General features: G+C 45.8%; 2 protein-coding genes and 1 pseudogene across 3 annotated transcripts; 2 read left to right on the forward strand and 1 right to left on the reverse strand.

Moving 5' to 3' along the window:
• The first annotated feature begins 38,769 nt into the window (after nt 1–38,769).
• Nucleotides 38,770–47,024, forward strand: LOC136520929 (uncharacterized). 2 transcript variants are annotated; one of them, XM_066514615.1, is made up of 6 exons: nt 38,770–39,129; nt 39,246–39,546; nt 40,072–40,230; nt 45,560–45,855; nt 46,383–46,511; nt 46,619–47,024. In XM_066514615.1, the coding sequence occupies exons 1-6, from the start codon at nt 38,929–38,931 to the stop codon at nt 46,625–46,627; spliced, it is 1,095 nt and encodes a 364-aa protein (XP_066370712.1). In that variant the 5' UTR covers nt 38,770–38,928; the 3' UTR covers nt 46,628–47,024. The 2 variants fall into 2 exon arrangements, with proteins under 2 accessions (XP_066370712.1, XP_066370711.1); XM_066514614.1 differs by having other exon boundaries at nt 46,383–47,024.
• Nucleotides 47,025–47,076: 52 nt separating this feature from the next.
• On the reverse strand, nt 47,077–47,899 carry LOC136524660 (ras-related protein RABA4c-like; annotated as a pseudogene).
• Nucleotides 47,900–52,503: 4,604 nt separating this feature from the next.
• LOC136521887 (uncharacterized) lies at nt 52,504–53,875 on the forward strand. Its single transcript, XM_066515657.1, has 2 exons — nt 52,504–53,077; nt 53,236–53,875. The coding sequence occupies exons 1-2, from the start codon at nt 52,866–52,868 to the stop codon at nt 53,459–53,461; spliced, it is 438 nt and encodes a 145-aa protein (XP_066371754.1). The 5' UTR covers nt 52,504–52,865; the 3' UTR covers nt 53,462–53,875.
• Nucleotides 53,876–72,089: the final 18,214 nt, after the last annotated feature.

Raw genomic sequence — 72,089 nt, forward strand, 5'->3', positions numbered from 1 at the left:
TTGTATGCGAAGTTATATAAGTAGCCCTATTACTATGGTTATGTATCCAGGATAGATGGCACTTTGCTGACCTAGATAGAATTAATCAAGTTTCTACAGGTACACTGACTCGAGCATAGTTCGATAGTATCGACTAGTTACAGGGAGAGAACGTTGTGCCAGAAATCTGAGAACGGTTGCCCTATATGTTGGCAACAGTGAAAGAATGTATAGGACGTGCATTCATGCATATCATGTTTGTGCATTGTCGTGCCATATTGCTTGCAGATACACCATTCATAGGTGTCGCGTGTGTCGTATTGTGCACGACGAATTTGTTCCTGTTCTAGAGTAGGTCTGCACTATGGCTTCGTGTTTCGCGTTCGCCCGTGGTTCACACCGGTAGTGACCCACGTCTCCCCATACCCCTTTTCTGTGCTCCTGTCGGACCCTTGCCCTGCAGTCATACTAGTCAGTAATGGCATCGCACGTCGCTCGCCTCGAATGCATGGAATTTGGTCAATTCATCATAGTGATCTCGTGCGGGGAACCCTGGTGAACCGCGCTAGGACCACCGAACGCTCCACCTTTATAAGTAGAGCCTGACTTAGCCATTGGTACCACCACTCGGCGCACTTTAGCTTGCTTAGCTTTTCCTTTGAGCAAGCTTTTCGCTTAGCCTTCCTTGCAACCACCACCAAAGATGGCAGGAGCCTGGGTTAGTACATACTGCCTGAACGTTGAGGGTTTTCCTAGAATCCTGTATGCCACCCTACAAAAGCTCAGAGTTAATGATCGCCTCGAGTATGAGGGCCGTGAGTACGAGGAGCATGGCACCAAGCGGTGTGAGGTTACCGTCTACATCGGGAAGAGTGAGGAGTTTCCCGACATCACTGAAGCCTAGAGTGTGACCATAGCTGGGTTTTGCTTCATCGACACCTACCAGGTTGTGGCCCGCAAAGCCTTATGGTACCTCTACCAGATCTATGAAGAGCCCATTGCCCATACCCCCATGCGGTTCTTTCCTCCTTTGGACATGAATCGGCGGGCATGGAGGGCCCGCATGGAGGCTTTGCAAGGACAAGATGTGCAAGAGGATAGTCCCACCATGGTGCACTTGACCATGTACCTGCTCGCTCTAGATGAGTAGTATGACCGTCAAGCCTTGGAGCTGAGGGCGTGCCTTTGGCGCGCCAAGGAAGCCAAGATCTTCAACCAGATGCTCTAGGTGCAGCTCGCCGAAGCGCATGCCAGTGCTACAGCTGCGGAGAGCCGGGAGACTACCATGTCGGAAGCCCTGAAGGAAGCCAAAGATCGGCATGTTCTTCAGCTGCGGGTGGCCTATCTTGTCACCAGGGCCAAATGGAGGACGTTGGCTGCTGGAAGGCAGGGTGCCCCAATCTTGGAAGGGATCCCTATCCACCCACCAGCAAGAAGTAGAACAAGTGTTGTAGCACTGCCCGCACCTCCACCCTCGGAAGTGTCAGAAGAAGAACCCTTGATTCCTCTAGCTCAGCCGTTGCCCCACGAGGATGTAGACTAGTTGCCTTATACGCTGTATCCATAGTAGTAGTGTTTTTTGTTGCTATCCCCCGGTATTGTACTCTTGCCATTGTTGTCGTCCATAGTTGTTGAGATCGTTCGACCGTAGGTGAATGCTATGCCGTGAATGTGAGCCTAAATGCCTATACGTTGTACCCATATAAGACCATTGGAACCTGCATTTTATCTAGTTCACTGTGTTTATTGCGTTCATCTACCTCAAAGTTTTGTTAGATGTGCTTAAAGTTTTCATGGGTGATATCAAGTGGGTTACAAGAGAAGTTGCCATTCAGATGACAAGCAGATCAGCGTGATTGGATGTTATTGGACACTGTATCGACTAACTATGGATGCCCTAGCAGAACACTTGAATTTCTTTAAAACAAATCTGTCATTGGATTTGAACTCCTTGTCCCTTATTGTGAAGGGAACTTTTGTTGTTTGAATTTTTCCCTTGCGATACCCCCTTACTCTGTGGTCTATGACCCCACTGCCTTTTGGGCGTGTAAGTTGGTAATAGTTGCCTGGTTAAAAGCTTATGGTGCCACAACGAAACCGAGGGCTCCCTATGGAACAGCTGCCACCTGTGACGCTGCTCGGCACGCGCTAGTATCGAGGTTTTTGACCACGTACCTTTACCAAGTTACACCGCCGTACCGTTTTGTTTAAAAAAAATTCTCCTTGGAAATGTTCAGGTGTTCAAACGAGAAATCCACAATGGGTTGATATAGAAATGTTCTCTCTAAGTAAACAAAGATGTGATGGTTTTGGAGGAAGAAAGTCTGACATGGTCTCAGTCTGCATGAAAGATGGATGTGGTCGAGTAAAGGAAAGAAAAAGAAGAGTAGTAAGGAAGGTTAACAGTGGATAGCTGGGAGTAATAGAAAAGTCAGAGTGGACGTCATGTCCCAACCCTGTTTTTAGTTGACCGTGCTTCGCATGCTGGGTCATTTTGCTGCGTGCCCTACGAACGTTGTCTGTATCAGGTCTTTAGCTCCCTGTTTTCACGTGGCCACGGCATCGTGCAGTGCTCGCCGTCTTTGTGCACCGTGCGTTGCTCCTTTTCCCCAGCATCTGGTCGGCTCTCGACTCTCATGCCCCCCCTCCGCTGCTCACGTAGGAAGCATGCCATGTTTCCGACCTTATCTCCATAGCATGCACCGTCTGTGTACCCCATCCCCGTCGCATCTGCCTCCGGTGTGTTGCTTTCCCCTCTTCGTTCGTCTCTATAAATACCCTTAGTCCTTGCTCTTCTTCTTCATCTCCATTCCTCTCGCTTTCATAGCAGAACTACGAAATCTAGGCGATGTTGTGAAGCTAGGTTCGTCTGTCTGAGGTGATGGTTTGATCTGAGAAGAAGAAAGGATCCGGTTCGTCGAGGAAGTTCAAGTTCTCTTAGTTAGTTTGGTCTTAGGGTTCGTGATGTTTTACTTCTCAGTCGACTATTTCTAGATTTGTTGGTGCTACGCCATGTTTTGGATAATCATTATCTTTTGTTTCTCTATTGTCCTCGTCTATCTCGACTTCTGGATTAAGTCTCAGTTGTACCAAGTTGCTCCTAACCATGTATCCCTAGCTCCCCGCGTGGTTTAGTATTCGAAGTCATGTAATCTTTCGTGTAGTCCCTGGTCTACGGAATGTAATCGCGTTTCCCCTTTTCTTCTTCTAGTTTCGAATCTCGGGACAAGATTCTTTTTAAGGGGGGTTGGTTGTAACACCCCGGTGTTACAAGCTTATTTAGCACCGCGATTTAGGCCTAAGAATTTTTTTTTCGAAACGAGTTTCTCGGGTTTTAATTTAAAACGTACTTGAGGCGATAAGCAAATCTTATGTGACTTAGTTTCGCGGACTCAAATAAACGCTCACGTTAAATTACTCTGTGAGTAAAGATATTTGGGAATGTCGAACGACGATGCTAGCGAATGATTTGTTCTGTTAGATTAAGCATGAAAAGCCACTCTTATAAATAAAATAAAATTCATTAATAAATAGAATGATATATATATGCTCATGGGTCTATTTTGATAAGCACAAACTGATTAAAGTGAGAGAGAGCGCAGTAGCCTCATTTATTTTCCTGACGTACAGCGTGCGCGTTGCAAGACAATTATTCACCGTCTCGTCCATGCCACTATTGTCCTACACCCAACGTATCTGCAGTGCCTGCAGCTGTGCCGCTCAGTCATGTTGCAGCAAGATAAGTTTACAGCACAAGCAGCCGAGTGAAACTGCTGCAGCACACCTTTTCCTCCTCGCCGCTGTTCCCTTTTATTTTCCTCGGTCGCTGCCTCTGTCTATGATTGTCTCTGGCTGTTTCTCCTTACTGTTGCCTGCCCCTACTGCCATCGATCAGTCATATCTATTGACAAGAAGATGTCAGACTGAATGCGCCATGTGTTACCGATGGATGCACCAAGAGCTTTCCTAGAAGCAGCAAATGCAGTACCAGGGTGATCAAAACTACAGTCTTGTGCATGTGTAGACTCCTTAGCAGTTAGGCCACAGTAGAATGAATCCTACGAAATGGCAAGCCCAAGCCCGCGCTTGCTCTGTCCTGCCTCTGGCTGCTCTGTCTGCCCTATCTTGTCTCAGTCTGTCCTCTGTGCTACGCCATGCACTCTCTTCTCTCTCTCCTTTCGCTATACTGCACAGGGACGCCCCAGCAGCCCACGCCTGCCCTCGTGCGTCTGTCTGCTGCTCTTGTGTGCCTTAAGCCAAGGATCGAGCTCCGTCTCCCTCGCCCTTCTCTGCTTGCCCCACGCCGAGCCCCGCGAAGCTCTTGGCCGTTGCCCCGCGCCATTCCTTCCGGGACGGCCACAGCATGGATGTCCTTTCTGTGCTCCCGCGACCGCCTGCTCTTGCTACCGAGTCAGCCACTGCACCTCCGTCGTGCCAACCCATCGTTGTCGACCCTTCCCATGCCACGCGAGCACAGGCGCCCCACTGCCGCAGCCCCACGCCGCATCCATGAACCACGCCTGAGCCATCGTGGCTGCGCCACCACCAAGGTCTGCGCCGCATCTCACATCCGAGGGTAGCACGGCTTTTCCGTTGCCCTGTCTCCACCGCCCGCGCCATCCGGTGCCAGACCCTCCTTGCGCAAGCACACGCATGCCGCAGCATGCCATGGCCGCGACCTGTGCGCAGCTCTGCTCCTTGAATCTCTCAGTCGCGCTGTCCTCTCCGGCCGAGCTTCTGAGCGGCCGAGCCCGCACCATCTCGGCCCGCGCCTTCTTCCTCAAGTGCGCGTGGCACCGCTATGGATCACTGCGCCTAGAGGGCCATGCCGCCATGTGCCGAGGCTGCTGTCGCTGCGTTCCTCGCCCACCGTCGTCGGTCATCTCCACGTGAGCGCGCGCGAGCCCGCGGCCGTTTCGAACCGCCACATCCTCCGTGCCGCATGCTAGAGCCTCCTGCACCACCACACCGCATGTCATCCAGCCGCCCTCGCCTGGCCGGCATTACCGCGGTCGGTGTGCCCGCCTCCTCGGCTCTCACGGGTAGGCTGCCTGGGGTCCGCTCAAGCCTTGCCGTGGCCTGGCGTGGTCACGCAGGCTCCCTAGGTAGCTCACTGGTGGTTGGTTCGCCGTCGTCGTGTCTTCCCCGACCCCAATGCGCCATTACCGCCGCCGCCGATCGATGCCCTGTGCCGTGCTCTGCTTTATGGAGGTAGAAGAGGGTAAGAATCCATGACGGAAATTTATGTAGGGTCCTTGCTGCAAATACGTGACTTGTTTGAATAGTGCTCGTGGACCTCAGCACGATTAGGGAAAGCGTAAGGGGCCATTTCGCAAAATTTCTATCGCCATGTCTGCTGGGCCGTCCGCGTGTGCCCATCCGCCGGGCCGGTTCGCCTAGGCCGCCTGCGCGCCACGCTGGGCCACGCGTAGCTGCTCGTCGCCTGGGCCGTTCGCGCCCGCGTGGGCTGGCTGCTTGCAGCTTGGGCCGTTCGTGCCGCATGGGTTGGCTGCTCACTCGCCCGGGCGGCATGGCCGCTGGCTCTATTCGTTTCTAAAAGCCTTTGTTAATTTAGTTGGAAATAAACTTGTAAAATTCATAGTGAATCCTAGAAAAATCATAAAAATGTCAAACTAGTTTTGTTAGTCTCCTAAAATCGTGATCTACCTGCTAGTATGATTTGTTCACATAGTGGATAATATTCTTAGGAAGCTATATAATTAATTAGAGATAATTAATATTATGAAAAGGTAAACTTGTAGGAATTGGTATGGTAAATTGGTAATATTGTTGAATCTGAAAATTTTATAGTAGACTCCTAGCAGTATTAGTTACCCGCCGTAATTTTTGTAGCTCCGGAATAACTAGTTGCTAATTAGATAATGATGTCTTATTTTGAATAGTGATAGAGACACCGTCGGTTTATATAACTAAAATAGTTGTTGGGAAATAACGTCTTATTCGACAACATGGATACGTAGACCAGCGTTAGAACTAGCCCGTTAACTCGAGAGGCGTACGTCATATTTTACGAGTCACGACTACAGTTGATAAATTACATCTTTGCATGGCATTACATTGCATATCATAATAGGGACGTTGGTGGATCACGGAGTCGTCGGGAGTTGCTGGAGGAATGGTGCTTTTGGAGATCATGTCGCCATGATGGAAAGCTAATTTCTGATTATATTTTTCCCAGGGAAGCCCCGGTGCATAACCCCTACTTTCTGCAGTTTAAATTATATTTGTGCATTAAGTTTTAAGGAGTCGAATGAAACCACTTGCATATATATATTTACCCTATGAGTCTTACTAGTATGACAGGATCGTGTAGATTGCTATGCTATAGGATTCTGGTAGAAGTCGAGTGATTGCCTGTCACTCACGAGATATAGGAAATATGTTACTATATGATTATCACCTGAAATATATAAAATGGTGGAAAGGAAAATGGTGACCGGGTAGGGATATAGTTTGGGTATTGGTGGGTGTAAGAAGTTGTGTCGCCGCGGAGGCAGGTCATAGCTTGGTTACACCGTTTTTCCCTGTTTGGTCGATTAAGGACCGATCGTTGCATATGACTCTAGGCAGGTCATAGACTTATTATCCCGAGCACATACTTGTGTATGGGCGCTTGGAAGACTTGTTGCTCTCTTGTCGCAGATCCGGCTCTTTCTGGACCGACTGTCAGGGTTTTATTTTGGTGGAGGAGGTCCTTGCACCGCACTGAGTCCGGGACTCAGGGGCGGGGGCTTGGAGTCTCAGTTTGGACGGGGACCTAGATACCCAGGATAGGAGAGTGATGGGTTGGTCCTGCTTGTGCCCAGGGTACAAGTGGGGCGTGTGTTTTCGGGGTACCCAGCTGGGGGCATTGATTCACAAATCGCCGGGCTATCCGGTACGGCTTGTCTATGGTTTAGCATCGTAGTAAGAACTGAAAGATGAAGGATGGAAGATGGACAAAGGAAATCTGATTGCTTTCCACCTGCTTGAAAGTAGCACAGGTGCTTACATAGAATGGTTAGTTAATGAACCAATGCGGCTATTATTAAAAATCAAATATAAGGACGCACGCTTAGTAATGCTTTGTGCAAATGCAACCCACAAACCAGATAGCCTTGCATATCCTTGGAGTCTTTTCTTTTCTCCTATCGTTTAAGTCTTGCTGAGTACAATTGAGTACTCAGGGTTTTATTCCCCCTGTTGCAGGTGACAAGTGGATGCTTGAGCTGACCTTTGTGTGTGGATTCCTCCTGGTGGGCTCAGAGAGGATTTCCTTTATGCTGCGATCATAGTTGCTATTTATAACTCTCACCAAATGATTTTATAAATGAAAGTTTCATAATATGTTGCCTTAGTCTATATATCAATATTTCATCATGTCATTAATAGATGTTTATTTCCGCTTGTAACTCTGTTCACATGGTTCTATTCCGCTGTTCAATTAAATTATTTATAACTCTGATAATATGATTTCATTCCGCTGTTATATTAATAAATGTTATATTCTAATGTACATGTAAAGTGATGTAAGAAATGGTTACGAATGATGTAAGCTTTATTCTCTTATTTGTGATCCTGATGGCAAAAATGTGGATTTTCGGGTTCTCCCTTGGGGTGTGCCCGACGGAATCGAGTAATTTAGTGTTCTCCCTTGAGTGCTTAGTGTCTAATGGAAGACAAGCACTCCTGTGAGGCATTAGATTTGGCGGTTCTGCCACACCCGTGATAGGAGAGTGATGGGTTGGCCCTACTTGTGCCTAGGTTAGAAGCGGGGCATGTGTTTTGGGGTACCTAGCTAGGCATATTGATTCATGAATCGCCAGGCAATCCGGTATGGCTTGTCTACAGTCTAGCACTGTAGTAAGAACTAAAAGATGAAAGGTGATGAAATGGAACTGTTTGCTCAACTCTTGCTTGAAAGTAGAACAGGTGCTTACATAGAATGGCTAGATAAAGAATTAATCATGACTGCTAATAATAACATAAATAAGGATCCACTATTAGTATTGCTTTCTGCAAAAAAGGAAAGCAGCAAACCATAAAGCTTATCATATCCCTTGGAGTCAAAGAATTATTCCCACTAGTCGGATAAGTCTTATGAGTATATTGTGTACTTAGGGTTTATTTACCCCTGTTGTTGGTACTACTTGAGGAGTAGCCGTTGTGTGAAGGATTCTTCTAGCGGGCACAGATGGATCCTTGCTTATTATCGATAGATGTTTAATTGATGTTTATTTTCATTCTGCTGTTTAATATTCCATACTCTAAAGTTGGTAATGTAATAATACAATTTTTAGAACTCTGGATGTATGAAATGGACTAAGTATTGTAACTTGTTCTCATTATTGGATCCTTGGGGAAAAATGTGGATCATTTGGGCTTTCCCTCAGGGTGTGCTCGACGGAACCCGCTCGATGTAGCTCGCTGTCGGGGCATTTAGTGTCAGTGGAAGACAAGCACCTCGGTAAGTGCGATATTTTAGGCGGTTCTGCCACAGTTGGTACTAGAGCCAATAATGAGCTTATGAGTTTCAACACTCTTTTTCCAAAACCTAAAATTTTGACCAACAAAAGTTTTGCGAAAAGTAGGATGCGATAAAATTACCTAAATAAGTATAAGCCCTAACAATATGGTCTATCTAGGATAGCGGTACTGGTTTTATCTAATCAGTTTTCTACAGGTACATTGACTTATGTTGCGTAAGAAATCGCTTAGCATACGGAGAGTGAGTGTGCGAGGTGCCAAAATTTTGCGAATGCCGCTATATTCCGGCTTGAGTGAGCGTATAGACCGATGCATGCATCATGATAATAGAATCTTACTTAAACTAAATTCCCCCTACATGTATAATTTGGATTAGTAAATTGATAGGATAAATTAAAAGAATGCTTTAATAAACGTCTTATCATTTCTCTAATCCCTTGTTTCTGATCTAGAGAATTGTCCTAAGTGGTTGGTTCCTATCTATTACAGATGAACCTGAGGTCCGATCGTGGGAGCACCAGTGCCAGGGCGGGCCACGGTCTAGGCGAAGGCCAATGTGAAAGTAGCCGGGGCAATGAGCACGGCAATGGGGAGAGCCATGAGGCTCCACTTCTAGCTCCTCCTCTGCCACCGCCACCTTTGATGACTCAAGCGGAGATGATGGTAGAAATGTTGGCTGCTCGTCGCGAGTCTGCCCGTGCCATAGAGCTACTAGCATAGGCTATCGGTGGCTTTACACGTGGAGGCCACGGAGGCAATGGTGGGAACGGGGGTGGTGCCCATGGTCCTGAGGGACCCTACTCTTATCAGGATTTCTTAAAGATGCACCCACCCATGTTCACACCGATGGCTGAGCCTCTAGATGTGGAGCATTGGCTTCATATCCTAGAGCAAAAGTTTCTGCTGCTCACCATAACAGATGAGCAGAGGGTGCGCTTTGTGGTGCAACAGTTGTTGGGATCTGCTAGTGCATGGTGGGATACATTTAATGCCATGCAGCCGACGGATCACCAGGTGACCTGGCAGGAGTTTATGGCAGCCTTCAGAGGGTATTATATTCTAGCTGGTGTTCTAAATAGGAAGTTGACAGAGTTTCTAGACCTTCGGCGAGGAAGTATGTCCGTGATGGACTACGTTAACAAGTTCAATCACTTGTCGCAGTATGCTAGGACTCATGTTGATATAGATGAGAAGAAGAGAGACCGTTTTTACCGTAGCCTCTCTTGCATCTTGCAGAAGGAGTTATATACTGGAAACTATCAGACCTTTGGGGCGATGATGAACGCTACTATTGTCATGAGGGCTTGCAGCGTGACTCCTAGGCAAAATGGAAGCTGAAAGGTCCTAATGGCTAGAGGGGGGTGAATAGCCTAATAAAAATTTCTACAACAACACTTAACAAAAGGTTAGACAATTATGAGGCGAAGCAAGTGTTGCGCTAGCCTACTCAAAATGCAAGCCACCTACTACAATTCTAGTTTAGATAGTGTCTATTCACACAAAAGTTATGACACTATTCTATGTTAGTGTGCTCTCAAAGGCTAACTAAAGAGTCACACCAACCAACCAACCAAGCTCTCACAACTAGCTACACTAAAGAGTTTGTCAACTAGTTTGCGGTAAAGTAAAGAGAGTGACCAAGAAGGTTATACCGTCGTGTAGATGAAAGAACCAATCAATCACAAGGATGAATAACAATGATGACCAATCACCTCGAAATCAATGATGAACACAATGATTTTTACTGAGGTTCACTTGCTTGCCGGCAAGCTACTCCTCGTTGTGTTGATTCACTCACTTGGAGGTTCATGCGCTAATTGGCTTCACACGCCAAACCCTCAATAGGGTGCTGCACAACCAACACAAGATGAGGATCACACAAGCCACGAGCAATCCACTAGAGTACCTTTTGGTGCTCCACTGGGGAAAGGTCAAGAACCCCTCACAATCACCATGATCAGAGCCGGAGACCATCACCACCCTCTGCTCAATGATCCTCACTGCTCCAAGCCATCTAGGTGGAGGCAACCACCAAGAGTAACAAGTGAAATCCGCAGCGAAACACGAACACCAAGTGCCTCTAGATGCAAACACTCAAGCAATGCACTTGGATTCACTCTCAATCTCACTATGATGATGAATCAATGATGGAGATGAGTGGGAGGGCTTTGGCTAAGCTCACAAGGTTGCTATGTCAATGAAAATGGCCAAAGATTATAAGCTACAGCCAACCATGGGGCTTAAATGAAAGCCCCCACGAAATAGAGCCGTTGTACCCCTTCACTGGGTACAGATCGAGGTGACCGGACGCTCCGATCCTACTGACCGGACGCTGTCCCTCAGCGTCCGGTCGCCCGATGGTGGCCACATGTCTCCTACATTCAACAGTGAATGTTTGATCTCAATGGTCGACATGTTGACCGGACGCTCCGACAGAGCTGACCGGACACTAGACCCTCAGCGTCTGGTCGTTTACAGTAAGGGTCCAAAACATGTTTTTGCCGACCGGACACGTCCGATCATGCTTGACTGGACATAGCCCAGCGTCCGATCGTTTAACCCTAATCACTATGTCGACTGACAACACGACCGGACGTAGCCCTTCAGCGTCCGGTCGTAGAGCGACCCAGCATCCGATCAGTTGACCGACGCCAGCATCATTATGACCAACTCCATTTCACCTCTAACTTCTTCACCCTTGCTCAAATGTGCTAACCACCAAGTGTATCACCTTGTGCACATGCGTTAGCATATTTTCACAAACATTTTCAAGGGTGTTAGCACTCCACTAGATCCTAAATACATATGCAATGAGTTAGAGCATCTAGTGGCACTTTGATAACCGTATTTTGATACGAGTTTCACCCCTCTTAATAGTACGGCTATCAAACCTAAATGTGATCATACTCTCTAAGTGTCTTGATCACCAAAATAAAATAGCTCATATGGTTTATACCTTTGCCTTGAGCTTTTTGTTTTTCTCTTTCTTCTTTCCAAGTCCAAGCACTTGATCATCATCATGGTAACATCATGTTATGATCTTCATTTGCTTCACCACTTGGAATGTGCTACCTAACTCATGATCACTTGATAAACTAGGTTAACACTTAGGGTTTCATCAATTCACCAAAACCAAACTAGAGCTTTCAGAAGCTCAAGCGGGTGGCTACTGGGTCTTCTAGTCACCCCTAGATGCAGAAAGTATAGGTTGTCAGGTGGTTGCCCTATCAATCTTTGGACGGGCATTCATTTCAACAGCCTCAATAGACTTTTTAGGCACCTTCTACGTAGTATCGTGCACCTACTCAGTAGGTGCAACATTAGCAGCCCTAGGGACAGTAGGTCCCACCTTGTATGGGACAGGGGAACAAGCCTGGTGCTTGTTTCAAGTGTGGCAAGGAAGACCACTATGCCTAAGAGTGTCCGTAAAACCTACTGGCCTAGTGTTCTTAGCCCTTAGCTAGCTCCAGGCTAATCAAGTGGACAGTTATAAAGAAGAAAGTGCTAGTGAGCCATTCTGGATAGGTTAATTTCACAGAGGCTGAGGAAATATTGCAAAATGAACCGGTGATGGCTGGTATGTTCACCATTGATTCTCATCCAACTTATGTGTTGTTTGATTCTAGTGCATCACATTCATTTATGAGCATGGGATTTGCACACCGACACAATATACCTCTTATAGCTATACCTTTTGCCTATAGAATCAGTACTTCGAGTGCGTAGTTGTGCGTTAATACTCAGACGAACACAGTGGGCTTAGTATTAGCCACTCACACTTACCGTCTCCAGTTCATGGTGCTGCCTAGGCAAGGCATTGATGTAATTCTAGGGATGAACTGGTTGCGTGTATATGGGGTAGTCTTAGATCTGAAGTAGAGAATTGTCAAGTTATGGCTTCCTTCTTCAGAGGATAGGATGTCTCTTCTTATGCCCTCAGATCCAGTCTTACCTGTTGCTACTCAGGCTAAAGCTTCTACTAATCTTACCTCTATTCCTATGTTATGTGAGTTCCTAGATGTTTTTCTTGAGGATCTACCTAGGTTGCCACCGAACAAAGATGTGAAGTTCTCCATTGAGTTAGAGCCTAGCACTGCTCCTATCTACCGGCACCCGTACCGCATGGCCCCAAAGGAATTGGCTAAAATGAAGAAGTAGTTAGAAGAGTTGTTGAAAAAGGGATTCATCCATCCTAGCTCTTCACCATGGGGTTGTCTAGCCATTTTTGTGAAGAAGAAGGATGGCACTCTTTGGATGTGTGTGGATTACCGCCCTCTCAATACGGTAACCATTAAGAACAAGTATCCTTTACCTCGTATTGATACTTTGTTCGACCAACTAGCTGGTGCCAAGGTGTTCTCTAAGATTGATCTCGGTTCAGGCTATCATCAAATCAAGATTAGACCACACGATGTACCGAAGACAACTTTTCTACTAGGTATGGGCTGTATGAATACCTGGTCATGTCTTTTGGTCTTATCAATGCTCCTACATTCTTCATGTATCTGATGAATTCAGTCTTTATGCTGGAGTTAGAGATTTTTTTAATTTTAACATGTTTTGTAAACTAATTTTAAATATAACACTGTTTTTTTTCAAAACTAACACTTTTGGCCACGCCTATTGCCATGGCATGACGAAAAGCCTGTGCCACGCCATGCATGGTGGTGCGGTGGGTGGCTGACATGGCGATGACCGCAAAGGCTGACTCGTGATGTGGCAGGGCCTGCCATGCCACCAATCTTGGCGTGGCAGTGCCGCACCCTGATTTGTGGTGCGACAGAGCCAAATAAAAGCCCCACAGCTAGTCCCGCCAACCCGAGCAGCAAGGCCTTCTGCCCACGCCTGGCCGCCATGCCCGCCACTCGCCTAGACCTCCATTGCCACCTCCCTCCCTCCCTTCCCTTTCATTCCCCGGCCGCCTCCCTTCCTCCTCGTCCTTGTTCAAGGTAATGACACACTTTTTATTTTCGATTGAATGGTGGATAGGAATGTTATGAATGGGAGTTAAGGTTAGGAGGAAAATTATGTTTGGGAACTAAGGGCTATGGTTTGAAGAAAGATATTAGTTTGATTTTGTCAATGTTAAGGTTAATTGTTTAGTTATTAGTACGTTTACCATGTATATTTCTGTTGCTATAAGTGTTGGTTATATTATTTTAGTTGCAATGCAAATGATTATATTTTACATTAATTTGTGTTGTTTTGATTGATGTTTAATTTGAACCATTTTATTAGATGGAAGACAAGTTTCGGGAGCAGTTGTGGCGAAAATGGGGTCGTCCTAGAGAATTGTACCCCGATGAGTCTAGCAAAGATGCCCCCGTCTCTCCTGAACTCCCTGTCCCTAACTATGACTGTGGTCATCCGACCGATGGGTTTTAATCGAGACATCGGGACAGAGCGGCTCATTCCTTCTACACATGCAGTCGTTTTAATGTTAGTAATTATTTCTGTATGTTTTTTTCTTCATTTGTATTACTAGGTTAAGAATATTTTGTTGGAATTTTGTTGTGCATGCCCATAAGATATGCCTTTTCTTTTAGTGGATCAACGGTGCAAACAAGTTTGACCCTAGGTACCTTTTTTCGATGATTGGTGGAGAGGGTGACATCCACGAGAGCACTTCGAGCGATGGGTTCCACCTCCCCCTAACCTGCCTTCAATGACGGCTAAGGAGAAGCACTTAGCCGCAGTTAGACGACTCGAGGAACCTCCTCTATGCGATTGTAGAGATCGAGCTATGACAAACCCTGAGAATACGTTGGAGTTTGTGTGTCCAAACAAGCATGAAGTAAGTGCAAAGTGTATGTGTTGAAATGTTGAGCTATGTGTGTTCATGTACTAATGTCACCTTATTTAGGTGTATTCAATGGCGAAGTGTCATTTAAAGGAGTGGTTGTATGGTCCTAAGAACCAATGGCCAGAAGAACCTCCAAAGGCAATGCAAAAGAAGAAAGAAAGGTTAATTTACAAAGCACCTCCAGTCAAGTGTGAATGTGGTGTTAAATCCAACTACGGTCTAGTCCCTTCGGAGCTTGGAATAGGTCATTATTGCGGCCATATGGTTGAATATGATGAGGTTGGTTATTTTTGTGGTAAACATGAAATCGTATTTTGTTTCTTTTGCTAAGACATATATGATATAATTTTTCATTTGAACAGAGCACTAGGAAATGCAGGTGGGAATATTATGATGGCCAAGCTAAGTTCTTTGATGAACTAAAGGGGAAGCAAGTAATTACATGAAAGAGGGGATATGGACCTGACTACGTCAACCTTTTTGTTAAACATCACAAAGACAAGATGCGTGAGTTTGCTAGACAGCGCGGTATTTGTAACCCAATATATGTTGGGCTTGACAAATGGGGATTGGAGAGATGGATGACATTAGAGGAGGAGAGGGCAAGGAAGGAGGCAAGGGAGGATATAAGAGTACAGATGCAGGTCTTGAACGAGCATGTTGTTACATTATGTGCAAGTGAGTGCTTGAAAGCCTTTTTTTCGTTGCCTGATTTTAAATGTAATATAATCATGTTGCTAACTAATTGCATTTTATAAATGAAGGGATTGGATGCAGTGAGGAACATGCTGTAGAGGTGGCTCGTGCAAGGTAAGAGGAAAAGAAGTTAGGTAAGAGGAAAAGAAGTTAGATGAGCACATAACGCGAGCTAGTTGCACTGTTAAATCATCGGTTGTGTTGTCTACTAAGGGGGACGAGGATGAGGATGACACTACCAGACTGAGCGAGCTCATCGCTCTAGCAGAGGTGGGCTTGTAGGAAGAGAAGGTTGAAGATGACACTGGCAGACTGAGTGAGCTCATTGCTCTAGTAGGGGTGGGCTTGCAGGCGGAGGAGGATGACAACGCGTTCTTCACTCAGGCCATAGAGGCCGCAGATGAAGCAAAGACCGCTTACGATATATGACATGAAGGTTAGAGCAATGCAGGTGAGCCTAGCCATATGAATGAGGAGGAAGAGAATGCGTTCTTGTCTTAGGCCGTAGATGAAGCAGAGGCCACTTACTACAGACAAAAGGTAGATCAGGGCAATACAGGTGAGCGTAGCCACGGCAATAGGGTTGTGGTTGAGGATTGGTACTCGGACGATGAGTTGCTTACTCAATATGTTTCTGACTGGGGGTTTTTTATTATGCCATCTGTTAGTTCCATGCTTTATTAATGATCAATGTAGCTATGTACTAGAAATTCCATTGTATTGTCTTATAATCCATTTGAACTATTGATGTATTGTACCCATGTATCATGTACTTGGATTACCCATGGCTGATCTTAAGTGATCCCATCTATTTGTATCATGCGTTGAGAATTTCTAAAATGAACATAATCGAGTGAAATTATCTCGAATAGAGCACCATAGCCCACTAATTCTGCCGCGCCATAGACTAGGTTCTACCGCGCCATAGTCCATGGCTCGTTAGTGACGTGCCTTATCCCATGGCGTGGCAGTGACATGGACAGAAACCGACCAACCTCAATTATGTTGATGTCAGTGCTGTAAACAACTACAAGTGCTCCTACGACCATGCGCAAGTTGAAATGAATATTAAGCAAATAAATGGACGACAAGTTGCCACATAACATTTGCATTGGTTCATGAGTCTGCAAGTTTCGGACGACAATATTCGTTCGACATAAGTTTGACGTAATGAACTAAGTCCTAGGAATGTAAGGATCCCTCGAATGTCTCTTGGAAACATCGTCGTCCGATGGAAGAAGGGGATCGTCATATTCCACCTCAAGAAGGGTGTACATCTGGTGCAGCATAGAAGGGGCCATCCTATTACAAATTGATAAACAAAGGGTTAGAGTATTCAAATTAACAATATTCAAATTAATATTATGTAGCATTACAAAATTTGAACTACTTGTTATGCAATACGAACACAATATGAAAGCACCTGCTGCCCTCGTCTTCTATGCCTACTAGCCTTGTAACTAGATTCTTTGCAAATGGAGCAAAGATTCCTGCCACGGGTCTCGTTGAAGTCTCCCCCACCGTACATGTTTTCGCCATACCCTCTCATAGCGTCCATGTCCCACTTGAGTCACTTCTTTCTCCTACCCTTCCCTACCTTCATTAGATCTAGATGCGGCACGTAGTCATAACCATTATAAGGTGGCCACTGTGTCGGGTCAAGGTATGGCTCGAAGCTCATCTGCCAAATACTAATGGTGTTCGAACGAAGATACAAGGGTGACATATATGGCAGATCCTCATAGTTGTACCCGTGAACCCTATAGGTCATCATCATATGAGAGCAAGTGGCATGCATGATCCGAGGGACATTGCAACTGCACTCTACCTTTTTAAGATCAACTCGGTAGTTTCATCCACCATAACGTTTGCCGCCTAAGCTTGTGCCACCCTTGCTCCGTACACTAAAGATATGGCAGCGGGGTCCATATGGCTCAGCGGTGTGCTGCTTGGCCAATTCCTCAGCCTTCTTCAAATGTTCAGCTTCGGCCTTTCCAAAATGCCCCTACTCAGCTATATTCCTCTGCGCAAGTTCTCACCTCTTCACAAAATATTCGTTGCACTTATAAAAGGAGAACTCAACAATTCCAGACACAAGCAACGATCGAACTCCGATGAATACACGATTGAAGGATTCCAAGGAGTTAGTGGTCATGATGCCATACCTAAAACCCCCCTCATCATATGCTAACACCCACTGAGCCTTCTATTTCATCTATGCCTCTAACTAGGCCTTTCCCACTTCATTTACCATTTTGTCTGGTTCTCTCATTATCTCCTTAAACTGGTGCCCTGTATGTACACAACATAGAGCCTTTACCTTGTCACATACCTCCTGCTTCCACTGACACCGCCAGAAATTAGCGACAAAGTGTCTCATGCACCATCTATGCACTAGAGGTAGGAACCCATCTACATGCTCAACTATAGCATTAAGAAGCTCTGGGTGACGGTCTGAGATCAAACATATAGTGTGAGATGGGCCAAGCACTTATACATGTAGAAGCCACATGAACCATGACCATGATTCATTGTTCTCTCCCTCTACCAAAGCAAAAGCCATGGGTACTATCTAGTCTTTAGGATCAACAGCAACAACCATCATCAAGATGCCCCTGTACTTTCTTGTCAGGAAAGTGCCATCAACAAGTACGACTTGCCAACAAAACTAGAATGCATGTTCCGTTTGCGCGAACGACCAGAACACACGATAGAGGACATGCCTCAATGGGTCCCCAAAACACATTCCTCTGGTGTCCACAAACCATTTCAAGCCAGGGTTATAGTAATGCATTGCACATAAGATGTGGGGCACCCTATTGTACGCTTCCTCCCAACTACCCCATCGAATCACCAGGGCAATTTGCTTAGCACACCAAGCCTTTCAGTACTTCACATCGTATTTAACGAATCTAGATATGGACTATTGTAAAGAAGACACCAAAATGTCGTTATTGTCATCAACGAGCCTCAATATACGATGGGCAAGGTAACGTGCAGTGAGCTGCTAATAATTTTCCTTCCCCCTATTTCATAGGCAAGTGTGGGGTTTGAAAACTTTACTTATCCTCCACTTTCCATCACTCTGTCTCTTTTGTGCATTTAACCTCCACATACAACTATTTTTGCATATCACATGGTACCTCAACTCCTGGCCCGAATGAGTGATGGTGTATGGCCTATGGTGGTACACAGCATAGTCATGAAGGAAGAGCTTCGCCTCTGACATTATATTGAATATTATCCCCTTCCTAAGGGTTTCTTTCTCATGGTCATGCAATGATTTCCTACACATCTGGAGACCAGTGTCACAAACTACCATATCCATCATGCTTTCATCCCTATAGTTCAGAACACCCCTGAAAAGTATGTTCATTGACCTTAGTTACTCAAGCTCAGTCGCTGTGTAAGGTGGTGGTGGAACATATTGTTGTGCTTCGCTAATTCTGGCCCATGAATTATAGGAGGTATCATCTGCTGCAAAATCTATGACTAGTCTACCTTGAGCCTAGATACCATGCAAAACCTCAGTTGGTATTGGTAATGGCATAGTATGAACCAGTACTAGCATGGCATCAATCGGTGTTGGCATAGCATCTGTACCTCCTTGGTCATCATCAGAATCGTCTGAATCACTGCTAACTACATCACCGATCTTGTCCTCCTCCTCCTGCTCCTCTTCCTGTTCGAACTCATTCACATCGAAGTCATTGCTTATACAACCTACTATGGTTGAATGAAATAGCTCCTACGTCAACTGACCGTCTAAATCCATGTTATCCTGAGTTGCTTTCTGTTCAACCCCTAATTCTTGTTCATTGCCTCCAAAACCATCAATGGACGGGCCATCCTGAACACCCAGCATCCTGTACCCATTCTCCACCACCACCTCAGCCATGGGTACATTAGAACCTTAGAACACCCTAGTGTAGTGGGACCAGTGAGTAGGGTCACGTAAGGGCATGAGGACATAGTGTGTACTAATCTTCCCAGTATCAAACCTCCCCTTCAGTGTGAAATCACTACCAAACTTTGTATTCAAATGGACACAAAGGTCGTTGAAGCTAGGAGGTTCATCAAACCATTTCAATTCTTCTTCTATATCCTCAAACATACCATCTTTTCTCCTAACACTTCCTCCATATAAAACTCTAAAACAACAATCCATCTGCAAAAGCATTTCAAGAAACTTCATCAAGTCGTCGAAATCATCGTACGTAATGTCCACAGAAATATTAATACATATTCTAACTATAACTATACTAACTAATCTAATATTAACATCTATACAAGGCTAACTACAATAACTAATTAGACTAAATCCAATGTATAACTAGACTCACAAACTGTACTAACTAAACTACATAACTTTACTATCTATACTAACCTACTATATTACCTATACTAACTAACTTTACTAACTATACTTTACTAATTATACTAACTTTATTTATTTTACTAACTTACTATACTAACAATGTTGATTCAATCAACGAATACACTAGGAGAGTACCTTGCGGCGGTGACGCACTAGACTAGGCCAAGAGGCGCGGGTGCTGGCCTAGGCGGGCGCGGTGGTCGGCATACTCGGCGGAGGGCAGGGCCAGCGCGCTCGGTGGTGGGCTGGAGTGGGCGGGCACGGGCGTGGAGGCCAGGCGGCCTTGCTGCTCGGGCAGGCGGGACTGGCCACGGGGCTTTTATTCGGCCCTACCGTGCCAAGATCGATGGTGCGACAGGCCCTGCCACGTCACCAGTCAGCCTTTGCGGTCATTGCCACGTCAGCCACCCACCGCGTCACCATGCATGGCATGGCATAGGATTTTCGCCGTGCCATGGTAATAGGCACGGTCAAAAGTGTTAGTTTTGAAAAAAAAACAATGTTAGATTTAAAATTAGTTTACAAAAAATGTTAAAATTAAAAAAAATCGAGTTGGACAAGTTTGTAGTGGTATTTACTGATGATATCCTGATATGTTCCAAGAACAAGGAAGAGCATGTCCAACACCTTCGGATAGTACTAGCTCGATTAAGGGAGCACAAGTTGTATGCCAAATTCAGCAAGTGTGAATTTTGGTTAGATCGAGTGCGGTTCTTGCCACATGTTTTGACACCGGAAGGTATATGTGTAGATCTCAGCAAGGTGCAAGATGTGCTAAATTGGAAGTCTCCCAAGTTAGTACACCAGATTTATTAGTTCCTTGGTCTTGCTAGATACTATCGGTGTTTTATTCCTGACTTCTCCAAGATAGCTCAGCCGATGACCAAGCTACTCCAAAAAGAAGCCAAGTTTGTTTGGAGTCCGGCCTGTGAAGAAGCCTTCCAAACTTTGAAGCAATTTTTGACCACTGCTCCTGTTCTGGCCCAACTAGATATTGATAGATCTTTTAATATATATTGTGATGCCTTGAAGATGGGGTTGGGATGTGTGCTTATGCAGGAAGGGCGTGTGATAGCTTATGCTTCGTGCCAACTGAAAAAGCACGAAGTGAATTAACCCACTCATGATTTAGAGCTAGCTGCTATGGTCCATGCTCTAAAAACTTAGAGGCGTTACTTGTTGGGCAACAAAGTGCATATTTTTACATATCATAAGAGCCTCAAATATATCTTCACTTAGTCTGAGTTAAATATGAGGCAAAGGAGATGGTCGGAATTAATTAAGGATTATAACTTGGAGGTACATTATCACCCTGGAAAGGCCAATATGGTAGTTGATGCCTTGAGCCAAAAGTCATATCAGGCTGATGAAGCACCTTTGTCTCTCAACCATGTTGAGGTACTAGCTCACATTGTCTTGGTCTCAGAATTTCTAGAGCAGATTATTAGGGAGCAAAGGCAAGACCCTTTAGAAATTCCTCACATCAAGAAATTAATTGCCAAAGGGCGTGGTCCTCAGTTTAGCATTAATGAGCAAGGGGTAGTGAGGTACAAGAATAGATTGGTGGTCCCTTCAAATGAAGAGCTTAGAAGGGAGATTTTGAATGGAGCTCACCATTCAAAGCTGTCTATCCATCCTGACAGCAACAAGATGTACCATGATTTGTGCCACTTGTATTGGTGGTCCAACATGAAGCAGGACATTGCTCAGTATGTCACGGAGTGTGACATTTGTGCAAGAGTTAAGGCAGATCATATGCGTACCCCAGGATATTTGTAGCCCTTGCCCATTCTTGTGTGGAAATGGGGAGATATTTCCATGGATTTTATTATGGGTTTACCCTGCACATCCAAGGGCTATGACTCTATTTGGGTCATTATGGACTGTCTCACTAAGTCTGCTCATTTTCTTCCAGTAGACACTAGATATACAACCAAGAAGTATGTCCAGATATATTTTGACTAGGTTGTGACCCTACATGGAGTTTCTCTTACTATCATCTCTGATAGAGGGTCAGTCTTTATCTCTTATTTCTAGGAGCAACTGCAACAATGTCTTGGTACTCGTATCCTCATAAGCTCAGCTTATCATCCACAAACTGATGGCTAAACTTAAAGGGTGAACTATGTACTTGAGGATATGTTGAGAGCTTGTGCCATTTCTTTCCCTGAAAAATGGGATGAATGCCTGAAGTTAGCTGATTTTTCTTACAATAATAGCTACCAAGAAATCATTCGTATGGCGCCATTTGAAGCTCTATATGGAAAGAAGTGTAGGACACCACTTAACTGGGTTAAAGTGGGAGACCATGGATATTCTGGGCCTTATTTCATCAAAGAAGCTTGAGAGCAAGTCAGCATTATTCAAAGTCACTTGAAGGCAGCTCAAAACCGATAGAAAATATATGCAGACAAGCGAAGAAGGACTTTGCAGTTTGCAGTTGGGGACTATGTGTACCTTAAGGTGTCTCCTATGAGAGGGGTACATCGGTTTGGTGTTCATGGCAAGCTAGCCCCTCGATATGTGGGTCCTTACAAGGTTTTGGAGCAGTGTGGCCCAGTTGCTTATCGTCTCCAGCTTCTAGATATTTTATCAGTGGTATACAATGTGTTTCACGTATCTCAGTTGAAGAAATGTTTGCGGGTCCTTGATGAAGCTATGGAGGGCTTCCCCTCTAGCCTGACTTGACATATATTGAATATCCTATCAAGGTCTTAGACGGAAAGGAAAGAGTGACAAGGAACAATGTGGTGAAGTTCTACAAGGTTCAGTGGCAGAACCACTCGGAGGATGAGGCCACATGGGAACAAGAGAGCTATATCTTGAAGCATTACCCCCATCTTCTTTCTAGTTCACCAAGGTAGTTGTCAACATTAAAATATAATTATTATCTCTTTTCCCACACTAGGTACATGAAATCTCGGGTCGAGATTTTGTTTTAGGGAGTAGATTTGTAACACCCTCGATGTTACACTATAAATCTTTTGCTAAAACATGTCATGAGCATCATGGTTATGTGTTAATGCATGTGATATAGTATATAGATCGATTTTTGTCACTCAAAACGATCGTCGGAAACACAAAATGAAAGCTACATTCAATGTCGCGTTATATCACTTAGGGTTTTAAATGAATTTTTATTGAACAAAAATGCTATAGAACACATAGATGAAACTTTAATAAAGTTTGTAGTACAAACTTCATAGGTGATGATGAAATACCTATGATCAAGAAATGAATTCCCTAGCTAGCATGGTTGGTAGCTGGGAAATCGAATTTGGTGCGAATTCGATCTAGACTTAGCAAAATTCTTGAGTTGAAAGTAGTGTGATGATGCGATATTGGTGGATTAAATCTAGAAAACCTAGCCCAAGGCTTGTGCTATATTTTTGCTTAGTGGTTAGCATCAAAGTCTATACTTCTTAATGGTAGCAAGGTTAGTTTGGTTAGGGCTTGGCTTGATCACTAATTAATTGCATTGGAAAGCTTAAAATAGTAACTTGACAGCCTAGTTGTAGCTCCGGATGTCGGTCGGCACTGCTAGCTTGACAGTCCCCTATCTCCCTCTCCACAACACCTTGGTTCGAGCAGGTAGGTCCTATTAGCAGCTTAACCAACCCTCTTTAGCTTCATCGAGGTGGATGAGCTTTAGGCAGGCTAGTTTGGCCGGAATTGGTGCGTCAAAAACTATACACGCCCTCATGTCTCGGCCACCTGTGTCCAGTGCATGGTCACCATGTGCCTGTGTTCACCGTGATCATCCTAGCTATGCCATGAGCATGTGGTCATGTGCCTGGGTTAGGGGTGTCCTCAGTCTAGCCACGGCTGGCCTATGGCTTGGCCAGTCCTGATTGCTATCGCGCGATGCTGCAGTTGCTCACTATCGCATCGTGCTATGTCCCCGGCCGTGCTGCACTTCGATCGCTGCTGTCGCATAGCCACTACTACTACTGATCCTTCATGGCTGCATGCACGTGGGCTTGCCCCACCTGCCTTTGCCATCACATCCGCACTCGATGCGATGCTACGCTGCTGCCTCTCCCTAGATCAGCGCCAGCCACTGTGACGCACAGGGCCGAGCTACCATTGGCATGCTAATTACAGCAATGCGGCCAACCATCCCTGAGCGTGTTTAGCTGATTCCCCAATGGCCTATAGCACATGCGTGCTTGAACTTTGAGTTGATAGCCATGTCCTGCCATGGCAATGTCGAACCAAGCCTTGTCGGTCCTTCCCCTGTTTCCTCTATCGCCATGGTCGCCGGACCCCTACCTTCAATTCAGCTTGGTGGAGTCACCTTAGTCCAATTAACTTTGCTCATGGTTCCATTGTGTAGTCAGCCAGCCACCCGACCCCATCTTGCAGTGATTCTTGCCGTGCCATGCTCCAATTTGGAGCTTCCTTCCCGCCGGGTCGATAAGACCGTATCAGCATGCGTCGGCGGAAGGCCCCCACTCTAGAGATACTTACGCTCAATCTGTTGCACCGCTCGCCTTGCCTCCACCTACTCATCACCTAGCGCACCCTTGCTAGGTTGCTATCACCTCCTAGCCACCCCTGATGCAGTCTTGCCACTGTGGTGCAGCACCGCACCGTCCGTGCACACGCGGCCAGTACATGTCGTGTTTCATACTTGTTAGTGGTAACAATAGGTAACTTAGCACCTTAGTTGGTAGAACTAGCTTAGTAGCTTGATAGGTGTGTTCGTATTTTAAGAGTTGTTGTTGCCGTATTAGTAAGTGTTGCATCATCATTTCATGCCTATAGATAACGAGTTGGTAGAGTTCGTTCCTACAGGCGAAGAGGAGTTCAAGGATATCATTGAGGAGTATGAGGAGGATATTCTCATATAGGAGGGAGCCCTAGAGCCATTCGTTGCTGACTCTATTGACACACCGCCTGCCCAAGGCAAGCCTTGGTGCATAATCCCTATTTTTGAATGCTCACTGAATATATATATATGATGTGCATTTACGTTACTGGCATTTCATGGAAACTAAATGCATAAATATACTTACCTACGCGTCCTACTAGTATAGATCAAGTAGCTACTCTGCTCAGGATTCGATAGCATGAGTAACCTACCGTTACTCACAATAGGTGATTACTATCACTCATGATAAAATGGTGGAAATGAAATTGGAGATCGGGCAGGGATATGGTTTGGGTATTGGTGGGTGTAAGAGGTTGTGTCCTGTGGCTAATAGGGAATAACTTAGTTACACTTTTTCTCTGTCTGTGTCAGTTAAGGACCAGCCATTGCATTAGGTTCTAGGCAAGTCACATACTTATTATCCCGAGCACATACTTGGGTATGGGCGTAGGGAAGACTTGTTGCTCTCTTGTCGTGGGTTCCAGCTCTTTCTGGAACGACTGATTGGAGGCGAGGATGGTGGAGGTCTAAGCATTGCACTGAGTCCAGGACTCAAGAGCGGGGCCTAAGAGTCCAAGTTTGGATGGGGACCTAGACCCTGTGATAGGAGAGTGATGGATTGGTCCTGCTTATGCCTGGGGTACAAGCGGGGCATGTATTTCGGGGTACCTAGCTGGGCACATTGATTCATCAATCACCGAGCAATCTGGTATGGCTTGTCTACAGTCTAGCACTGTTGTAAGAACTTAAAGATGAAAGGTGATGAAATGGAACTGTTTGCTCAACTCTTGCTTGAAAGTAGAATAGGTGCTTACATAGAATGGCTAAATAAAGAATTAGTCGTGACTGCTAATAATAACATAAATAAGGATCCACTATTAGTATTGCTTTCTACAAAAAAGGAAACTAGCAAACCATAAAGCTTATCATATCCCTTGGAGTTGGGAAATTATTCTCACTAGTCAGATAAGTCCTGCGAGTACATTGTGTACTTAGGGTTTATTTACCCCTGTTGTAGGTACTACTTGAGGAGTAGCCATTGTATGAAAGATTCTTCTGGTGGGCACAGACGGATCCTTGCTTATTATTGATAGATGTTTAATTGATGTTTATTTTCATTTTGTTGTTTAATATTCCGCACTCTAAAGTTGGTAATGTAATAATATAATTTTTAAGAACTCTGAATGTATGAAATGGACTAAGTATTGTAACTCATTCTCATTATTGGATCCTTGGAGAAAAATGTGGATCATTCGGGCTTTCCCTCGGGGTGTGCTCGACGGAACCTGCTTGATGTAGCTCGCTCTCGGGGCGCTTAGTGTCAGTGGAAGACAAGCGCCTTCGTAAGTGCATTATTTCGGGCGGTTCTGCCACAGGCGGCTAAGAGCTATCGCACGAACCTCGTCCACACAATTGGACACCGTAAGAACCTACCCACAAGTGAGGTAACTCAATGACATGAGCAATCCACTAGAGTTACCTTTCGGTGCTCCATCGGGGAAGGCACAAGACCCCTCACAATCATCGGGAGTTGGCCACGAACACTCACCAACTCATGCCAATCCTCCTCTGCTGCTCCAAGCCATCTAGGTGGCAGCAACCACCAAGAGTAACAAGCAAATCTGGTAGCGAAACACGAACACCAAGTGCCTCTAGATGCAATCACTCAAGCAAAGCATTTGGATTCTCTCTCAATCTCACAAAGATGAAGAATCAATGATGGAGATTAGTGGGAGGGCTTTGGCTAAGCTCACAAGGTTGCTATGTCAATGTAAATAGCTAAGAGTGTGAGCTAGAGCTGGCCGCATGCCTTTAAATAGAACCCCAATGAAATAGAGCCATTAGACTATCACTGTAGCCCAACTTGGGGCGATCGGATGTGCCGGTCAGGTTGATCGGATGTTGGACCCCTATGTTCGGTCGCCTGATGATCGCCACGTGTCATCAGGTTCAAATGCTGAGCACCTGATCTTAACAATTAGTCTGCTTCACGCCACATGTTAAGTTGTGACCGGACGTGCTACTCAAAGTGACCAGATGCTCCATCACTGGAGTCTGGTCATTTCCAATAAGGTTCTAGAGACGGTTTTTCATGATCGGACGTGTCCGGTCACGCTCGACCGGACTCGCCCAACGTCTGGTCACTCACCCTCTTCTCTATGCACCGCCACATCAGTAGGACCGAACATTGAATAGTGTTTAGGCAGAGTCTGATCACCTGCGTCCGGTCTTAGGCTGAGAGTACCACCTTCTTTTATAATTGACTAGACGCTGGAAGCCTAAGTCCGATCACTTCGAACTTAGCATCCAGTCATTGTTTGATAGTGAAAAACACCTCCTTCAATTCACCAACTTCTCCACCCTTGCTCAAATGTGCCAACCACCAAGTGGATGATCCCTTGCAATATTGGTTGGTTGGAGCACTTGCACTTGATTGCTTGCACTTGCTTGATCATTGGATTGAGATGATGTGCTGGCCACTTGATTTTGTTCATTGTCATGAGAGCCATTTGTACTAGCTTGATTTGTATCATTTTGCAAATTTGTGTTAGAGAGCACTTGCACTTGATCATCTTCATCATCATTCATTTGCCTAGGCCTCAATTCACCAACATCCATGTTCTTCATGGTTTTTTAAAGTTGAATGCCTCTAACATCTTCCAAGTTCTCATTCTCATCTTGGAAACCCTTGGTTTCATCAAATTCAACATCATGAACTTCCTCAAGAGTACCACTATCCAAATTCCAAACTCTATATGCTTTGCTAGTAGTTGAGTATCCAAGTAGGAATCCTTCATCACATTTCTTGTCAAACTTGCCTAATCTCGTGCTTTCTTCAAGATATAGCATTTGCAACCAAAAACCTGAAAGTATGCTATGTTGGGCTTTCTTCCATTCAATAGCTCATAAGGTGTCTTCTCTATCATGGGGGGACAATAGAGTCGGTTGCTATAGTAGCAAGCCATGTTGATTGCTTCGACCCAAAAAGAATGAATCACATTGTACTCACTCAACATTGATCTTGCCATGTCAATCAAAGTTCTATTCTTTTTTTCAACTAGACCATTTGATTATAGAGTGTACTTAGCCAAAAATTGATGCCTAATTCCAAACTCATCACACAAATCATCCACTCTTGTGTTCTTAAACTCACTTACATTGTCATTTCTTACTTTCTTGATGGTTGTTTCAAACTCATTATGAATTCTCTTGATGAATGTCTTAAAGGTTGCAAACACATCACTCTTGTCAACAAGAAAGATCACCCATGTGTATCTAGTGAAATCATCTACAATTACAAAGCCATATTTGTTACCATCAATGCTAGTGTATTGAGTTGGACCAAACAAGTCTATGTGCAATAACTCAAATGCTTTACTAGTACTCATCATGCTTTTCTTAGGATGGGTGTTTCCAACTTGTTTTCCGGCTTGACAAGAGCTACAAAGCTTATCTTTCTCAAACACTACATCTTTCAAGCCTTTAACCAAGTCATGCTTGACCAATCTATTCAAATGTTTTATTCCAACATGACCAAGCCTTCTATGCCATAAACAACCCATGCTAGGCTTAGTGAACAAACATGTAGATAATTGAGCTTCACTAGCATTGAAATCAACTAAGTATAGATTCTCATATCTAAAGCCCTTGAAGATCAAGTTAGAGCCATCTATACTTATGATCTCTACATCATCTACCCCAAATATGCATTTGAATCTAAGATCACACAATTGAGCCATGAATAGTAAATTGAAGTTCAAGCTCTCTACTAGCAACGCATTGGATATGCTCATGTCATTAGATATTGCAATCTTACCAAGCCATTTGACCTTGCCTTTGCCATTGTTTCCAAACGTGATACTATCAATCCCATTGCTCTTATTTTCACTAATTGAATTGAACATTCTAGGATCACCGGTCATGTGTTGTGTGCACCCACTATCAAGCACACAATGTCTTCCTCTGGCTTTATAATTGACCTACAAAAGAAGATCAATTCTTTTTAGGTACCCAAACTTGCTTGGGTCCTTGAAGGTTAGTTACCAAGGTCTTTGGTACCCAAATGACCTTTTTTGGGCCCACAATTGGTGTACCAATAAACTTAGCCTTCACACTATTGGCACCCTTAATAAACATGTAACAAGAATCAAATCTAATTGAGGATACATTAGGTTGCTTGTTCTTGTTAGTCTTGCAATATTTCTCTATATGCCCAACTTGCTTGCATCTATTACAAAACCGACTATTGCCCTTCACAAAGCTAGCTTTGGGAGTGACAAAGGCCACCTTGTCTTTCTTGGAGGTATAGCCTAATCCCTCTTTATTGATAAAAAACCTTTGGCTACCCAAGCACTTTAGCAAGCGGGCATCTCCACCATAGGCATTGCCTAAGGCACGAGTGAGCTCATTCACCACCTTCTTGAGGGTCTCATTTTCTATCATTAATGAGGCATCACAAGTGAAATCATCACTCAAATGTGAAGTAGAAGTAGAAGTGCTACAAGAAGGGTTAGTGGGAGCAATAACAATGGGCTTATAAAAAGATTCATCAATAATATCACATGTTAGTCCCACATCACAAGACACAATCACTTGCTCCTTCTTGACTTGCTTGATGAGAGAGAAGTGATCATTTTCAAGCTTAGAGTGAGCTTTGCCAAGCTTCTCATGGGCTTCTATTTGCCTCTCATGAGTGGCATTGAGCTCATCAAAGGATTGCTCAAGAAATTTGACTTTCTTGCATAATTCATTGCACTCCTTTCTCTTTATCTCAAAGCAAGTGTGCACTTGCTCACACATGTCCATGAGCTCCTCCTTGGTGTACTCATCATCATCATCATCACTCCTACAAGCATCACTTTCACATTCATCATCATCACTCACATCATATTGTACCTTGGTAGGCTTTGCCATGAGGCATGTTGATGGAGTGTCAAAGATGGAGGGCTTGTTGTTGATGGCGATGCTTGCTACTGCTCTCTTCATAGATTTCTTACCATCATCACTAGATCCATCACTATCCGAAGAGCCATCACTATCCCAAGTGACCACATAGCCTCCACCCTTTTTCTTCTTTTGGAAGGTCATCTTCTTCTCCTTCTTCTCCTTCTTTTCTTTCTTGTGCTTCTTCTTCTCATCCTCATCATTGTCACTATTGTAGGGACAATCCGCTATAACGTGATCAGGGCTCTTGCAATTGTAACATGTTCTCACATATTTTTTGCTTTTGGTGTGATCTCTTCTCTTTCTTGCACCATAACCCTCTTCTTCATGAATTTGCCCATCTTGCGCACAAATAGAGCCATGGCCTCATCATCAATGTCACTAAGATCCTCATCATCACTTGATTCTTTCTTGGACTTGCCCTTATTCTTGGATGATGGGCTAGCCTTGAATGCTATACTCTTCTTCTTCTTGTCTTCATCTTCCTTCTTGTCATCCTTGTCAACCCCCTCCCTTTTCACACAGTATGTCTCTTATGTCATGACATCACCTAGTACTTGGTTAGGGGTAATCTCCTTCAATCCTCCTCTTATAATAAGCAATCTCAATATCTCAAACCTTAGAGGTAAACACATCAAGAACCGATAAGAGATATCATCATCATTGATCTTTTCTCTCATAGGTTTCAAGTCATTAACAATCACTTGCAACCGATGGAACATCTCCAAAATGCTCTCATCATCCTTCATCTTAAAGCTTCTCAACTTGTCCTTGAGGATATACAACTTAGCACTCTTCACCACTGGTGTGCCCTCATATGTTTCCTCCAATCTCTTCCACACCTTATTAGCTCCATCATAATCCTTGATTTGCTCAAACACCTTGGAATCAATGACATTGTATATGGTGTTGAGAGCCATTATATTGCATTGCTTGTTGGCCTTGTCTTGCTTGGTGAGATTGTTGGGATCAATGATAGCATAGTCACTCTCGGTCATATCCCATACTTGATCAATGATTGAACCAAGATACATCTTCATCTTTCTCTTCCAATAATCATAACATGTGCCATCAAAAAATGGTGGTTTGCCCCCCACATGGTTGAACACAACTTGAGCCATAATTTGACACTGAGGTTGTTAAGCCTTCAATCAAACGGTGACCATAGCTCTGATACCACTTGAAAGGTCCTAATATGGCTAGATGGGGGGTGAATAGCCTATTTAAAAATCTACAAATCAACTAGAGCAATTTAATTAGTATGACAAATAGAGAAATGCAAACTTGCTCTAACTCTACAAGGGTTGCAAGCCACCTATTCAACAATTCTAGTTACTATGATCACTAGACATACAATTTCCTAAGTCACTACTCACTAAAAGCTCTCACACTTACTACACTAAAGAGCTCCACTAGATGAACTTGAACTACAAAGCAAACTCTCAATTCTAGCTATACTAAGTTTGCAAGAATGTAAATAAGTGAGTAAGGTGATTATACCGCCATGTAAATGAGTGAACCAATCATAAGATGAATACCAATTCAATCATCAGGAGAACATTAAAGGGCAAGAGACAACTAATTTTTCTCCCGAGGTTCGTGTGCTTGCCAGCACGCTAGTCTCCGTTGTGTCAACCAACACTTGGTGGTTCGGCGGCTAAGAGCTGTTGCACGAACCTCGTCCACACAATTAGACACCGCAAGAACCTACCCACAAATGAGGTAACTCAATGACACGAGCAATCCACTAGAGTTACCTTTCGGTGCTCCACCGGGGAAGGCACAAGACCCCTCACAATCATTGAGAGATGGCCACAAACAATCACCAACTCATGCCAATCCTCCTCCGCTGCTCCAAGCCATCTAGGTGGTGGCAACCACCAAGAGTAACAAGTGAATCCGGCAGTGAAACACAAACACCAAGTGCCTCTAGATGCAATCACTCAAGCAATGCACTTGAATTCTCTCCGAATCTCATAAAGATAAAGAATCAATGATGAAGAGGCTTTGGCTAAGCTCACAAGGTTGCTATGTCAATGTAAATGACCAAGAGTATGAGCTAGAGCTGGCCACATGCCTTTAAATAGAACCCCCAATGAAATAGAGCCATTAGGCTCTCACTACAGCAGAACTTAGGGTGACCGGACGTGCCGGTCAGGTTGATCAGATGCTGGACCCCTATGTCTGGTCGCCTAATGATCGCCACGTGTCATCAGCTTCAAATGTTGAGCGCTCGATCTTAACGGCTAGTCTGCTTCGTGCCACGTGTTAAGTTGTGACCGGATGCGCTGCTCATAGTGACCAGACGCTCCATCACTAGAGTCTGGTCATTTCCAGTAAGATTCTAGAGATGGTTTTTCATGATCGAACGCGTTTAGTCATGCCCAACCAGAGTTGCCCAATGTCCGATCACTCACCCTCTTCTCTATGTGCTACCACATCAGCAGGACCAGATGCTAAACAGTGTTCAGGTAGAGTTCGATCACCTATGTCTGGTCTCAGGCCAAGAGTACCACCTTCTTTTATAATTGACTAGACGCTAGAAGGCTGAGTCCAGTCACTTCAAACTCAGTGTCCGATCACTATTTGACAGTGAAAAAACACCTCCTTCAATTCACCAACTTCTTCACCCTTGCTTAAATCTACCTACCACCAAGTGTATCACCTTGTGCATGTGTGTTAGCATATTTTCACAAACATTTTCAAGGGTGTTAGCTTTCCACTAGATCCTAAATGCATATGCAATGAGTTAGAGCATCTAGTGGTACTTTGATAACCGCATTTCGATACGAGTTTCACCCCTCTTAATAGTATGTCTATCAATCCTAAATGTGATCATACTCGCTAAGTGTCTCGATCACTAAACCAAAAAGCTCCTATAAATTTCACCTTTGCATTGAGCTTTTTGTTTTTCTCTTTCTTCTTTTTCAAGTCCAAGCACTTGATCATCACCATCGCATCACCATCATTATGATCTTCACCATTGCTTTACCACTTGGAATAATGCTACCTATCTCATAATCACTTAGATGAACTAGGTTAGCACTTAGGGTTTTATCAATTCACCAAAACCAAACTAGACCTTTTAGAGGTCTTGTCCGATTCCAAGACTCGCTATCCCCAAGTCTAGAAACTCCTATATGCTATCCTTATCACTAAGAGAAAGTTACATCATTACTTTGAGTCACATCCAATGACGGTCGTGACATCCTTCCCCCTCGGTGAGGCTGTCTAAAACCGGGATGCCATAGGAAGGATTGCGAAGTGGGCACTCAAGTTGATGGGTTAGGGTATTTCATATGTCCCTCAGACGGCCATCAAGTCCCAAGTCCTGGCTGACTTCATGGCAGAATAGATCGAGATCCAAATGTCGCCAGCGGCTGTCTACCAGGAATATTGGTTGATGTACTTCGATGGGTCGCTGATGAAGAAGGGGGTTGGCATGGGGATGACCTTTGTTTTACCCCTCGGAGTGCGTGCGAAGTACATGGTCTGCATCCACTTCCCTGCCTCCAACAATGTGGCCAAATATGAGGCACTCATTAACAGCCTATGTATCGCTGTTGAGCTGGGCATCCGATGGCTCGATGTCCGGGGCAACTCCCAGCTAGTCATCGACCAGGTCATGAAGGAGTCAAGCTACCACAATGCTAAGATGGCTACGTATTGCTGAGAGGTCTACTAGCTAGAGGACAAGTTCGACGGTCCTAAGCTCAATCACATCCCAAGGTGGCTCAACGAAGCAGCCGATGCACTGGCAAAGATGGCATCCGATCGAGAGCCGGTGCCGACGGGCATTTTTGCCAGTAACTAGTACAAGCCCTCGGTCTGCTACGAGGAGCTAGAATGAACTGGTGATAGGCCACCGACCCTGGGCTTGGGGGCTGACCAACCCTCAACTCCTCCTGACCTCAAGGACATGGAGCTTGACGTAGACCCAATGGTAGAGCCTAGACCTCTTGCTGACTGGAGGATGCCTTACCTCGATTACCTTCTCCGTGAGGTGCTACCGATGGACAAAACGGAGGCTTAGTGGCTCACATGTTACGCCAAGTCCTTTGTCATTATTGAGGGGGATCTCTACAAGTGAAGCCACACCAGAATCTTGCAGCGATGTATCCCCATCGAACAAGGGAAGCAGTTGCTGAGAGATATTTATGGTGGGGTCTGCGGGCACCATGCCGCACCTAGGACCCTGGTTAGAAATGTGTTCCGATAGGGCTTCTAATGGCCGACCGTAGTAGCCAATGCTGAACAGATTGTGCGCACCTGCGAAGGGTGCCAATACTACGCTCGGCAGACCCACCGACCGTCCCAAGCACTCCAAATGATCCCCATCATGTGGCCATCCATGGTCTAGGGGCTCAATATGGTCGGACCTATCAAGAGAGCGCCCGGAGGCTATATGCACTTGCTTGTCACCGTAGACTAGTTTACAAAGTAGATAGAGGCTCGGCCGATCTCCATGATCAAGTCCGAGCAAGCTGTGATGTTCTTCCTTGATATCGTCCATCGCTTTAGAGTCTCAAACTCCATTATCATGGACAATGGCATGCAGTTCACTGGGAAAAAGTTCCTCTGATTCTATGATGAATACCACATCAGCATCGATTGGACCGCCGTGGCGCACCCTGCACGAACGGGCAGGTCGAGCGCATGAACGACATGGTCCTACAAGGACTCAGCCTAGGATCTTCAATCGGTTGAACAAGTTTGGCGAACGATGGGTCACGGAGCTCTCTGTGGTGCTCTAGAGCTTGAGGATGACCCCTAACCGGCCATCAGCTACACACTCTTCTTCATGGTCTATAGTTCTGAGGCTATCCTCCCGACTGACCTCAACTATGGAGCGCCGAGGGTCAGGGCGTACAACGAGTAGGGAGTCGAGGTGTCCCTCAAGGATGCCATAGATTAGCTCAATGAGGTGCGCAATGATGCCCTCCTCCGCTTGGCTAAGTACCAGCAGGCATTATGTCGGTACCACAGCCGTCGGGTGCGGGGTCGGGCCTTCAACGTCGGGGACTTGGTACTCTACCTCGTCTAGAGCAACAAAAACTATCACAAGCTCTCTCCGCCGTGGGAGGGACCATACATCATCGCAGAAAGTGCTCTGACCCGACACCTACAAGCTCAAGACCATCGATGGCAAGGTCTTCGTCAATGCATGGAACATCGAGCAGCTACGTCGTTTTTACCCTTAGTATATGCATGTACCCATGAAAACTAATAACGGTGTTTCTAAAATACAAAAATGCTTTCTTTTTTGCTATCTCGTCCTCGATCCTTAGTGACACCTGACCCTAGCAATGGCACAAGGATGGGCCTCACTTAGGGGCTGATAAGAGCATACCTATTTAGAAACAATCGTTGTACCCGACTCCTCATGATAAGATCTAAAAGTGAGAGATGTGAAAACAAACACTAAGTAAAGTTGATCGGACTGCAAGGAACCTATGCCCCAGCGGCTACGGCGCTCTTGCTCACCAGCGTGATCATGGTTCTTTTGCTCGTGCCTTAAGCTTCATAGCCTTAACAACGAAAAAGGGTTGGAATGCAATAACCTTTTTATAACACAAAAGAACTAAAACTTGTTCATTTATTACAAGACCACCACTTCGTTTATCTAACTAACTAATTTTTTGGGGGGGGATGATCTCTTCCCCTATCTTGGTAGATAAGTCCTGTGCCAGAGGGGGCACCTCCTTCTTGATGTCTGCTGTGCTGCGTCACATCGCCCCCACCGAAGATCATGCGCACGCTACCTCTGGCCGTTCCCTCGAAGGATGTGCTAGATGATAGTTCACCCAATAGATGCGTCAAGAACCGTCGCAGGTAAGGAAGGGATACGGGGCTGAAAATGCTCCCATAGCCCATTACAACCCATGAGTTCGAAGGTTGGCCCACCGACGGATTCACAACCACTCTAGGGCACCTTTAGAGCGAGGGGTGGAAAAGGATAGGCCTGCTAATGGCCAATACCCAAGCGCATGAGCGCTACAGGCATCCCGACCCATGTTCAAGTCTAGGGCTACATGCTATCCATGGTTTTTCCTTGAAGAAAGGTAGCGAGCCCTTGGGACCAGACGAACGGATCCAAGAACTATATGTACTGGCCGTTAGGAATCTAGAGTCGGTCCCCAACTGATCCATGCCAGACCCCCGTGAATGGGACACCGGGGCCCCACTCAAACTAGCCCGTTAACAGCTAACCGAGCACTATGGTTCGTCCACCGAGGAAAACATGGCACGGCTCAACCCCTTCATTTTGTCGAAAAAACGTTTGAGAGAGAACGATTGCAAGACGAGGCGACCCCTTGATCGGACCCCCACAATGCATGGGGGCTCAAGGCGAATTGGACTCATGAAGAGACCGAATACGCGGTCGTGTGACAATGGTGGATCGATCGGGTCCTAAGAGGGGCCAAAATTAAGGAAATCCTCTTCGGTCCCCAAAGAAATCCCACAACTACATGCCCTCAAAAGAAGTTCGGTCGCAATAGAAAGGGATCGTAACCCACCAAGGCATCCCATGAGTAGTAGAAGATTGAAGCCCTCAAAGTTGCTCCGTCCAAAAAAGCCTATAAAAGAGTATTCTACTCCTCCATAGGCTCGAGGGCTACTGCCGGGTATCAGTATTAGGGATACCCAAAGAAGAGATCTGAGGACCACAGACGACAACTCGCCTAGATAATCAAGGATGTATTTCAGTCTCGACTGACCCTGAAGGGATAGTTTTCGCCTCACGAGACCCCTCGGGCATGAGCCCCGTGTCGCCTGACCCATCGGGTGAAGGCTCCATCTCGCCCGACCCCTCGGGCACGGGTTCTGCCTCACCCCACGGGGGTCGTACCACCCCAACCACTACGGGTCTAAGCGTGTAGACCTGGGTCAAGCCTCTAGCACCAGAAGGGGCGTGGGCATGCCTTGACGTGACCCATGGCCGTGACATGCCATGCCCGGGGGTTTGCATCGCCAACAGTGACGGGTGCGTGGGCGCTGTGCTGCCTAATCCCCGTATGATCGCTGATAGGCACATCGGTTCACCACGCCATCTGCCAAGATGGGATGGGACACCACAACCAGCTAATGACATTGAGGCATAGCAGCAGTGGTGAACAGGAGCCTGACGTGGTGCCACCCCTATCACCATCTAAAGCGTCGGTGGGACCTGCATGAAGGACAAGAAGGACGCGTCGGTCCTAGAGGGCTTCTTCTCCCCAATTTTCTCCCTCTTTTCTCTCTCTCTTCTCTGTTTCTGATGTAACCTGCATCTTCCCCTTCTTCAATAAAAGGGGGAACACAATGCAACACAACAAAGGGACATAGGCACGAGCACACAGCTAAGCAGCTAAATAAACTCTCAGCACTTTTTAATCCTTCCACCAGAGACCTGGGATCCGCTCCCTCTCTTGCCCATCTGTAACCCCTACTACAGACAGTGCTGGTAACACGAGCAGCAACAGACTTGACGTAGGGATATTCTGCCTGAACCTGTATAATCTTTGTGTCCTTCGAGCACACTATTTGGGCTAGACGCGCAAACTAGAAATTTACTAGCCGGTGATCCCAAACACCAACAGGAAGACTCGCCCCTGCCTCTTGCACAACAGCACCGCGTCGCCTGTGCCTCCTCCACACACCGTTGGTGATGGCCTACGCCTCCTCCACGCGTTGGTGACCATGGCTTGGCCCTGCCCGGTCTCATGGACACCAACGCCGGCGGTCTGCACTTACAACATGAAACACTTGAATGTAACATACGTTTAAAACAGATGAAACCTTTGGGACATACGTTTGCAACATGTGTGTGAAACATATGCAACATCCAGATAAAACAATTGCAACATAAAAAATATTTACTGCAACATAAGACTGAAACAGCTGAAATATTTAGAATATACTGTTACAACATATGTAACATCTGGATTAAAAATGATTGCAACATATATCTGAAACAGATGGAACATTTTGAACAAACACTTGCAACATGCTTTTGAAACACTTGCAACATATGCAACACGTGCAACATCCTCCGATCTACTTGTGCAACATCCATAACAAACAGCTGCAACATACCTTTGAAATGACTAAAACACTTGAAACATGCATTTGCATCATAGGGGAGGGGAAACCTGGGCCGGTCGATTCTAGCCATCGGGGTCGGAGCCGGTGGCGAACGGCGGCGCACGAGCACCACTACCACTAATGCCACCAGTACCGGGCTTGGCTCGGCGACGACGGTGGGGATAGAGGGCGAGGAGCGCCATGGCCGCCCGAGGGTGGGGGGAGCTCAGTCACCGAGGTGAGAGAGGGCGCCACCGGGGGAGGTGAGGGCGCCGCGCCGAGGGTGGAGGGGAGCTGCCCACTCCCCTGCAACACCGCCGCGCCACCTCCACAGATCTCGCCGGAGGAGAGTGGATCTCGCTCCTGCTCCAAGGATCTCGCCGGGGTGGGGGAGAGGGCCGCTGGATCTTCGAGCGTTGGGGGCTCCCGGTAGGGGAGGACGTCGGGCGTTGGTGCGTGGCAGGGGATGCGGAAGAGGTAAGGGCGGGAGTGGAGTGAAGCGAGGCGGGCATGAGTTGATGTTACTTTTTAGGCGAACAACGCATGCGGCAGTGATTGGAGCAAAACGTCCCGTCTTCCGGACGTCTTAATGATAGCGTTACCGCTTAGTTTATCCAACTCCAAGCTTTATTGCAGGCCGAGCTGCCACTCAACACACGCTGCCACCCCCACGCTGGGGATGCGCGCGGTGCAATTTGGCTTATGGGCCGGACTGGACCGCGCACTGGCTCGGCTGAAACCGTGGATGGAAAATGTAAATGGGTTGGGTCGCATGCTGGGCGGTGTCCGGGACTCCAACGTGTTGGGCAGCATTCTGCAGCACGATTTGGTGTCTTGCTGTGTTGCCCAGCCATTAAAAATCTTCTCTTGCTCTCAAAAAATAAAAATAAAATAAAATAAAAATCAAACATCTTCTCCCCAACAACGATCAAACATATTATGATATTATTATCTCTACCAGTAAAAGGTTAATTTCTGAGGCATGGTTCACTTCCAGAAAATACGAGCTTTTGTTTTGTCCTATTATGACAGTACGTATTGCCCTAAACGTATATATTTAGATCTCCCAATGATCATGAGATCTCTATATTACAGATAGAGGCTATACAGGATTGTAGACACAGGGGAAAAATATATACAAGTCCAAGGATTCTAGACACAAGGAACCCATTCACTCTCATTAGCCTATAATTAGTCTATTTTTATTGTTGTATTGTATAATTAATTGTCTCACAATAGGTTAAATTTAGTCTGGGAATCCAAATACCCTGTAATCAAAAAAATGAGCTGGTTTGTAATGCCTGATTTGGACTACTAGCAGCACGAGACAAAATTGTTTCTTTCTTTTTCCTTCCGAGACAAAACAATCGAAATCATCATGCACAAACAGAAAACATATTTCTTCAGTTCAGAAATTAAGAGTCCAGTAGCTCACCGCTCAGCAAAAATCACAGAAAGCAACAGATGTTGATGAGCAGAGAGTCCCAGCCCTATAATTAGCCGTTAATCTAATGCAGCAATCCTCTCCTCCTCTCGCCAGAAACATCCATCCATCCACCTCCGCCCCAAAAGTCTCTGGGAAAAGAAAAAAAAAAAAGAGAAAAAGGAAAAAGAAGGCAAGCAAAGGCAACCCGAGTTCCCAATGTTCCCTCCGGCATCCGCGGGACGGACGGGGGAGCAAAGCCTCAGCGGCGAGGGAGGGCGATGAGGTCGTCGGAGCAGTCGTCGCGGTTCGTGCAGGAGCTCGTGCTGTACGCCGCCAGCGCCGCGCTCAGCTGCCTCGTCCTCTTCGCGGGCCTCCGCCACCTCGGCCCCAACCGCGCCGCCTCCCAGAAGGCGCAGCAGCAGAAGAAGGAGATCGCCAAGCGCCTCGGCCGGACCCTCGTCTCCACCACGCCCTACGAGGTTCGTCCCTCCCTCCCCTCCTCCTCCTCCCCCCGCTCCGATCCACACCCGCCTCCCCCATCTAGGGTTCACCTCACTTCGCCTCAATCCTCCGTTGGCGTCTCCCTCACCGACAGGACGTGATTGCGTGCGACGTCATCAACCCCGACAGCATCGACGTCGAGTTCGACTCCATCGGCGGCCTCGACCAGGTCAAGCAGGCGCTCTACGAGCTCGTCATCCTGCCTCTGCGCCGCCCTGAGTTATTCGCCTTCGGCAAGCTCCTCAGCCCACAGAAGGGCGTCCTTCTCTATGGCCCGCCCGGGACAGGCAAGACCATGCTCGCCAAGGCCATCGCCAGGGAGTCCGGCGCCGTCTTCATCAATGTCAGGATCTCCAATCTCATGAGCAAGTGGTTCGGGGACGCGCAGAAGCTCGGTGAGCGATTACACTCTTGGTTGATCCTAGTCTTCATGCTGATTTAATGCTAGTCCTCCGGATATCCACCAAGTTTTGAATCCATACCTATTATAGTGGTCTTTTGCCATATTGTGCCTTTTCTTTTGTTTGTGTATGCCAAACACCGATGTTTATATGTTATTATTGCTGTGGCTATGTGGCAGCGGTGGCTCCGCTGCATTTTTTAGTCACATTGCTAATTGAGCTGCCTACAGATGCTTATTTGCTTTAGAAATGATGGCAATTGCATAGTCTTTTGTGTTGGGATGCTATAGGAATCCACAGATTTTGAATCCATACCATTTATAGTAGTTTCTTCTTCTTTTGTTTGTATGTGATGGACTGATGTTTATACGTTATTATTGACGGTGGCTGTATTGTATTGATTTGCATTGCTAATTTAACTGTCCACATATTTACTAATTTAGAATTGATGCCAATTGTATTGTTTTTTTTTGTGTGTGTATGCTATACACTGATGTTGGTATGTTATTTCTGTGGCAGTGGCTGCTGTATTTAGTCTCGCTCACAAGCTCCAGCCCGCTATTATCTTCATTGACGAGGTTGATAGTTTCTTGGGGCAGCGACGGACAACCGACCATGAAGCCATGACTAATATGAAGACAGAGTTCATGTCCCTCTGGGATGGCTTCACCACCGATCGTGAGTCCTCTTATACTTTGCCTGCTTCCATGAAAGTTGATGTTACAACATACATTTGTTGACAACGATGTGAACTTGTGAAACATTGCTTACGATGATGGTATAGTTGCAATAATTCTTTATGAGCATGCAAGCAGCATAACCCTACTACAAATAAGCACCCTGTATAGAACATTATTAGCATAATAAATCTTGATTGTCAACACCATCCATGTTTGTTTTTGTTTGCATCATTCCATTTGTTATCGATAAAATCTTCGTACTGCATATTATTGTGAATAATGCAATGGATTTTGCTGAATAATGCAATGGGGTTTTCCATTTTTCATGTTTTAAAATAAGATGCACTTTCCCTGTTTTTGTTAAATTAGACATTCCAGAGACTTAAGCAACAGATATAGATTTGTGCTTTGTGTGAATATAATAATTCCACAGCAGTCACCACTTTCATTTCGCTTCCATGATTGAAGCCTATAAATACAGACGTGTGCTTTAAGCCTTGTGGGAATAATAATCCCACACCGGCCATATGTTCCGTTGCTCTTAACAAACCTGTTTACACCACTGCTCTGGCTTAGTTTGTGTCTCTTATTTGCTCTATTTTAGCTAGTTTATAATGCCAACTATATTCATAGATGTGTAAATAGGTTTAGTAATATCATGACTTCTGTTGTATATCTGTATGGACTATGGAGATTCTTGCAGCCTTGACATTACTGGTTGCTGGTTGGTTACTGTGATGATTTTTCCCCTGGGGATTGGCCAGTGGTCTGATACAATGGTTACCATGGGTATTTTTATCTCCGGTTATCACATTTTCGTTTAGCTATATATCCCTTGGTCGTACTTACATTGATTGTCTTTATGCCTGGTCATGTGGGACAACACAAGGACAGTTGTGGTGGCCAGGGGGAGCCATGATACCTTGATGCACATCCTTGTGCACACATCTATTTTGTGTCTTGAATTTGAGAAGACGTTGCCACCCCCACCCCTATGAGAATAATCTGCTTTGGCACACATTATCTGTCCGTACTGTCTTGATGAGATTAGTGTTGTTAACTGACATCGAGATATCTGTACATACATGCTTGTGACTCTAACCACAATACTAGTGTGATAGTAGTACCATGTTTTCAGAAATTTTAATGCTGAAACAGTGTAAAATCCACAGAAAGCAAACTAATAGTTTAGTAACAACAAATGTTTTCAGTTTATATATCCATTGTTCCTTGTAAAACAAGACAATTTCCTCTTATTTTTTGTGTATTTATGTTTCACCTTTTTAGGAGAAATTAATTGTTGTAACGGCGAACTTGCCTAAGGCCTATCGCAGTAGCTTTTATGGCGTTCCTTCCCTTTCTAGCGGGACGACTGTTTCATGATGTGTGTGCGTTGTGTCATTGGTGTTGTACAGTTGAGTAATCTTCTTAAATGAAATGAAATACAGCACTCCTGCATGTTCGATAGAAAAGAAAGGTCCCCCTCCCTATGCAAATTGTTAAAATCAATGTAGGGCAGACTTTTTTCATGAAAATATTTGCAGCTTCAACAAAACTCCGCCTATGGTGGGGCGTCTTTGGTGTCCCAGCATAGCAGGTCCCAAGCCCTGGTAAAGGAGGAGGGTTGTGTTAGGCGTGGCGAGCCAATGTAAAAACTTAGCCACTTAAATGGAGATAAAACCCGAAAGAAAATCGTTGGGGCGTAACCCTCTTAGCGACGCGCCATATCGGAACCCGGGTATGGTGTTAAATGGGCAAGGGCCGGGTCGTCACCCCCGTGACGCGCCGTGTCGTGATCTGGGCATGGTGTCAAGTAACCAAAGATCGGGTCGTCGCTTCCTTAGTGGCGCGCTACATCGGCGCCCGGGTGTAGTGAAAAATGAGCAAGGGTCTTCGCATCAGAGTCGACGGGTGCGAAGGGTAAGGAAGCTAGTCGAACCAACTAGGATCCGTTTAGGTAGTTGGAATGTAGGGTCACTTACAGGTAAGTTAAGAGAATTAGTTGATACCGCGACTAGGAGGCGTGTAAATATATTATGCGTTCAAGAGACTAAATGGAAGGGTCAGAAGGCGAAGGAGGTGGACAATACAGGTTTCAAGCTTTGGTACACAGAGACAGTCGCGAATAGAAATGGAGTAGGAGTTTTGATTGATAAGAGCCTCAAGAATGGTGTGGTGGGAGTGAGAAGGCAAGGAGATAGGATTATCTTAGTCAAGCTTGTCGTTGGTGATATGGTCTTGAACGTAATTAGTGCGTATGCCCCCCAAGTAGGCCTCGACGAGAGTGCTAAGAGACAGTTCTGGGAAGACTTAGATGGCCTGGTTAGAGCTATACCTAGTAGTGAGAAGCTTTTTATAGGAGGAGATCTTAATGGGCATGTAGGTACTACAAGCGCAGGTTTCGAGGTAGTTCATGGAGGTTTTGGGTATGGTAGTAGGAATCAGGAGGGGGAGGAAGTTCTGGACTTCGCGGTAGCTTTTGACCTGATGATAGCCAACACTTTCTTTAGAAAGAGAGAATCTCATCTAGTGACCTTCAGTAGCGGACAACACTGTAGCCAGATTGACTTTGTCCTCGCAAGAAGAAAGGACAAACGAGCATGCTTGGATTGCAAGGTGATACCAGGGGAGTGTGTTGTTTCTCAACATAAGCTTTTGGTGGCAGATTTTCGTTTTCAGGTGCGTGCCCGTAGGGATAAACAAGCTAAGATTGAAAGAACAAAGTGGTGGAAACTGAAAGGGGAGACGTCAGAGGTATTTAGGGAAAGGGTTATCAAAGAGGGCTCTTGGAAGGAAGAAGACGACATAAACAATATGTGGGACAAGATGGCAACCAACATTCGAAAGGTAGTCTCAGAGGTGTGTGGAGTAACCAAAGGAAGGGGATGCGAGGCTAAAGATACTTGGTGGTGGAACGAGGAAGTTCAAAGGGCTATTAAGGAGAAGAAAGAATGCTATAGACGCTTGTATCATGACAGGAGTGTGGACAACATAGAGAAGTATAAGGTGGCAAAGAAGACTGCAAAGCGAGCTGTAAGTGTGGCAAAGGGTAGAGCGTACGAGGATCTTTACCAACATTTGAGTACGAAGGAAGGAGAGAAGGACATTTATAGGATGGCTAGGGTTCGTGAGAGAAAGACACGGGACTTCAACCAAGTTAAGTGCATTAAGGATGAAAGGGAGCATCTCTTGGTAAAGGAGGATGAGATTCGACATCGATGGCAAGAGTATTTTGACAAATTGTTCAATGGTGAGAATATGGACACAACCTTTCAGTTGGATGACTCTTTTGATGACACCAATAGGCGCTTTGTGCGGAGAATCCAAGAAGCTGAGGTCAGAGAGGCGTTGAAAAGGATGAAAGGAGGTAAGGCGATGGGACCGGATGGTATCCCAATCGAGGTGTGGAGATGCCTCGGGGACATAGCTGTAGTATGGTTAACCAAGCTGTTCAACCATATTTTTCGATCGAACAAGATGCCTGATGAGTGGAGGAGAAGTATATTGGTACCGATCTACAAGAATAAAGGGGATATTCAAAGTTGTACAAATTACCGGGGAATTAAGTTGATGAGCCATACTATGAAGCTATGGGAGAGAGTTATCGAGCATCGCTTGAGAGCAATAACGCGGGTATCTATGAACCAATTTGGTTTCATGCCCGGAAGGTCAACCATGGAAGCCATTTTCTTAATAAGACAAGTTATGGAGCGGTATAGGGAGAAGAAGAAGGACCTACACATGGTTTTTATTGACTTGGAGAAGGCTTATGATAAAATACCAAGGAATGTTATGTGGTGGGCTTTGGACAAACATAAAGTCCCAACGAAGTACGTCGGGCTCATTAAGGACATGTACAGCAATGTTGTGACTAGAGTTCGAACAAGTGATGGAGACACGGATGACTTCCCGATTAGGATAGGACTACATCAAGGGTCAGCTTTGAGCCCTTATTTGTTTGCTTTAGTGATGGATGAGGTCACAAGGGACATACAAGGGGACATCCCTTGGTGTATGCTTTTCGCGGACGATGTAGTGCTAGTTGATGAAAGCCGGACAGGAGTGAATCAGAAACTGGAGTTATGGCGGGAGACTTTGGAGTCCAAAGGTTTTAGACTTAGTAGAACTAAAACTGAGTACATGAGATGTGACTTCGGCACTACTACTCGGGAGGAGGAAGATGTTAGTTTGGAAGGTCAAGTAGTGCCTAGGAAGGATACCTTTCGATATTTAGGATCAATGCTACAGAGGGACGGGGATATTGATGAAGATGTTAGCCATAGAATCAAAGCAGGGTGGATGAAGTGGCGGCAAGCGTCTGGTGTCCTATATGACAAAAGGGTACCACAGAAGCTAAAAGGCAAATTTTATAGGACGGCGATTAGACCTGCTATGTTGTATGGTGCAGAATGTTGGCCTACGAAAAGACGACATATTCAACAGCTAAGTGTCGCGGAAATGCGTATGTTGCGTTGGATTTGCGGTCATACAAGAAGGGATCGAGTTCGGAACGATGATATACGTGAGAGATTAGGGGTAGCGCCAATTGAAGAAAAGCTTGTCCAACACCGGTTGAGATGGTTTGGACATGTGCAACGGAGACCTCCAGATGCACCGGTGCGTAGTGGAATCCTAAGTCAGGATAGTAACGTGAAGAGAGGCAGAGGAAGACCGAAGTTGACTTGGGTAGAGGCAATAAAAGGAGACTTGAAAGGATGGAATATACCCAAAGACTTAGCCTTAGATAGGAGTGCTTGGAAGACAGCTATTCACGTGCCTGAACCTTGATTGCTTCTGTTGGGTTTCAACTCTAGCCTACCCCAACTTGTTTGGGACTTAAAGGCTTTGTTGTTGTTGTTGTTGTATTTGCAGCTTCAACAAACCATGGAAACCAACGGAAAAGTTGTTGCCATGGCATGGGCCCTATTTCTTTCTGCCTTTGCCCTGTTAAAAGTAACTAATTCTAGACATGTGTTCTTTCTCCACTGGATCCATACTAATATGTGTAGGGTAACACGTAGCTTTGTACACTGTTGATCAATAACCAAATGAGTCCCTAATCCAGCATGATTCCCCAGTACTTCAGCAAAAAACAAATGAGTTGGTCAAGTGGATATAGGGATTGCTTAACAAATGTTTTTCATCTGCATGAAGTTATGTGTCTAAGGTGGACATAAGAAGTCAATACAAATATATACTTATTTGATTGATATCTTACTGGTCATCACATGAGATTTTTCTTGGTGGTATATCTTTCTGAATGGTTGTTATTTTGAAATGTGGATATGCAAATTATTTACTTAATGATAACTTGTATGTCTTTTCAGAGAATGCTCGTGTAATGGTCCTGGCTGCTACAAACAGGCCATCTGAGCTAGATGAGGCCATCCTGAGGCGCTTTACTCAGATATTTGAAATTGGAATTCCTGTTCAGAGTGAAAGGAGCAAGATACTTCAGGTTGTGTTGAAGGGAGAAAATGTCGAGCCTAATATTGATTATGATCACATTGCAAGATTGTGCGAGGGCTTTACTGGATCAGACATACTAGAACTGTGCAAGCAGGCAGCTTTCTACCCTATTAGGGAGCTGTTGGACAGTGAGAAAAACAGGAGGAAATTAGATGTGAGTATTCTTACTTCTGTTTCCACTTAATCTGGAGCTATGTAGGATTGCATGCTGTATTCTAAAAATTCATTTCAACTCATAGCTATACTAGAATACTTGGATACACCACATACCACCACCCCTGCCCCACCCCAAGTTGTGGGGCTGCCAGACAGGGCTAAAAAAGGGGCCTTGTTGAGATATACTGTTTTCAGCATGTGTTTGTGGGTTGTCCCTTTTCTTGACCTTTAAGAAAATACCTGGTTGAGGCTTAGTGCTAAACTAGATTACACATTCATTTCTGATAACTCAGTGCTATTTGCTATAATCTGTTAACATGATGATGTTGATTGTTACCTTGGAATATGTTGATTGTATTAGGTTGGATTCATGGATAAAATTCAGATAGAATTGTTATTTGGACTTTAGGTTATCTGTCTGTAGTTGGAAGTCATGATGTTTATATTTGGATGCTAGTGAAGAAGTAAAGTTTGATTACTAGTCTCACACTGGTTTTGGTTCTTCTCTTTCTACTGCTATTTCAGAAGCCTAGACCCTTGAGACAATCAGACTTGGAGAGAGCCCTATCAACGTCTAGAAAGGGCAAGAAGGCTGCAAGTTCAGGACTGCAGTCACCCTTGTGGGTTCGGCCGACAGATTCAGAAGACGATCAGGTACAGAACGCGATCTTTGAGATATCTAAGCTGATGTCTCGAATAGTTCAGAGCAGTCAGTCAGAACCGCAAGAGCCTTGTTCACCTTAATCTAATCCTTTTGCTAGATCTCGTGAAAATCTACAGTGGAGTAAACGCAGGCATTACGTGGATACCGTTAGGTTTTCTTATGCAGCTTGCAGAGGTTCAGCATAAGTATCATTTCTTTTTGCGTGGCGAGGCTGCACCTGGTTTTTTGAAGCTAACTGCAGCTGTCAAAGTGGCAAGTGTGCCCTGGTGTCTAAGTTGATAATACAAAATTCATGTCCCTGTGGGCTGCAAACTCAGAACTCCATAGTTGTCTGGGGAATTGGTCTTGATTGCCTCGTATTTTGTCTTCAGTTTAACTACTCTAGGGTAGCGAATTACAGCATAATGCAGAAAGGGGCCCTTCCGTCTCATCACATTCCCAAACTTGCTTCGATTTGTTTGGTCTGATTATTATTTACATAATACATGTATAACATTCCTTTTTATCTTTTATCTCTGTTAAGAAAATTTCTTTTGGAGCATAAACTATCTGAACTTAGTCGACACGAGGAACGCTGGTGGAAACAGACTGTTCTGCGAAATATATATTTCCAAATTGAATTTTCATGAGCTGTTGTATGTATACGCAATTATGCATGCACCACCAGGAGCAGCTGCTTGCTCTACGCAAGGCGCTCGTCTCCATGATGGATATCTCATCAGCGAGCGACAGCTTGGTGCCCTTGAGAGCCAGCACGGCGGCGGCTGCGCCGGTGGCCTCGTCTGGTGCCGCCTCCAGCTTCTTCTTGGACACGTTGGCGTGGATCTCCTGGAGTAGAGTGAGGAAGGCGCGCTCGACGTTGTCCCCGCTGAGCGCGGACGCCTCGGAGAAGAAGAACCCCTGCTCCTCAGCGAAGGCGGCCGCTTCGTCTGCAGCCACCAGGCGGCGCCGGCCAGGTCGGCCTTGTTGCCGACGAGCATGACGACGATGGACTTGTCGGCGTGGGCGCGGAGCTCGGCGACCCAGCGCGCGGCGTGGTCGAAGGTGCGACGGCTGGTGACGTCGTAGACGAGCATGGCGCCGAGCGCGCCGAGGTAGTAGGCGCTGGTGACCGCCCGGTAGCGCTCCTGGCCGGCGGTGTCCCAGATCTGGGCCTTGACGCGGTGGCGGGCGATGTCGACGGTGCGCGTCTGGAACTCGATGCCGATGGTGGACTTGGAGTCGAGGAAGAACTCGTCGCGGGTGAAGCGCCCCAGCAGCTGCGTCTTCCCCACCGCCGAGTCGCCGATCACCACGATCTTGAACACGTAGTCCTCCTCCATCTTCACTCCGTTACACACTACCACCATCCTGCCTGCAGCTGCAGCTAATGACTTCGTTCTCCGGCCGTCTCGCTCTTACCTTGTATAGATTAGATATATATATATATGCTTATATATGTCATCTGTGTGTCTGCGTATATAAATATATATATGCTGGTGATGACATTGGCATGCATAGAGAGGAGAGTGGTTGAGAGGGAGACGAGGAGAGGTTGCTCTCGCTCTTGCTATTGGAGGTGCTCATCAGCATCTTTCATAACGGAGACTGCTGCTAGGGTGCTAGCTGGAAGAGATTAAAGCAAGAGCAGTACATGTATATGGGCATATGGCACTTTTCTCTTTCGGCTTCGATTCATTGTAGGGAAAAAAAAACTGTACCTAGGATATGAATATAGGCGCATGAATGCTTCTTTTCCAAGATTTTATTTTCGATGCGTTGGTATTTTTACCAGCGTTCGTTAAGTTTGTTTGGACAAAGAACCCTCTCCATTGGATCTGATCATCATACGTGTCTACCACTCCATATGCTGCATCCACTTGGGTTTTGCTACCAATAAAATAAATGCCGGTGGAAGTACGTCTGGAAAATAATACGAATCAAGATACATGCAAGTTATCGTACGTAACAGGATAATATCTCTCACTAGACTCTAGTCATATTCAAACGCAAGCATATATCAGACGAGAAGCAGCCAATGCAAGCAGCGATATGCAGATATCATGTCTTACGCAACTCTTGACCTAATCATATACTTATATGACAATTAGCGGTTAGGTTTGCAAATGGACCTGAAGAATAAATTGAAGCAGAAATCGACTTTGATGCGCAATCCTCAACTGCTACTCTTATATTAAGACATTATGAATAAGTAGCAGTGTGATTGCGTCTCCCCCTCTTAGCAATCTTGGTTCCTTGGTTTCCAGTTGCTGTCCTGCCCTGCTTAAAACGACTCATCATCGGCAAGATATAGGTCGTTACAGGATCCAGTATCTTTGTTGGTTGCAGGCAGTTGATCTTACCTCATTTAGAAACTCCGGTGCGTGATCATCAAACTGCTTGAAAATAAAGCGTGGTGGTTCAGGGAATCAGGGAGTGGTTTGTAGCCAAGCAAACCGACCAATTACTAAAAGCTTCAGCAGTTGCTGCTGATGCCAGCTACTGCTGCTGAACAAGAACAATGTGACGATGTTCAGATGTGTTGACAGGTTAGAAGAAATGCTAGTTTTAATTAGAGTAAAGTGCACCAGCGGTCCCTAAACTTATACCGTTGTGTCATCCCAGTCCCTAAACTCGCAAATCGACCGTTTAGATCCTCAAACTTGTTCATCTGTGTCATCTCGGTCCCTAAACTTATTCGGATGTGTCATCCCGGTTCCTAAACTTGCAAATCGACCATTTAGGTCCTCAAACTTGTTCAGTTGTGTCATCCTGGTCCCTAAACTTGGGTTTGAGTCTCAACTGGGTCAAAACAGGGTGATCTAAAAACTTTATATCAAAAAATAATTTATAATTTTTTTATATGAACTCGAATAAAGATAAACTTTATATCAAAATTGAAGCCCTCGACGCGATCTACGACTTTGTAGTTGAAAAGTTTTTGAATTAAAACTGTTTAGGGTCCCAAAATATTATTGCATGTTTATAGATTTTAAAATTTGAAATTTAAAATAAATTTTGGGACACTAAATGACTTCAAACAAAAAAAACTTTTTAACTACAAAATTGTAGATCGTATTGAGAACTATAACTTTAATATATACCATATCAATATCCAAAGTTGTGATGGTGGGGCGCCGGGAGCGGGAGCACGCCGTGGGCGTGGTGGTGCAGGGAGAGGGACACAGCGCCGTCCATTGTGCTGTGCTGGGGGAGACGAGGAGGACAGCCACAGGGTTAGGCGCCGTTCGGCTGGGAAGAAAACCAGCCGAAATTCATTGTTCATGGCTGGTTTTCACTGTTCATGCTATCATAAATTTCTTCAAATTTATTTAAATTGCTCCAAATTTCTCCCAGCGAACGTGGCCTTATTCTGCTTTGGGGTGGCGGCTCCACGCCACGGCACGCCACAGGCTGTGGGTCCCGACGAGGGCACGGCCGCACGGGCGCGGGAGGGGAGGATGGGGACGACGTGGTGGAAGAGGTGGACACGCACACGCCGGTGCAGCGGGCGGGCAGACTCGACTGGACTGGACCGGGGACGTGGACGGCTCTGATGGGCGCCGCCTCCTCCTCAGCGGTGGGCCGCGGCAGGCTGGAACGGAATGCCGTGGGCTGGCTGGGCCTTCCTCCTTCCAGAGATACCGACCGAGACCAGGGACGAAACCCGAGAGGATAGCCCACCGGAACCGCGGAACGTCCTCCACGGTTTGGTTTGGCTTTTGCCGCTTTGGTAGCTCAATCATGGGATCTGCGCCTGTGCTGTGCCCATGCCGTCCTGCCGCCGACCGCTGACCGCCGACCGCCGACATGGTAAAGGTACACGAAGCATGCAGATCCAGTCAGACTGCTTAACAGTTTGTACGAGCACTGCATGCACTTTATTTATTTATTTTTCAAAATCTAGACGTCGAAGGATTTTCTTAGGCCTACTTTGACTGTACTTATATCCACTCATCTATTTGTGTTGAGATGAATTATGATAATAATTAGTTGAATTTTCTCTAATTTATCCTAATAATTGAGGTAGCTATGAGTGTAACCAAATAAGACCTTAAGGTGCTCCGCACTCATAGCACTCGGAGAGTGGTGTGTTCCTTTATTTTTGCCACAACACAGAGACATTGAACACATATCGTTTACTTAGATAATAAATATATTTAGACATTAGGATCAACTTGTCACTCTTCATGTAGGTAGCTTAGGACATGTAACTCCTCTGCTCCATCTTTTCCAGCTCTGCTTTCAACTTTGCTAATGAAACAGAGGTAGATCTATAAACTCTGCTCTAGAAAAAAAGGTAGAGTTGAGGGTCGACTCTAGTCTTTTTTGTAGAGCACGGAGCACCTGGAGGAATACTTCAAAAACTCTATGTGTTTTTAAGCTACTTTATGATAGAGTCGGTAAAGCAGAGCTGGTTTTAGTTAAGTAGAGATGTCCTAAATAGACGTTAGATTAGTTGCAAAAAGTTCCATAGCATACATGAATTGGTGAAGTGTTCAAATATAGACCAAACGTATGCGATTTTTTTCGCGAACAGGTCGTAACCTATTCTCATTAAGACGACTGGAGTTTCAAAGTTACATGACATCGACAAGTTTCGGTTGTCCCACGATCGCTAGCAAGACGCTAACGTTCAAGACCAACCAAGAACGCCGGCAAGCTAGAGCTAGTGCCTAGCAACTACAACACATACAAAGGACTATACGGCACTAGAAATTATGACTGTGGGTACAACAAGGCAAAGCGCTAGAATCTCTTGGCCTATTCAACGGCTGTCACCGGAACCCGCTAGATTCAAGGTATCAAATTCGTCCTTGGCCTCTTGCTCGTTGAAGCCACACCTTTTCGGCGGCGTCAAACAGCTACCACATGCCGAATGGTTTGATATCATCACTAGATCTGGCGGGAGGAGCGGCGAAGGAGGTACCGCGACAAGGCGTGGAGGAGCGGAGGCAGAGCATGGTTGAGAGGTGGCGGGGAGTAGTGGAGGAGGAGGCGGCCTCGACCCTATGGCACCTGGCATGGGAGGAGCTATTGGCGCACAAGACAGGGTGTGCCGGTGGAGAAAGGATGGCCGATGTCGACCCCATTGACCGTGAGCTTCTCGCCCTCCTCCGGCGGTGATGCGTGGTGGAGTGGAGGGGCGCGGCGGAGTAGGGAGGCACCGCGACAGGTGTGGGTTAGGGATCTATATATCGGGTGGTGCGATGCAAACGATGGAAGAAGGGAAGTTGGGCTATAATTTTTTAACTGTCATTGTATGGAAATAGAGGTAGTCCTATATGTTTGAGGTGCCCTAAGAGATTGTAACGCGTCTAAACGCGCTGCATGCCACCAATGTTTGGCCCTAGAACGACAAACTTTGATAGACTTTGTTCTTATTCTTGTATATTGGAGAGAGTATGTACTAATAATTATAAAAATATGTTAATCAATAAACAATGATTATTTGTCTGATCCCGTTTTCCTTTCGAAATGATAGATGGATCTATCGTTTATTAATAATTCAGGCGTGTGTCAACTTGCCGTTGCCGCTCTGCAGAGACCGCAGGTTAGTTTGTGCTTGTTTAGTTTCCAAAAAGTTTTCCAAAAAGTGCTATAGTAGCCATCATATCGAATCTTGCGATACGTGTATGGAGCATTAAATGTAGACGAAAAAAAAACTAATTGCACAGTTTAGTTGGAAATTACGAGAAGAACATTTTGAGCCTAATTAGTCCATAATTGAACACTAATTGCCTAATAAAAATGAAAGTGCTACAGTAACCAAATTCCCAAAATTCGCGAACTAAACACAGCCCTATACGACATATTAATCCCCCCTAGGCAAAGGCAGCCATGCGCCGCCAACAGGTTCCATGACACTGCCCATGCCCTCCTGCCCTACCACCCATGGTTTTGCTTGCGAGAGTTGCAACGACACACACGCGCCTCCGGACCGGACCCCAAGCATGGCAGGCAGGCAGCGCGCGTGCGGACAAGCCGCACACGCACGCACGCACATATCTATAAGTATATAGCCTCCTCCTGGGATAGCTCCGTCTACCGAACCAACGAGAAGAAGAGGTAGAGAGGAAGAAGAACACGCCTTCTTGTTGGGCGCCATCATCGCCGCCATACTACCTAGTAGGCTAGGGGCCAGCATCAGCATCGTCTTCTCTATTCTCTTATCTTCTCTGAGAGCCAGACAACTGCAAGCAAAGGCATGGAGATGGCAGCGTAGCAAGCAGCTTCTTTCTCTTGGAAGTGCGTGCAAGGCGAGTAGCGTGGGAGGGGACTACCATGCTATAGCTGCCTTGGTAGCTAGAGAGTGAGTGTGTGTGAGAGAGAGAGAGGCTTGTCGTTGGTGTCCACGCGCGCACATGCAAGAGACCAAGGTCACGGCGGCGGAGGCGATGGAGGACGACGACGAGGAGGAGGGGTACGTGAAGGTGGGGACGAGGTTCTACCGGGTGACGATGAGGCCGAGCGGCGCCGGCGGCGCCGTAGCGCATCGTCGTCGCCTCCACTACCTCGAGTCCTGCTACCTCTGCAAGGAGAGCATCGCCTGCGACCGCGACGTCTTCATGTACAAGTACGTGCGTGCCAGCCATCGCGCCATCGATCGGTCGCCTCTTTAATTTCTTCCTCCCAGCTCCTCCTTCCTTGGTCCGTTCGTTGCATCATCCGGTGTCTTGGTTATGGCGCGCCCTGCTGACTGACTCGTCTGCGGCGTGCCCGCGCGCGACGCAGGGGGGACGCGGCGTTCTGCAGCGAGGACTGCAGGGACGAGCAGATGGACATGGACGAGGCGCTCCACGCGGCGGCGCGGCGCCACCGCCTCCTGCAGCGCGCGCCCGCGTCCTCCTCGCAGGCGGTAGCTGAGGCGGCGGCGTCGACCAGGCCTCCGCCAGTGATGCTCCGCCGCCCCACCATCGCCAACCTCGCCGCACGCAACCCGCCCGTGGCCGCCAGCTAGCTACCTACACCTAAGCCACAGGCGGCGGGCACTCGAGATTTCGGGCATCGACCTCGTGCAGCAGCGAGGACCCGGCAGTGCATGGCAGTTGCACCGATGATCAGGCCGTACGTGTGTGCGCGCGCGCGTCGTCGCGGGATCAGTAGGTGATTCTTTTCTGCCGCCATGGATGAGTTGCAGCAGGACCGCTGGCGGCGGCAGTGAGCTATAGCTAGCAAGCTACGACGGAGCACGCACGGACTGACGATGAACGGCATGCATCTGGACGCTACGTAGAAACGAATAACGAAGCTTTGTGATGACTTAGCTACGTACATGTACAAAATCAGTAGTAGTAAATTAAAAGATTAATTACTACCATGTGTTCTTGAGCTTTAATTTCTCGCTTCATTTCTTCTTCGTTTTACTGTTTATTTCATTTCTTGCACTTTTTCCTTCCCATGAGGTCGATCGATGTGACTTTTCAAATGGACGGATGAGAAATTCAGAACAATGCGAGTTAAGACCGTCTCCGATGGTTGTCCCATATGGGCATCCATATTTAAAATGGGTCTTGAATGGTACTGTATCAGCTTTCAACAAAGCACCTATATGTGAGACCCATTTTGGGTTACAACAAAGGCACAACCTAAATATGAGTATCCTCTTTCCTGGAGACTCATTTACAGAAAATGTTCTCTTTTGAATTATGTTGTTGGAGAAGACAAAAAAAATAGGTACGGAACGTACCTTTTACCTGTAGCGCTACCCAAATATGAAATGGGTCTTGTAACAAAGATATGGTTGAGGTGCCACGGCATGCACAGAGCACACAAACTTGTCTTCCATTAGGGCAGTTAATCCTAACCTTTTGTTAAACACCTATAATCTCACTTGCACTACCTGGCTATCTTTTTTTGTCAGGGCCTAGGCTGAAAGATGTCACACGCCTCATCTTTTCATCCTTCACTTCTTTTTTTGAAAACTCGTCCTTCACTTCTGTCTTCTGATTGATGACAATTCTTGCTTCTGTTTTCCTGTTCAAAATAATTGCAAGAAGTGGTAGCAATACACAAGGGCGGCGCATCATATAATAATTATAATTAAGCATCATGTTCCTTTGCTTTGCAGCAATCACAGGTACTGATGAAAGCAAAAGCCCACCAGTCATTTCTGTCCTTGTGTGGGAAAGAAAAAGGATCAGTGCACAGTGTTTAAGTCACAGTCGTCAAGGACACTGGCAGAACAAGTGTGAATGTTTTCTAGTTGCACATATGCCATCATCATCTCTGCACTGACCATTATTAGTCCAGGTTCCACAAACGAACTACTTCAGATTTCCCAACAAAAATACAGTTTTAGAATGGTGTTAAGTCAAATGATTTGAAGTTTAACCAAATTTAAATTATTTTAAATATATACTACTATTTATCAAACTAAATATATGTATCATTAGATTCTTCATGAAATATTATAATACATTTATTAGAGTCATGCATGTTGATAATATGTCCTATTTAGAGTCACGAAATACTTTGACCATACCTAAAACTGATCTTTTTTTTAATGACGGAGGTACTACTATAGAGAAGGCTTCATTGATCTGCAGGTCAATGCGATGCATCACCGTGCAATGATTTCAGACGCTATAATTTATAACAAATTACCGCACCAATGCACTTTTGACCTTGAAATGATGTTGAATACCATGAGCAAATGAGCAGACATATATGAGCAAGTGGGAGTAACACTACCGTCAAAACACTCAATGATCCAAGCACACCCTTGGCACTACTTTTTCCGGGATCCAAATTTACAAACAAATCAGAGGAAATCCAAAATTCAGCCGACTATACGCCCATATAGGTGTGCAAGTTGCTATCTTTTAGGTGCTTGAATTTTTGGACAGCCATCTTAAACAAGCCATCAGTGCAGCCAATGAAAGCCAAACACAAAGTTAAAAGAGACCAAAGCCATGATTGTAACAGGTCTTGAATCCAAGTGGATGCAGTGCGTACGAGAATCCGTCGTCTTCGATCGTGGATGCTTCTGGGCTAGACTAGAAATTTAGTGTGACGTTAACAACTTAACATGCGAATAATTAGCTCGAGTGTGACTGCAAGAAAAGGGGCGAGTCATGTGCCCCTTGGCTTCCTCACCACCACCATGAAAAGGACAAGAGGGCCTACCATATCAATCTTGGAACAAGTGCTTGCAAAGGGGAGGATTAAAGACTGAAGAGTGCACGTCACGAGATGGAAAGGAAGACAGATGGACAGGGCTGGGGATTCTTCTACCTGATAGCAATGTGATCTTTATTCTGATTTCTAACATTATGCAATAAAGCGTGTTAGCCTTTGGTTGGTTTTGCTCCATTACCACTTCAAGAGAGGGACATATGACAAAATTCTACTTCAGATATGGTACCAGTCCCAGTCTGAAACTCTACTGGCGCTCTGTGGAGGAAAGGAGCTGCAGGTCTAGGATACTCGTTATCCTTTTTCTACAAGACTACAACAGAAAAATAATAATAATAGTGAGAATCCTACTTACAATTTCTCAAACCGTATATACGGTCGAACAAAAACACATATCCAAAACAAGAACGAAACAAAACAAAAATAAATAAATAAAGAGAAGAACAGATGAACTCGGAACAGTTTAGATGATATCGATTGGTATGGTACAAGCAACTCTGCACCCAACCTAGGATCAGGATTCAGGATAGAACATGTTGGACACAAAAGGATAGCTATACTCTGTAGCAATCTGATCCTATTCTGACCCTGTTTTTTGTCCTGTTCAAGTTCAACTCCAAAGTGAAAGATGGTAATGGCCACCTCAGTCAGAGTGGTAGCTTTCAGGCAAGCCAAATTGTCCGGTTTCGTTGAAAAAGTCCACCTGACTGAATTATCCGAGAAGCATAAAACAACATGAGTTTTCTGTAGTCAGGATAACCCAATATGGTCCCTTTTCCTAGAAATGTTGATTTGAGTCAGAATCACTATAATAGCACCTCAACACGATATCACTCCATATTTTGCTTCCTATTTCTAGCACATAATATTTGTATCTGCAAATACCTGATTGGAAGGAAAAAAAAACTTTGAAAGGAATCGGTTTATTTTCCCCATAAAGTTCATCAGGAATTGATGTTTTCCATATGGGCCCAGCAGATTTCATTAGAGGACAGCAAAAGAATGGACACACCCAATGTTTTTTTAAGCGCTAAGCGGTTTCTAGACGGTGACCCATCGCCTAGCGCCTAGGCGCCTAGACGTTTTCTAGGCGTACAGAGCAGGAAGATAGAAAGGAGCAGCCGAGCAGAGGAGAGAGGAGCAGGGGGCGGGCGGACCTCACCTTGGGGTTCCCGAGAGGCGGGGCGAGGGGTAGCGAGGCAGGTGAGGCGTGGAGCTCACCAGCAGTGGCGGCCCGGCGAGGAGGGGGCGCACGGGAGCTCCATGGGCGGCGGCGGGCCGGCGGACGGAGGCGGCGCGAGGAGGCCTGCACGGAGGGAGAAGATGGCCGGTGATGTGGAAAACGGGTCCACGGCGTCAAGTACAAGCTTCGCGCACGACGAATCGGCCGGAGACGTACCGTGGCCGGCGAATCGATCCTTCCCGCGCCGCCGCTTTCTTTCCCGTGCAGCCGCCCACTCGCGCGCGCGCTCTCCTGCCCGCCAAAACGCACGCACATCCCGCCCAGGCGTCGCCTCCTCCGCAAACGCGCGCACCCACCGCCTAGATGCCGCCTCACCCCCTAGGCCCCGCGGGAGGCCTCCGCCCAGCGCCTAGTCGCGCCTAGGCGAGCGGGGAATCGCGCCTTGTTTTTCACTGGACACACCCATGTTTACGAAGAGACAGATCAGCATAAAAGATACCAAAAGACAAATAAGCATCAAAACGAAACATCCAAGCTCAGCCCAGCCCAGCTACTACAGAGAACTAATTGCCAAGACTGAATTATTGTGCTGACGAAGACATCAAATGCATTCCAAAGGCATCTGCGACACGTAAATAGAAAAGAAAAAGTTATATTCCCAAAATATCTATCAACATACAGATGTTGTGTTCACAGTTACTCGAGTCATCCTTGCTTGTGCAGGCAATCACAAACAGTAAACATGATACAAACAGAAAATAGACACCATGGTAGCATAGTTTCTTCAGGTTTTCGAGAAGCGGTCATGATGCAAGCTAAGAAAATAGATACTCATTATCCCTTCACTATCACAGAATTCTGTGAGGATCCCACTTACAATTTCTCAAACCTCTATCCACATAACTCAAAACTCTTCAGAGTATTCGTTTAAAAAAAAAAAAACTCTTCAGAGTACTTAATGGTCATGTTACGTGCTAGATTTCCAAGCTGTGAGGTACAAATATGGTATATACTATTGAACAAAAGCACATATTTCATAACTGAGGAAGGAAAGAACAAAAACAGATCAAGGGAGAAAAGATGAATTTGGAACGGTTTGAAGATATCATATCAATCAGTACGATACAAGTAGCCCTGCACCAACTGAAAGATCCAAAAGTGTAAAGTGAATACAAAAATAGTTTAGGGGTTATTCAGAAAACGTCACTGTGGGGTTGTAATTTAGACTTTTTTCGGAAACAAAGGGACAGAAGTGACAAAAAAGGAAAACAGGTCACTAGCAATCGGACCCTATTTTTACCCTGTCCCTAAAGTCAGAATGGTATCTTTCGGGCAAGTCAAGCTGTCTGATTTTATCCAAAAAGTGCAACTAATCAAATTACTGAATATCCAAGAAGCATAAGGGCAGGTACATTGCTACACATCAGCGGCATCATACTCCGTCTCATACAGTGTCACATAGGATTTTTGATAATGTGGAGGAAAGTGAGAGGAGAGAGAGAATGAGGTCGTTGCTTCGCGAAACAACCGCCTTATGAGCTAAAATTTAGGACTACGAGACAACTATTGTACCATTGTATGAGATGTTGTTGTCATGCAACTCACAATTCTATTTTTACTCAATGCATAAATTAAGGAATTGTGAGTTACTACGAGACAACTTAAAATGACAATCATTGTACGTATAGTCTATTAAGTCGTCTTAAATTACGTGGCACTATATGAGACCAGCTACAAGACAACGCATATGTACTTGCCCTAAGGCATATCGAGTTTTTTTAGGAATGCTACAATATTGTACTAGGAAACAATAGTTTCCATGTAATAATCTATGGCAATTATGCAAGCGTTCATTGGTTGACACTAGCTACATACGCCACACCTCACCCACAGTTGTCAGTTGTTACAAGATGCATTACCACAGTCCAAGCAAGCATGGGAATGGGCGCATAGTCAGCGAGGCCGCAGATTAACGTGGACTGTTTGTGAAGACGGCACGTGTTCTTCATTGGACAGCAGTGTGTAGCAGGCACGAGTGGACTAGTAAGCCAGGTTCCGGCAGCGGCAGCAGGTGGTGGCGAACTCGGCCATGGACGAGAAGAACTCGGCAGTACTGCATGCAGACGCGGCTCATCCGGTGCAGAGTGCAGTGAGCTTTTGATCTTCTGCAGTGTCAAGAGAGATACTCCTACAATACAATGTTGCCATCGCCATCAAGTCTTCAACAGGAAGGACTCCAAGCCGACACCAAGTCCTGCTGCAGGGGCTGGAGTGGACATGCAAGCACCAAAGCAACGAATCAGGTTGCAGAACAGAAAAGGAAGGAAACATTTTCCAGACTGGAGCACCTATAAGCACGTAAAAAGCATGAGTATATGAACATACTCCCCGGGTAGCACGTACATACCGCCATGTTGATAATGCTGACACTTTGGAGACCATCAGCATCTCCTGTTAGATAACCGGCCACTACTGCTTTCTGATGATAGTAGGCACACCATAGCAAACAGGAGATGCACCAATTAGAAGTGGAAGCCTGCAAGCACTCCTGGCTTCACTAATATTTGAAGCTATTCGCCTCTGGCTGCAGCTGCACCGCTTGAGCTGGGAACATTGTGAGCAATTGCTGTCATCTGCAGAATCTTATTGCAACCATGAATGGAGCAAAGCTTTGCTAAACCGATCAATGTCCTTATCTGAAACATCCCAGAGATTTGCAACAACAGCAGGTGAACCACCCAATAAATAGGACAGCGGGGCACCAAGAGGTGCATAACTCCCTTTGCAATGCAGCGTACCGCTGCTGCACCCCATAAGAACAGCAGATGCACAGTTCTTCAGCTTCTCAATTTCCTTTAGGTTAACGTACTTTGATCCTGCATCATTTTTCCGAACTAGTTAGATTGAATCAACCAAGTAACCAACGATTGTTGTTCTCAGCACACGTATGACAGGTACCTAAACAATACCCACCGAAAAAAGAGGATCTGAACAATAGTCAAAGTTCACTTGTTAATAGTAATAGCATTAACTGATTGTCATAGGGATTAGGCACACACTTCAAAACATTCTTGGCTCTAGCACACAACCAAAGTAGTCCCCACCGATGTCTATTCCACTGTGCTAATACATCTGACAAGTCAAATTGCCTAAACTCACACTATTTAGCGTTCACAATAGCAAAAGTTTTAAATAAACGCTATGCTGAGAGCATTGTATTTAAAAGAACTACACTGGTTGATATGGAAGTACTATATTTTTTTTACCACTTATAATATATACTATGTGTTAATGCAGTACAAAGGCAGCCAACGACTTTTACAGATAATTGGCGCACATAGTTGACCAGGACAGTGAACACTGAAGCACCTGTTAAAATGCAGGCATCAGCGGGGAGCTAGGCCAACGGATGATTGGGGTCTTTTCCACAACAGGAATGCCATTGACTGCTTCTTACAACAGTGTTTCTTTACTGGACTAAAAAAATCGACAGGTTCGGCTGACCCCCGACAAACAGCCCTAGCTCTGCCCTGACATGCATGCCAAAAGCACATGTGGCTGGTGAGTGGAGTGCCAGCGTGGAGGAAGGGCCTTCCTTGCTTCACTGGAACCGGAGGTTGAGTTGCGAGTACAAAGCCACATGTTGATGACATCCCAGGCACAGTCAAGTTCTTTTTGTTGGAAAGATTCGCAGTAGAGTTGTTGATGCTGCATATGGTGTGGCACCAAGGATGGGCCTTACAATGTCCCGCAGGGTATGGTACATTGCTTGGATCAAACCAGCAGGGTCTTGATCCACGAAGAACTCCCACTATCATATGTTTTAGTTGTGCTGCTTGAGGAAGATGTCGTTGTCGGTAGCGGCAGAGGAGGGAGGGTGTGGAAGGGCTTGGGCTCCCAGTTCGCCAAAACAGAGTTGTAGAAAGCGAAGTGTAAAGGGGATCGAAGCAAATGATTTATTTTCTTTGGGCCCACCTCCATCTCCCTAGGCACATCATTGGTAGCTGCATAGCCTCTGGAATGGAAGCGAGGACGAAACGGTTGAGGGGGAGCTCCGGCGAGCAAAAGCCAGGCCTTGATTAGATTGTAAGTTTTTCACTCTCTCTTCATTACATCAAATCTTTGGACATATGTATGGAGTATTAAATATAGATAAAAAAATAATTAATTACATAGTTTGATTATAAATTACGAGACGAATCTTTTAAGTCTAATTAGGCCATGATTAGACAATAATTGTTAAATATAAATGAAAGTGCTACAGTGCCAAATACTAATTTCTAACCTCAATCTAAACAGGACCCACCTCAGATAGAATAATAACTACTTGGGTGGGGTGCCCTTGCCTGTCACTGCCAGCGAGGTCGCAGGAAACATGCGACTGGGCGCTGGGAGGGAAGCATTCCGTTGGTGAAGGATTTCTCCTTCCCTTCCCTGCAGTACAGGACCTACCTAACAGAGCAGCGCATCCTACTGCCAGCTCTTCTCCACTATAGAAAGACCTATACGGTGATTTAGCTTGGGTTGCCACACAGTAAAAAAGAACTTCAACATGTTCGGTTGGCTGGTTCGTATCGTTGTTAGTTCGTGAAAAAATACTGTTGACTGGTTTATGTGAGAGAAAAATACTGTTCTGACTAAAAATTTACGATTGTTTACGACAAGCCACAGCCAAACAAACAGGCTGCTTAGCTTGGGTTACCATGCATCAGGCTCCCAGTAGGGAGGGATTTACAATTATAAACTAATTAGTACGAACCATCAGACACGACTACAGTAGGTTAAAGGGAACAGAAGTTTAAATGGATGGGAAGAAACTATTAATGTTCTGGGCATACCACTTCCATGTCCAATGTACATGAACAGATCATAATTTGCCAAGTCCATGACCAGCTCTTTTTTTTTCTCGAACACCATGACCAGCTCTTTACTTGTTGGATAATGCCCAGCATTTCCCTGCACAACATAATTGCATTATTCAGTTTCATTATGGTGCAATATGAAATAATCCTCTTAACATCAAATAAAAAGGGTTGCAGCAAGCTAGACAGTCTTGTCTTGGCTGGGCAGCCACAGCAGTGCCGCTGCTGTCGTCCCTCTTCAAACCGTTCGTCATCGTCAACGGTTAGTCTGGCGACGGCGCTTATATGGCTCTGATACCACTTGTTGGCCCCTTGGATCTCCGTCACGGGTGAGCCGACCACTCACCAGCGTTGCCGATCACAGACTATCGTTGGTGACCACACACTATGGCTAGAGATAGAAGAAGGGAGGGAGAACAGAGCACACACACAGTATAAGCATCCGCGTTGGCCAGAGCTCTGCAGATGAGATGATAAAACTGAACTCACTCTTTTTACTGAGTTACAGTGGTAAACTATATATACAACTCTACCCATCTAATCCTAGTACACAAATATGTCAGGCTACCATGCTTTTTTTAGATAAAGGAACAACAGTATTCCGGTCTCCCACATTCATAATCGAATGGGTACAACCAAACTGAACCATTACAAGACCATGGTCTAAGACCATAAGACTGCTAAGCAGCCTCTCCCCAACTCCAAACTACTGATAACCAAATAACCCATGCCTTGACTAAACACAACCCAAAAGATGCAGCCAAACCACATACTAGTAAACAGCTAAACCCCAACTCCAGCTGTAGCTAAACCGGCAACACTCGAAGTGTCCAATCACAGACGGTATACAGCAAAAACGAAGCTAGTTCTCTAAACTGTTTTGTTGCTTCGACACAGAACTTCTGAAGATTTGCCACCATCATTTCGAACTCCATGCATCCAAACTTCATAGCTTTCCTCTCTTCCTTTTTTGATAGCTGTGATCTTCCAGTACCTCTCCCTGAGGATTACAGTTTTATTCTCTTTTGATTTCTCCACCCACTGGATCCAAAAAATTGCAGTGACAAGCCTTCTAGATACCTGCAGCCCTCCTTCATCTTTCTTCCCTCTTCCTCTTTAGACAACATGGACCATTGTCTGATCCAAAAGGTCCCCCTGAAAAGTACCTGCAAGCAAGAATTAGTAACTCGATTTTGGAATACTGCCTCATTTCTATTCAACCATAGAACCCAACACATGGCTGCAATCCCCACTATTATTTGATTTCTTAGTCTAGGAGCAAATCTCCTTATCCAAGATCCAAACATGTGAGTAATGCTTTTAGGTGGTTTCAAGTTAAAGGTGATGAACAATGTATTCCAAACCGATCTAGTTATTCGGCAGTCAAAGAAAAGATGTTGGATATTTTCTTCTGACCCACAGAAGGTACACTTAGTATCTCCTTTCCATCTTCTCTTAACCAAGTTATCCTTTGTTAAAATCACCCCTTTCTTTAAATACCAGAGGAAGACTTTAATTTTCAAAGGTAATTTAGCTTTCCAGAACACGTTATTCTCTGAAATCCTCTCTCTTTTCATTAGCTCCCTATATAGTGACTGTGTGGAGAAAACTCCATTCTTTTTTATTTACCAAATGAAGCAGTCCTTATCATTATTTAGTTTTACTATAAGAACTAAAGAGACTAGCTTTAGCCACTCATTTAGTCTGTCACCCCCTAATCCCCGCCTAAATGAGACACTCAGCGGTGTTGAGTTTAAAACACTAGCTACTGATACCCCTTTTTTCCTTACAATTCTGTACAGTTCTGGAAACCTTCGTCTTAACGGTTGTTGATCAATCCACACGTCCTCCCAAAATCTTGTTTGTTGCCCATTGTTAACTTTGAACCTACCATATTGTAATAGCAAATTTTTTACCCCCATCAGCCCAGACCAAAACTGAGAGTCCCCTGGACGTTTTTCTAACTGTGAAAGACATTTGTTCTTGACATACTTCCTTTTAAGTACATCCTGCCACCGACCCTCCTCATTAAAAAGCTTGAATAACCATTTACTAAGTAAGCAATGATTCTGAGTTTCCAGATCTAAAATCCCCATTCCCCCCATACATCTCGGTTTACACAGGATACTCCATTTAGCCAGTCTGTACTTCCTTTTGTGTTCATCACATTGCCAAAAAAACCTGGATCGGTAATAATCCAATCTTTTCCTTACCCCTTTTGGGACGGCAAAGAATGACATCATGAACATCGGCAGGCTTGACAGAACTGAGTTGATCAACACAAGTCTGCCACCCAAAGAAAGAAGTTTCCCTTTCCAACTACTTAGCTTTCTCTGGAAGCGCTCTTCAATTGAGCACTAGTGTTTATTTGAAAGCTTTCGATAGTACATTGGAATTCCTAAGTATCTAAAGGGAAAGCTTCCCTCTACACAACCAAAAATTCTCATATATTCCAAACCATGGTTATTTGCCGCCCCAAAACAAAACAACTCACTTTTATGGAAATTGATTTTTAAGCCCGACAAATTTTCGAAAGCTATCAGCACCAGTTTTAAATTTTTTGCCTCATCCAAATCATCTTCCATAAACAGTACCGTATCATCAGCGTACTGTAAAATGGAAAGCCCATCATCGACTAGATTTGGTACTAACCCCCTAAATTGTCGGCAGTTTTTTGCTCTCGACACTAAGATAGCCAACATGTCTGCTATCAGATTAAAAAGGATAGGTGAGAGGGGATCTCCCTACCTAAGTCCTTTTCTAGTCTGAAAGTTATGGCCTATTTCCTCATTCACTTTAACCCCCACGTTTCCTCAACTCACTACCTCTTCAATCCATTTACACCACATTGGCGAGAAACCCTTCATCCTAAGAGCCTGTTGTACAAATACCCAGTTAACTTTATCATAGGCCTTTTCGAAATCCAATTTAAGAACTACCCCACTCATTTTCTTCCTATGCAGCTCATGAATAGTTTCATGAAATATTACTACTCCTTCTAGGATGTTCCTTCCTGTCATGAATGCAGTTTGCGATTGTCTCACAACTTTATCAGCCACCGCCACAAGCCTGTTAGCCATGACCTTAGTAAAGATCTTGAAGCTTACATTGAGCATGCAGATCGGCCTGTACTGCTGAACTTGTTTGACTTCTTTTTGTTTTGGTATAAGAGTGATTGTCCCAAAATTAAGGTTAAAAAGAGGTAATTTACCAGCATGGAACTCTCTAAACATGGCCATTAAGTCATCTTTTATGAGAGACCAGAATATCTGGTAAAATTCCGTCGGAAACCCATCAGGACCTGATGCCTTATTATGATTCATTTGAAAAATTGCTTCTCTTACTTCTTTCTCCGTGAACATTTCAGTGAGCAGCTTATTTTCTTCCTCAGTTATCTGGGGTATATCATTTATTTTTTATTCATCTAGTGAGAAATTATTTCTCAGTGATGATCCAAATAGATCTTTATAATAATTTGTTATAAAAACTTTTAAGTTTTCCTGCCCCTTGATTACTTCCCCTTCTTGTTCTAGTTCAAAGATTCTTGTTTTCCTTCTTTTTCCATTAGCCACCATATGGAAGTATTTGGTATTATTATCCCCTTGTAGCAGATTTTTTGTTTTAGCTCTTTGGAACCATTTTACTTCCTCTTCCCGAAGTAACTGTATGATTTTTTCATTTACACTTTGTTTCAAATCCAGCTCTTGTTGGCTTAAAACTTGGGACTCAGCCAATAAATCCAGTTTCCCAGCCAGTCGGAACAGTTCTTCTTTCCATCTTCTCTTCTCCTACTACAGTGCTAGATGTGACCGCAAGGCTGACTTTGACGCATGTCCCTGCTGTGGCTACAGTGCAGCAGGGGAGCATTTTGACGCCTGCCCCTGCAGCGGCTACAGTGCAGCAGCAGGAAGACCTTTCGGCGCCACCTGTCCCTGCCACGCGTTCATACAAGGGAGCAGCAGATTACTTAACAAGTTATGTATACTTTTGTATTAAAGTACTTTTGTATTAAAGAGAGAAACAACATACCATTATAACCACAACCCCATAGGTCCATTAGTATATAATTCTTTGCATTCAACATAATATACTATTATAAATATTGCTAGTCAAGATACGTTGGAGACTATACTTTTCATCAGAGTAAGTTGAGTAAATCCATCTAGGAATACCCTTTAAATGGTATCAGTAAACTAGATGGTAGAGAAATTACAACAGATTTCAAGTTGCAGCAATGGAAATGAAGTATTGGATTTTTAACTTTAAACATAACAGAATCAGTGGTACACTTTAACAGATCAAGCAAAAGCCTTGCGCTCCCTCCCCAACTCAAATCCACACAAGAGCAAATCTTGCGAGCAACCTGCCACCAGGAATGAAAAAAAAACATAATGTCGCAGTTAACCAGCTAGTATATATAGCACACTGATTTGGTGAATAGCAAAAGGAAATCAGTCGCATCGTGACACATACTGCCAGCAAATGCTGAATCATTTGCGCGTTCACGCATTGCTCTAACGTAGAGGCACAGAATCTATGCACCAGATCAGCACTGAATGATGAAGACTCGGCAATAAGGAAATAGCTGCACCGGGCCATTGCATTGACAAGCAGGGTGAGGTACTTCCTACTGACGTGTTCAGCCAGAATCCTGCACAAAAACATGTATAAGCTCCTCGTAAGCCCACTCAGCGTCTTGTTTACTGAATACGGAAATTCCGAATCCGAGGTTGGCGATCTCACCGAAACCATGGCTGGAGCTGCTGAACGAGGACGAGAACACGTTCGTAAGTGGCGGATTCCTTCACCTTGCCCTTGCTGGCACAATTAGCTAGGCAGACGGTGAGCGCGACCCCAAGCACGGCGACATCAGGGTCCGTGCCAGCCTCCCCAGAGTCGCTAGGGTCCGGAAGAATAACGGAACCGACACTTTCATCGCCGCCGCGCCGCCGTGACCTGGTGCTCGTCGTCGTGGGCGGAGAGAGCGATGAGCGGAGGGCGTCGAGCGCGGAGGCCGCCTCCGCCCCGACGCGCGCGAGGCGACCGCGCGACTTGAGGCAGCAGGAGAAGCGGCCGCTCTGAGGCGACCGCGCTGCCTCGAGTCACGCGGTCGCCTCGCGCGCGCCGGGGCGGAGGCGGCCTCCACGCTCGACGCCCTCCACTCATCGCTCTCTCCGCCCACGACGACGAGCACCAGGTCACGGCGGCGCGGCGGCGATGAAAGTGTCGGTTCCGTTATTCTTCCAGACCCTGGCGACTCTGGGGAGGCTGGCATGGACCCTGATGTCGCCGTGCTCGGGGTCGAGCTCACCGTCTGCCTGGCTAATTGTGCCAGCAAGGGCAAGGTGAAGGAATCCGCCACTTACGAACGTGTTCTCGTCCTCGTTCAGCAGCTCCAGCCATGGTTTCGGTGAGATCGCCAACCTCGGATTCGGAATTTCCGTATTCAGTAAACAAGACGCTGAGTGGGCTTACGAGGAGCTTATACATGTTTTTGTGCAGGATTCTGGCTGAACACGTCAGTAGGAAGTACCTCACCCTGCTTGTCAATGCAATGGCCCGGTGCAGCTATTTCCTTGTTGCCGAGTCTTCATCATTCAGTGCTGATCTGGTGCATAGACTCTGTGCCTCTATGTTAGAGCAATGCGTGAACACGCAAATGATTCAGCATTTGCTGGCAGTATGTGTCACGATGCGACTGATTTCCTTTTGCTATTCACCAAATCAGTGTGCTATATATACTAGCTGGTTAACTGCGACATTATGTTTTTTTTTCATTCCTGGTGGCAGGTTGCTCGCAAGATTTGCTCTTGTGTGGATTTGAGTTGGGGAGGGAGCGCAAGGCTTTTGCTTGATCTGTTAAAGTGTACCACTGATTCTGTTATGTTTAAAGTTAAAAATCCAATACTTCATTTCCATTGCTGCAACTTGAAATCTGTTGTAATTTCTCTACCATCTAGTTTACTGATACCATTTAAAGGGTATTCCTAGATGGATTTACTCAACTTACTCTGATGAAAAGTATAGTCTCCAACGTATCTTGACTAGCAATATTTATAATAGTATATTATGTTGAATGCAAAGAATTATATACTAATGGACCTATGGGGTTGTGGTTATAATGGTATGTTGTTTCTCTCTTTAATACAAAAGTACTTTAATACAAAAGTATACGTAACTTGTTAAGTAATCTGCTGCTCCCTTATATGAACGTGTGGCAGGGACAGGCGGCGCCGAAAGGTCTTCCTGCTGCTGCACTGTAGCCGCTGCAGGGGCAGGCGTCGAAATGCTCCCCTGCCGCACTGTAGCCATAGCAGGGACATGCGTCAAAGTCAGCCTTGCGGTCACATCTAGCACTGTAGTAGGAGAAGAGAAGATGGAAAGAAGAACTGTTCAGACCGGGTGGCGACCACGCGACTCGAGGCAGCAGGAGAAGCGGCCGTGCTGGAGCAGCACAGCGGAGGGCTTCCCCGCGAGACAAGGCGACACGGCCGTGAGGCAGTCCAGGACTAGGGCGTAGACGCCGAGGAGGTCGTCGTCGTCGATGCACGCGCCGCGCGGGCTATTAGGCGTCGCGCGGAGGAGATTCGTGAGGAGCTGCAGCGCGCGGTTGAGGAACGGGAGGTAGCGCTTCGCGAGGGGGCAGAGGGCGGTCGCCGCGTAGGGAGGCCGCGGCGGTCGCCACCCGGTCTGGCTCGAGGTGGGCAAGTGCGCGGTGAAGGGCTGGAGGTAGGCAGCGTAGCGGGAGTAGAGGCCGACGTGAGAGGACGGCGGCGGGGACGAGAGGGCGACGAGTAGGTCGGCGGCGGTGGCCTCCATTCCCGTGCGTGATCAGCGGAGGAACCGCGTGGCGACGTGGGGAAATTTTGAATTTTGTATTAGGAGGGGCGAGGGGGGAAGTATTATAGGAAAGGATAGGAGTAAAGATACAGTGCAGCCTGGGCCTGGATAGGCTAGTTGTATAGGGTAGCCTGGGCCGTGCCCATGGGAGTGCAGGTGTGCGGAATCTGGCCCGTGAGGAAAGAAACAGGCAGCCCCCGGGTCCGTCGCAGCAGCTTCCGGACACGCCGGGGCCGAGGAAGACGAGAGGGTCAGAGGGATCACGGGAGAGGCAGCCCCCGGATCCCTTTGCGAAGGTTCAGGAATAGTGCACTGGGTTAGCGAGCCTCCGCAGTGTATAGAATCAATCCTGTGTCTATAAAATGATGTGACGTTCCCTGTTAATTTGGTCACAATGTATAGAACTGGGGTTGTATTTTTAAGCGGACCCATAGTATATTAAAATATCGGCAGCCCCACCTTTTCACGCTTACACCCGGCCACCCACCGGACTCAGCAGGTACCTGTCTCATCTAGAGAGAGAAGATGATAAGAAAGAAAAGAGTATTTTATTTCATGGGAGCCAGTTCGATGGATGGACGCTGGGTCTATATAGAACCGATGCTGCAGTGTATAGATGCAGGTCTAATGTGCATCGACCCGGCCTAGGACCCTCCACTGCGGGTGCTCTTAGCGGTAGTGATGGCAGTGACAAGTTCGAATGGAAAAGTGATGGGAGGAGGCAGCGAGCTTCAACGCTGCTGGTGACGGATCATCAGCTCTGACATCAAAGAACACTGATGCTCCAGGCCCATCGACACGGGTTGCTAATGGCATTGGGAAGGCTGGGCCATCTGGCTCTTTGGTTCAGAAGTATATGGACATGGGTTTCACGGAGGAGATTGTTCTGAAGGCCATGAAGGACAATGGTGATAATCTCTACAACTAAAAATTACCGATAGGAACCGTCGCTCGACGTGCGAAAACTTCCCAGCATGCGAAGATTACCCGGCGTGCAAAACCAGACGCCCACACGATGATTTTGCCCGGTCTAAATGGTAATCGCCACCGCCGCACGATGATTTCTCCCGGCCAAAAAGGAAACATAAATCGCATGCCCTCTCCCACGTGCGACGATACCGGCGGCAAAGAAGGCAACATAAATCAATCGCATCCACGTCTCTCCTATTCTGTTTACCAGGCGGCGGATCCTCCTTCCTCAACCCAGGAATCAACCACGAGCCCACGACATGTCGAGCAGCACTACCACTCCCCGCCGCCTTTTTGCGCCCTGTGTTTACAACCATGACCAGTACCGTCCTGACGTACACAGCCACAACCACGACGCCGCCTTGATCCGAGAAGCTACGACGACCTCGCCACGACCATGCCGCGATTCGTCCCCTTCGTGCCGCCGTCGAGAGGAGAAGAGTCGGCACCGCTACGGACGAGGTATGATGTACTGCTCGATCTTTGCTAGAGTATGGTGTTTAGCCGGTCCTAGGGCTTTCTACCGGCCGCTGCCGCCGCCGGGATTGCCGTGGCCACCGGGACTGGTGTCATCTCACCAGCGCAGCGCGAGGGGGTTCGATGAGTTCTTAATCGTCCTGGTGTTGAAAATTTGCTTACAACATACTTTGAGATGAATAGGATATATGAAACAGCCCGAGGTATATTGTACCGGGACTTTCCCGAGTTCTATACGTGGCAATCACTGGGCAAATTTTGGCAAAAGAGGGTACGTCGTGATACATTACGATAGATTGGAAGAATCGTGTCTATCAATCCAGCCGATGGGGGAGCGTTACTATTTGAGGGTTCTCGTGAACCACGTGGCAGGTGCAACCTCATTTGAGTGTCTAAGGACCGTGGACCAAAAACTCCTATCGACCTTCCGTGAAGCTACAGAAAGAAGGAGCCTAATCGAAGAGGACAACACGCTAAACGAGAGTCTCACTGAGGCAACCGGGTGGATGATGTCATATACACTGCGAAGGCTCTCTACAACAATATTGGTATTTTGTGAGCCCAGCGATGTATTTGGACTGTGGGAGAAACACAAGGAGGCAATGTCGGAGGACTACACGCGTAATAATCAATCCACCTTTATGGTGGAGCAGATGGTCCTCATAGATATTCGAAATTGCTACAATCAATGTAGAAGGATATAAAGATGTATCCACTTCTTGATATCGATGACACATATGATGCCTCTCATGATATTCCTAGAGAGATTTTTTGAGGAGGCTAGCATTGAGGCTAATGAGGATGATGTGGCTATCAGACACCCTTAATGAGGAGCAGTGGACTACATACGATGAGATTATGTCCTCGGTTGATACCGAGGATGGGGGTCTCTTCTTTGTGGATGGTCCTGGCGGGACCGGAAAGACTTATCTGTACAGAGCACTTCTCGCTACTATACGTAGTCAGAAAAAGATTGTTGTGGCAACAGCTACATCTGGTGTCGTAGCCTCAATAATATCTAGTGGTAGAACCGCCCACTTGCACTTCAAGATTCCCCTCACCATTGATAATGGAGCCTTTTGCACCTTCATGAAACAGAGTGGTACTGCCAAGCTTTTTCGAGCATCATCTCTCATTATTTGAGATGAGGCTAGCATGACAAAGACGCAGATTGTCGAGGCACTGGACAATAGTCTCTGTGATATAATGGATCGACCAAAGCTGTCGTTTGGAGGAAAGACCATGGTGTTCGGTGGAGATTTTAGACAGGTTCTTTTCGTTGTTCGAAGAGGGTCGAGGGCTCAGGTGGTCGGTGCCTCGCTGCAGATGTGGTACCTTTGGGATTCCATGCGACATCTAAAACTGGTGCGCAACATGAGGGCAAAGAGTGACCCGTGGTTTGCAGAATACTTGTTGCGTGTCGGTGGAGGATCTGAGGAGGCGACTGTTGATGATGAAATCCATCTTCCTCATGATATATGCATACCGCACACCAGGGAAGATAGTGACCTTGATACTCTAATTGACTGCATATTCCCTAACCTCAATGTGAATATGTCAAGCAAAGATTATATCACCTCTCGAGCGATCTTATCTACGCAGAACGACTGGGTCGATATGATTAATATGAAGATGATAGGTCATTTCCACGGGGATGAGATGGTATACCATAGCTTTGACTGTGCGGTGGATGATCCGCACAACTACTACCCCAAGGAATTCCTTAACACTTTGACACCCAATGGTCTACCTCCACATGTGTTGAAGCTGAAGATTAGTTGTCCGGTCATATTGCTTAGGAACATTGACCCTACGAACGGACTTTGTAATGGTACCAGGCTTATCATACGGGGGTTCCAAAAAAAATATCATAGACGTAGAAATTGTGTTGGAATAGCACACTGGAAAGCGGGTTTTTCTGCCTCGCATACCCTTATGCCCGTCGGACGAAGAGATGTTCCCTTTTCCAATTTAAGCGAAAGCAGTTCCCTATTCGGCTTAGCTTCGTGATGACCGTTAACAAGGCATAGGTCCATACTATCCCTAACGTCGGAGTATACTTGTCGGAACCAGTGTTCTCGCACGACCAATTGTATGTAGAGCTATCAAGAGTCACGGCA

Source organism: Miscanthus floridulus, chromosome 18 (assembly GCF_019320115.1).
Source record: "Miscanthus floridulus cultivar M001 chromosome 18, ASM1932011v1, whole genome shotgun sequence".
Taxonomy (NCBI): Eukaryota; Viridiplantae; Streptophyta; class Magnoliopsida; order Poales; family Poaceae; genus Miscanthus; species Miscanthus floridulus.

Coding starts and splice junctions, on each gene's coding strand:
- LOC136520929 (XM_066514614.1), top strand. CDS start 38,929: ATGAGGTCGTCGGAGCAGTCGTCGCGGTTCGTGCAGGAGCTCGTGCTG. Junction 39,547..40,071: donor CGGGGACGCGCAGAAGCTCG/GTGAGCGATTAC, acceptor TTTCTGTGGCAG/TGGCTGCTGTATTTAGTCTC. Junction 40,231..45,559: donor GGATGGCTTCACCACCGATC/GTGAGTCCTCTT, acceptor ATGTCTTTTCAG/AGAATGCTCGTGTAATGGTC.
- LOC136521887 (XM_066515657.1), top strand. CDS start 52,866: ATGCAAGAGACCAAGGTCACGGCGGCGGAGGCGATGGAGGACGACGAC. Junction 53,078..53,235: donor CGCGACGTCTTCATGTACAA/GTACGTGCGTGC, acceptor CGCGCGACGCAG/GGGGGACGCGGCGTTCTGCA.